Raw genomic sequence first — 72,089 nt, 5'->3', positions numbered from 1 at the left:
CCCCACTCTGTCAATAAAACACCCCCAGGGAAGAGCCGACTCACCCCACTCTGTCGATGTAACACCCCCAGGGAAGAGCAGACTGACCCAACTCTGTCAATATAACACACCCAGGGAAGAGCAGACTGACCCCATTCTAGCAAAGTAACACACCCAGGGAAGAGCAGACTGACCCCACTCTGTCACTGTAACACACCCACGGAAGAGCAGACTGACCTCACTCTGTCAATTTAACACCCCCAGGGAAGAGCAGACTGACAGCACTCTTTCAATGTAACACCCCCAGGGAAGAGCAGACTGACTCCACTCTGTCAATGTAAGACCCCCAGGGAAGAGCAGACTGACCGCACTCTGTCAATGTAACACACCCAGGGAAGAGCAGACTGACCCCCCATGTCAATGTAACACACCCAGGGAAGAGCAGACCGACCCCACTCTGTCAATGTAATACACCCAAGGAATAGCAGACTGACCCCACTCTGTCACTGTAACACACCCACGGAAGAGCAGACTGACCTCACTCTGTCAATTTAACACCCCCAGGGAAGAGCAGACTGACCGCACTCTTTCAATGTAACACCCCCAGGGAAGAGCAGACTGACTCCACTCTGTCAATGTAAGACCCCCAGGGAAGAGCAGACTGACCGCACTCTGTCAATGTAACACACCCAGGGAAGAGCAGACTGACCCCCCATGTCAATGTAACACACCCAAGGAAGAGCAGACCGACCCCACTCTGTCAATGTAATACACCCAAGGAAGAGCAGACTGACCCCACTCTGTCAATGTAACCCACCCTGGAAAGAGCAGACTGACCCCACTCTGTCAATGTAACACTACCAGGAAAGAGCAGACTGACCCCACTGTGTCAATGTAACACCCCCAGGGAAGAGCAGACTGACTCCACTCTGTCAATGTAAGACCCCCAGGGAAGAGCAGACTGAGCAAACTCTGTCAATGTAACACACCCAGGGAAGAGCAGACTGACACCACTCTGTCAATGTAACACACCCTGTAAAGAGCAGACTGACCCCACTCTGTCAATGTAACACACACAGGGAAGAGCTGACTGACCCCACTCTGTCAATTTAACGCACCCAGGTTTGAGCACACTGACCCCATTCTGTCAACGTAACACACACAGGGAAGGGCAGACCAACCTAACTCTGTCAATGTAACACACCCTGCAAAGAGTAGACTGACCCCACTCTGTCAATGTAACACACCCAGGTTTGAGCACACTGACCCCACTCTGTCAATGTAACCCACCCAGGAAAGAGCAGACTGACCCCACTCTGTCAATGTAACACACACAGGGAAGAGCAGACTGACCCCACTCTGTCAATGTAACACACCCAGGGAAGAGCAGACTGACCCAACTCTGTCAATATAACACACCCAGGGAAGAGCAGACTGACCCCATTCTAGCAAAGTAACACACCCAGGGAAGAGCAGACTGACCCCACTCTGTCACTGTAACACACCCACGGAAGAGCAGACTGACTTCACTCTGTCAATTTAACACCCCCAGGGAAGAGCAGACTGACCGCACTCTTTCAATGTAACACCCCCAGGGAAGAGCAGACTGACTCCACTCTGTCAATGTAAGACCCCCAGGGATGAGCAGACTGACCGCACTCTGTCAATGTAACACACCCAGGGAAGAGCAGACTGACTCCACTCTGTCAATGTAAGACCCCCAGGGAAGAGCAGACTGACCGCACTCTGTCAATGTAACACACCCAGGGAAGAGCAGACTGACCCCCCATGTCAATGTAACACACCCAGGGAAGAGCAGACCGACCCCACTCTGTCAATGTAATACACCCAAGGAAGAGCAGACTGACCCCACTCTGTCAATGTAACCCACCCTGGAAAGAGCAGACTGACCCCACTCTGTCAATGTAACACTACCAGGAAAGAGCAGACTGACCCCACTGTGTCAATGTAACACGCCCAGGGAAGAGCAGACTGACTCCACTCTGTCAATGTAAGACCCCCAGGGAAGAGCAGACTGAGCACACTCTGTCAATGTAACACACCCAGGGAAGAGCAGACTGACCCCACTCTGTCAACGTAACACACCCTGTAAAGAGCAGACTGACCCCACTCTGTCAATGTAACACACACAGGGAAGAGCTGACGGACCCCACTCTGTCAATTTAACGCACCCAGGTTTGAGCACACTGACCCCACTCTGTCAACGTAACACACACAGGGAAGGGCAGACCAACCTAACTCTGTCAATGTAACACACCCTGCAAAGAGTAGACTGACCCCACTCTGTCAATGTAACACACCCAGGTTTGAGCACACTGACCCCACTCTGTCAATGTAACCCACCCTGGAAAGAGCAGACTGACCCCACTCTGTCAATGTAACACACCCAGGGAAGAGCAGACTGACCCCCCATGTCAATGTAACACACCCAAGGAAGAGCAGACCGACCCCACTCTGTCAATGTAATACACCCAAGGAAGAGCAGACTGACCCCACTCTGTCAATGTAACCCACCCTGGAAAGAGCAGACTGACCCCACTCTGTCAATGTAACACTACCAGGAAAGAGCAGACTGACCCCACTGTGTCAATGTAACACCCCCAGGGAAGAGCAGACTGACTCCACTCTGTCAATGTAAGACCCCCAGGGAAGAGCAGACTGAGCAAACTCTGTCAATGTAACACACCCAGGGAAGAGCAGACTGACACCACTCTGTCAATGTAACACACCCTGTAAAGAGCAGACTGACCCCACTCTGTCAATGTAACACACACAGGGAAGAGCTGACTGACCCCACTCTGTCAATTTAACGCACCCAGGTTTGAGCACACTGACCCCATTCTGTCAACGTAACACACACAGGGAAGGGCAGACCAACCTAACTCTGTCAATGTAACACACCCTGCAAAGAGTAGACTGACCCCACTCTGTCAATGTAACACACCCAGGTTTGAGCACACTGACCCCACTCTGTCAATGTAACCCACCCAGGAAAGAGCAGACTGACCCCACTCTGTCAATGTAACACACACAGGGAAGAGCAGACTGACCCCACTCTGTCAATGTAACACACCCAGGGAAGAGCAGACTGACCCAACTCTGTCAATATAACACACCCAGGGAAGAGCAGACTGACCCCATTCTAGCAAAGTAACACACCCAGGGAAGAGCAGACTGACCCCACTCTGTCACTGTAACACACCCACGGAAGAGCAGACTGACTTCACTCTGTCAATTTAACACCCCCAGGGAAGAGCAGACTGACCGCACTCTTTCAATGTAACACCCCCAGGGAAGAGCAGACTGACTCCACTCTGTCAATGTAAGACCCCCAGGGATGAGCAGACTGACCGCACTCTGTCAATGTAACACACCCAGGGAAGAGCAGACTGACTCCACTCTGTCAATGTAAGACCCCCAGGGAAGAGCAGACTGACCGCACTCTGTCAATGTAACACACCCAGGGAAGAGCAGACTGACCCCCCATGTCAATGTAACACACCCAGGGAAGAGCAGACCGACCCCACTCTGTCAATGTAATACACCCAAGGAAGAGCAGACTGACCCCACTCTGTCAATGTAACCCACCCTGGAAAGAGCAGACTGACCCCACTCTGTCAATAAAACACCCCCAGGGAAGAGCAGACTCACCCCACTCTGTCGATGTAACACCCCCAGGGAAGAGCAGACTGGCCCCACTCTGTCAATAAAACACCCCCAGGGAAGAGCAGACTCACCCCACTCTGTCGATGTAACACCCCCAGGGAAGAGCAGACTGACCCAACTCTGTCAATATAACACACCCAGGGAAGAGCAGACTGACCCCATTCTAGCAAAGTAACACACCCAGGGAAGAGCAGACTGACCCCACTCTGTCACTGTAACACACCCACGGAAGAGCAGACTGACCTCACTCTGTCAATTTAACACCCCCAGGGAAGAGCAGACTGACCGCACTCTTTCAATGTAACACCCCCAGGGAAGAGCAGACTGACTCCACTCTGTCAATGTAAGACCCCCAGGGAAGAGCAGACTGACCGCACTCTGTCAATGTAACACACCCAGGGAAGAGCAGACTGACCCCCCATGTCAATGTAACACACCCAGGGAAGAGCAGACCGACCCCACTCTGTCAATGTAACACACCCAGGGAAGAGCAGACCGACCCCACTCTGTCAATGTAACACACCCAAGGAAGAGCAGACTGACACCACTCTGTCAATGTAACCCACCCTGGAAAGAGCAGACTGACCCCACTCTGTCAATGGAACACTACCAGGAAAGAGCAGACTGACCCCACTGTGTCAATGTAACACCCCCAGGGAAGAGCAGACTGACTCCACTCTGTCAATGTGAGACCCCCAGGGAAGAGCAGACTGAGCACACTCTGTCAATGTAACACACCCAGGGAAGAGCAGACTGACCCCACTCTGTCAATGTAACACACCCTGTAAAGAGCAGACTGACCCCACTCTGTCAATGTAACACACACAGGGAAGAGCTGACTGACCCCACTCTGTCAATTTAACGCACCCAGGTTTGAGCACACTGACCCCACTCTGTCAACGTAACACACACAGGGAAGGGCAGACCAACCTAACTCTGTCAATGTAACACACCCTGCAAAGAGTAGACTGACCCCACTCTGTCAATGTAACACACCCAGGTTTGAGCACACTGAACCCACTCTGTCAATGTAACATACCCAGGAAAGAGCAGACTGACCCCACTCTGTCAATGTAACACACACAGGGAAGAGCAGATTGACCCCACTCTGTCAATGTAACACACCCAGGGAAGAGCAGACTGACCCCTCTCTGTCAATATAACACACCCAGGGAAGAGCAGACTGGCCCCACTCTGTCAATAAAACACCCCCAGGGAAGAGCAGACTCACCCCACTCTGTCGATGTAACACCCCCAGGGAAGAGCAGACTGACCCAACTCTGTCAATATAACACCCCCAGGGAAGAGCAGACTGACCCCATTCTAGCAAAGTAACACACCCAGGGAAGAGCAGACTGACCCCACTCTGTCACTGTAACACACCCACGGAAGAGCAGACTGACCTCACTCTGTCAATTTAACACCCCCAGGGAAGAGCAGACTGACCGCACTCTTTCAATGTAACACCCCCAGGGAAGAGCAGACTGACTCCACTCTGTCAATGTAAGACCCCCAGGGAAGAGCAGACTGACCGCACTCTGTCAATGTAACACACCCAGGGAAGAGCAGACTGACCCCCCATGTCAATGTAACACACCCAGGGAAGAGCAGACCGACCCCACTCTGTCAATGTAACACACCCAGGGAAGAGCAGACTGACCCCACTCTGTCAATGTAACCCACCCTGGAAAGAGCAGACTGACCCCACTCTGTCAATGTAACACTACCAGGAAAGAGCAGACTGACCCCACTGTGTCAATGTAACACCCCCAGGGAAGAGCAGACTGACCCCCCATGTCAATGTAACACACCCAGGGAAGAGCAGACCGACCCCACTCTGTCAATGTAACACACCCAGGGAAGAGCAGACTGACCCCACTCTGTCAATGTAACCTACCCTGGAAAGAGCAGTCTGACCCCACTCTGTCAATGTAAGACTACCAGGAAAGAGCAGACTGACCCCACTGTGTCAATGTAACACCCCCAGGGAAGAGCAGACTGACTCCACTCTGTCAATGTAAGACCCCCAGGGAAGAGCAGACTGAGCACACTCTGTCAATGTAACACACACAGGGAAGAGCAGACTGACCCCACTCTGTCAATGTAACACACCCTGTAAAGAGCAGAGTGACCCCACTCTTTCAATGTAACACACACAGGGAAGAGCTGACTGACCCCACTCTGTCAATTTAACGCACCCAGGTTTGAGCACACTGACCCCACTCTGTCAACGTAACACACACAGGGAAGGGCAGACCAACCTAACTCTGTCAATGTAACACACCCTGCAAAGAGTAGACTGACCCCACTCTGTCAATGTAACACACCCAGGTTTGAGCACACTGACCCCACTCTGTCAATGTAACACACCCAGGAAAGAGCAGACTGACCCCACTCTGTCAATGTAACACACACAGGGAAGAGCAGACTGACCCCACTCTGTCAATGTAACACACCCAGGGAAGAGCAGACTGACCCCACTCTGTCAATATAACACACCCAGGGAAGAGCAGACTGGCCCCACTCTGTCAATAAAACACCCCCAGGGAAGAGCAGACTCACCCCACTCTGTCGATGTAACACCCCCAGGGAAGAGCAGACTGACCCAACTCTGTCAATATAACACACCCAGGGAAGAGCAGACTGACCCCATTCTAGCAAAGTAACACACCCAGGGAAGAGCAGACTGACCCCACTCTGTCACTGTAACACACCCACGGAAGAGCAGACTGACCTCACTCTGTCAATTTAACACCCCCAGGGAAGAGCAGACTGACCGCACTCTTTCAATGTAACACCCCCAGGGAAGAGCAGACTGACTCCACTCTGTCAATATAAGACCCCCAGGGAAGAGCAGACTGACCGCACTCTGTCAATGTAACACACCCAGGGAAGAGCAGACTGACCCCCCATGTCAATGTAACACACCCAGGGAAGAGCAGACCGACCCCACTCTGTCAATGTAACACACCCAAGGAAGAGCAGACTGACCCCACTCTGTCAATGTAACCCACCCTGGAAAGAGCAGACTGACCCCACTCTGTCAATGTAACACTACCAGGAAAGAGCAGACTGACCCCACTGTGTCAATGTAACACACCCAGGGAAGAGCAGACTGACCCCACTCTGTCAATGAAACTCACAAAGGGAAGAGCAGACTGACCCCACTCTGTTAATGTAACACACCCAGGGAATAGCAAACTGATTCCACTCTGTCGGTATAAAACACCCAGGGAAGAGCAGACTCACCCCACTCTGTCAATGTAACCCACCCAGGGAAGAGCAGACTGACCCTTCTCTGTCAATGTATCACACCCAGGGAAGAGCAGACTGACCCCATTCTATCAAAGTAACACCCCCGGGGAAGAGCAGACTGACTCCACTCTGTCAATGTAACACACCCAGGGAAGAGCAGACCGACCCAAATCTGTCAATGTAACACACACATGGAAGAACAGACTGACCCCACTCTGTCAATGTAACACACTCTGTAAAGGGCAGACTGACCCCACTCTGTCAATGTAACACACACAGGGAAGAGCAGACTGACCCCACTCTGTCAATATAACACACCCAGGGAAGAGCAGACTGGCCCCACTCTGTCAATAAAACACCACAGGGAAGAGCAGACTCACCCCACTCTGTCGATGTAACACCCCCAGTGAAGAGCAGACTGACCCAACTCTGTCAATATAACACACCCAGGGAAGAGCAGACTGACCCCATTCTCGCAAAGTAACACACCCAGGGAAGAGCAGACTGACCCCACTCTGTCAATGTAACACACAGGGAAGTGCAGACTGACCCCACTCTGTCACTGTAACACACCCACGGTAGAGTAGACTGACCTCACTCTGTCAATGTAAGACCCCCAGGTAAGAGCAGACTGACCGCACTCTTTCAATGTAACACCCCCAGGGAAGAGCGGACTGGCTCCACTCTGTCAATGTAAGATCCTCAGGGAAGAGCAGACTGAGCACACTCTGTCAATGTAACACACCCAGGGAAGAGCAGACTGACCCCACTCTGTCAATGTAACAGACGCAGGGAAGAGCAGACTGACCCCATTCTGTCAGTGTAACACACCCAAGGGAAGGGCAGACTGACCCCCCTCTGTCAATGAAACTCACAAAGGGAAGAACAGACTGACCCTTCTCTGTCAATGTAACACACCCAGGGAAGGGCAGACTGACCTCATTCTGTCAATCTAACACACCCAGGGAAGTGCAGACTGACCCCACTCTGTCAATGTAACACACACAGGGAAGAGCAGACTGACCCCACTCTGTCAATGTAACACACAGGGAAGTGCATACTGACCCCACTCTGTCAATGTAACACACCCAGGGAAGAGCAGACTGACCCCACTCTGTCAATGTAACACACCCTGGAAAGAGCAGACTGACCCCACTCTGTCAATGTAACACATACAGTGAAGGGCAGACCGACCCCACTCTGTCAATGTAACACACCCAGGGAAGAGCTGACGGACCCCACTCTGTCAATTTAACGCACCCAGGTTTGAGCACACTGACCCCACTCTGTCAATGTAGCCCACTCAGGAAAGAGCAGACTGACCACCTCTGTCAATGTAACACACACAGGGATGAGCAGATTGACCCAACTCTGTCAATGTCACCCACTCAGTTAAGAGTAGACTGACCCCAATCGGTCAATGTAACCTTCCCAGGGAAGAGCAAACAGACCGCACTCTGTCAATGGAACACACCCAGGGAAGAGCAGACTGACCCAACTCTGTCAATGTAACACACTCAGGGAAGAACAGACTGACCACACTCTGTCAATGTAACATACTCTGTAAAGAGCAGACTGACCCCACTCTGTCAATGTAAAACACACAGGGAAGAGCAGACTGACCGCACTCTTTCAATGTAACACCCCCAGGGAAGAGCAGACTGACTCCACTCTGTCAATGTAAGACCCCCAGGGAAGAGCAGACTGAGCACACTCTGTCAATGTAACACACACAGGTAAGAGCAGACTGACCCCACTCTGTCAATGTAACACACCCTGTAAAGAGCAGAGTGACCCCACTCTGTCAATGTAAAACACACAGGGAAGAGCTGACTGACCCCACTCTGTCAATTTAACGCACCCAGGTTTGAGCACACTGACCCCACTCTGTTAACGTAACACACACAGGGAAGGGCAGACCAACCTAACTCTGTCAATGTAACACACCCTGCAAAGAGTAGACTGACCCCACTCTGTCAATGTAACACACACAGGTTTGAGCACACTGACCCCACTCTGTCAATGTAACCCACCCAGGAAAGAGCAGACTGACCCCACTCTGTAAATGTAACACACACAGGGAAGAGCAGACTGACCCCACTCTGTCAATAAAACACCCCCAGGGAAGAGCAGAATCACGCCAATCTGTCGATGTAACACCCCCAGGGAAGAGCAGACTGACCCAACTCTGTCAATATAACACACCCAGGGAAGAGCAGACTGACCCAATTCTAGCAAAGTAACACACCCAGGGAAGAGCAGACTGACCCCACTCTGTCACTGTAACACACCCACGGAAGAGCAGACTGACCTCACTCTGTCAATTTAACACCCCCAGGGAAGAGCAGACTGACCGCACTCTTTCAATGTTACACACAGGGAATAGCAGACTGACCCCACTCTGTCAATGTAACACACCCAGGGAAGAGCAGACTGACACAACTCTGTCAATGTAACACACCCATGGAAGAACAGACTGACCCAACTCTGTCAATTTAACACACACATGGAAGAAGAGACTGACCCCACTCTGTCAATCTAACACACACAGGGAAGAGCAGACTGACCCCACTCTGTCAATGTTACACACAGGGAATAGCAGACTGACCCCACTCTGTCAATGTAACACACCCAGGGAAGAGCAGACTGAAACAACTCTGTCAATGTAACACACCCATGGAAGAGCAGACTGACCCCACTCTGTCAATGTAACACACACAGGGAAGAGCTGACTGACCCCACTCTGTCAATTTAACGCATCCAGGTTTGAGCACACTGACCCCACTCTGTCAACGTAACACACACTGGGAAGGGCAGAACAACCTAACTCTGTCAATGTAACACACCCTGTAAAGAGCAGACTGACCCCACTCTGTCAATGTAACCACCCAGGTTTGTGTACACTGACCCCACACTGTCAATGTAACCCACCCAGGAAAGAGCAGACTGACCCCACTCTGTCAATGTAACACACACAGGGAAGAGCAGACTGACCCCACTCTGTCGATGTAACACCCCCAGGGAAGAGCAGACTGACCCAACTCTGTCAATATAACACACCCAAGGAAGAGCAGACTGACCCCATTCTATCAAAGTAATACACGCAGGGAAGAGCAGACAGACCCCACTCTGTCAATGTGTCACACCCAGTGAAGAGCAGACTGACCTCACTCTGTCAATTTAACACCCCCAGGGAAGAGCAGACTGACCCCACTCTTTCAATGTAACACCCCCAGGGAAGAGCAGACTGACCCCACTCTGTCAATTTAACACCCCCAGGGAAGAGCAGACTGACCCCACCCTTTCAATGTAACACCCCCAGGGAAGAGCAGACTGACCTCACTCTGTCAATGTAAGACCCCCAGGTAAGAGCAGACTGAGCACACTCTGTCAATGTAACACACACAGGGAAGGGCAGACTGACCCCCCTCTGTCAATGTAGCACACCCAGGGAAGAGCAGACTGACCCCAATCTGTCAATGTAGCACACCCAGGAAAGGGCTGACTGACCCCCCTCTGTCAATGTAACACACCCAGGGAAGAGCAGACCGATCCCACTCTGTCAATGTAACACACCCAGGGAAGAGCACACTGACCCCACTCTGTCAACGTAACCCACCCAGGAAAGAGCAGACTGACCCCACGCTATCAATGTAACACACCCAGGGAAGAGCAGACTGACCCCACACTGTCAATGTAACACCGACAGGGAAGATCAGACTGACCCCACACTGTCAATGTAACACACCCAGGGAAGAGCAGACTGACCCCAATCTGTGAATGTAACTCAAAAAGGGAAGAGCAGACTGACCCCACTCTGTCAATGTAACACACCCAGGGAAGAGCAGACTGACCCCACTCTGTCAATTTAAGACACCCAGGGAATAGCACGCTGACCCGTCTCTGTCAATGTAACCCACCCAGGAAAGAGCAGACTGACCCCACTCTGTCAATGTAACACACCCCGGGAAGAGCAGACTGGCCCCACTCTGTCAATAAAACACCCCCAGGGAAGAGCAGACTCACCCGACTCGGTCGATGTAACACCCCCAGGGAAGAGCAGACTGACCCAACTCTGTCAATTTAACACCCCCAGGGAAGAGCAGACTGACCCCACCCTTTCAATGTAACACCCCCAGGGAAGAGCAGACTGACCTCACTCTGTCAATGTAAGACCCCCAGGTAAGAGCAGACTGAGCACACTCTGTCAATGTAACACACACAGGGAAGGGCAGACTGACCCCCCTCTGTCAATGTAACACACCCTGTAAAGAGCAGACTGACCCCACTCTGTCAATGTAACACACCCAGGTTTGAGCACACTGACCCCACTCTGTCAATGTAACCCACCCAGGAAAGAGCAGACTGACCCCACTCTGTCAATGTAACACACACAGGGAAGAGCAGACTGACCCCACTCTGTCAATGTAACACACCCAGGGAAGAGCAGACTGACCCTTCTCTGTGAATGCAACACATCCAGGGAAGGGCAGACTGACCCCATTCTGTGAATTTAACACCCCCAGGGAAGAGCAGACTGACCCCACTCTTTCAATGTAACACACACAGGGAAGTGCAGACTGACGCCACTCTGTTAATGTAACTCACCCAGGGAAGAGCAGACTGACACAACTCTGTCAATGTAACACACCCTGTAAAGAGCAGAGTGACCCCACTCTGTCAATGTAACACACACAGAGAAGAGCTGACTGACCCCACTCTGTCAATTTAACGCACCCAGGTTTGAGCCCACTGACCCCACTCTGTCAACGTAACACACACAGGGAAGGGCAGACCAACCTCACTCTGTCAATGTAACACACCCTGTAAAGAGCAGACTGACCCCACTCTGTCAATGTAACACACCCAGGTTTGAGCACACTGACCCCACTCTGTCAATGTAACCCACCCAGGAAAGAGCAGACTGACCCCACTCTGTCAATGTAACACACACAGGGAAGAGCAGACTGACCCCACTCTGTCAATGTAACACACCCAGGTTTGAGCACACTGACCCCACTCTGTCAATGTAACCCACCCAGGAAAGAGCAGACTGACCCAACTCTGTCAATTTAACACCCCCAGGGAAGAGCAGACTGACCCCACCCTTTCAATGTAACACCCCCAGGGAAGAGCAGACTGACCTCACTCTGTCAATGTAAGACCCCCAGGTAAGAGCAGACTGAGCACACTCTGTCAATGTAACACACACAGGGAAGGGCAGACTGACCCCCCTCTGTCAATGTAACACACCCTGTAAAGAGCAGACTGACCCCACTCTGTCAATGTAACACACCCAGGTTTGAGCACACTGACCCCACTCTGTCAATGTAACCCACCCAGGAAAGAGCAGACTGACCCCACTCTGTCAATGTAACACACACAGGGAAGAGCAGACTGACCCCACTCTGTCAATGTAACACACCCAGGGAAGAGCAGACTGACCCTTCTCTGTGAATGCAACACATCCAGGGAAGGGCAGACTGACCCCATTCTGTGAATTTAACACCCCCAGGGAAGAGCAGACTGACCCCACTCTTTCAATGTAACACACACAGGGAAGTGCAGACTGACGCCACTCTGTTAATGTAACTCACCCAGGGAAGAGCAGACTGACACAACTCTGTCAATGTAACACACCCTGTAAAGAGCAGAGTGACCCCACTCTGTCAATGTAACACACACAGAGAAGAGCTGACTGACCCCACTCTGTCAATTTAACGCACCCAGGTTTGAGCCCACTGACCCCACTCTGTCAACGTAACACACACAGGGAAGGGCAGACCAACCTCACTCTGTCAATGTAACACACCCTGTAAAGAGCAGACTGACCCCACTCTGTCAATGTAACACACCCAGGTTTGAGCACACTGACCCCACTCTGTCAATGTAACCCACCCAGGAAAGAGCAGACTGACCCCACTCTGTCAATGTAACACACACAGGGAAGAGCAGACTGACCCCACTCTGTCAATGTAACACACCCAGGTTTGAGCACACTGACCCCACTCTGTCAATGTAACCCACCCAGGAAAGAGCAGACTGACCCCACTCTGTCAATGTAACACACACAGGGAAGAGCAGACTGACCCCACTCTGTCAATGTAACACACCCAGGGAAGAGCAGACTGACCCCACTCTGTCAATATAACACTCCCAGGGAAGAGCAGACTGGCCCCACTCTGTCAATAAAACACCCCCAGGGAAGAGCAGACTCACCCCACTCTGTCGATGTAACACCCCCAGGGAAGAGCAGACTGACCCAACTCTGTCATGATAACACACCCAGGGAAGAGCAGACTGACCCCATTCTGTCAATCTAACACACCCTGTAAAGAGCAGACTGGCACCACTCTGTCAATGTAACACACCCAGGGAAGAGCTGACGGACCTCACTCTGTCAATTTAACGCACCCAGGTTTGAGCACACTGACCCCACTCTGTCAATGTAGCCCACCCAGGAAAGAGCAGACTGACCCCACTCTGTCAATGTAACACACACAGGGATGAGCAGATTGACCCAACTCTGTCAATGTAACCCACTCAGTTAAGAGCAGACTGACCCCAATCGGTCAATGTACCCTTCCCAGTGTAGAGCAAACAGACCGCACTCTGTCAATGGAACACACCCAGGGAAGAGCAGACTGACCCAACTCTGTCAATGTAACACACTCAAGGAAGAACAGACTGACCCCACTCTGTCAATGTAACACACTTTGTAAAGAGTAGACTGACCCCACTCTGTCAATGTAAAACACACAGGGAAGGGCAGACCGACCCCACTCTGACATTTTAACACACCCAGGGAAGAGCAGACTGACCCTTGTCTGTGAATGCAACACATCCAGGCAAGGGCAGACTGACCCCATTCTGTTAATTTAACACCCCCAGGGAAGAGCAGACGGACCCCACTCTTTCAATGTAACACCCACAGTGAAGTGCAGACTGACCCCACTCTGTTAATGTAACTAACCCAGGGAAGATCCAACTGACCCCACTCTGCCAATGTAACACATCCAGGGAAGGTCAGACTGACCCCACTATGTCAATGTAACACACCCATGGAAGAACAGACTGACCCCACTATGTCAATGTAACACACCCTGTAAAGAGCAGACTGACCCCACTCTGTCAATGTAACACACACAGGGAAGAGCTGACTGACCCCACTCTGTCAATGTAACACACCCATGTTTGAGCACACTGACCCCACACTGTCAATGTAACCCACCCAGGAAAGAGCAGACAGACCCCACTCTGTCAAAGTTACACACCCAGGGAAGAGCAGACTGACCTCACTCTGTCAATTTAACACCCCCAGGGAAGAGCAGACTGACCCCACACTTTCAATGTAACACCCCCAGGGAAGAGCAGACTGACCCCACTCTGTCGATGTAACACCCCCAGGGAAGAGCAGACTGACCCAACTCTGTCAATATAACACACCCAGGGAAGAGCAGACTGACCCCATTCTATCAAAGTAATACACGCAGGGAAGAGCAGACAGACCCCACTCTGTCAAAGTAACACACCCAGTGAAGAGCAGACTGACCTCACTCTGTCAATTTAACACCCCCAGGGAAGAGCAGACTGACCCCACTCTTTCAATGTAACACCCCCAGGGAAAAGCAGACTGACCCCACTCTGTCAATTTAACACCCCCAGGGAAGAGCAGACTGACCCCACTCTGACAGTGTAACCCACCCAGGGAAGAGCAGACTGACCCCACTCTCTCAATGTAAGACCCCCAGGGAAGAGCAGACTGAGTACACTCTGTCAATGTAACACACACAGGGAAGGGCAGACTGACCCCAATCTGTCAATGTAACACACCCAGGGAAGAGCAGACTGACCCCACTCTGTCAATGTAACACCGCCAGGGAAGAGCAGACTGACCCCACACTGTCAATGTAACACACCCAGGGAAGGGCAGACTGACCCCAATCTGTCAATGTAACCCACCCAGGAAAGAGCAGACTGACCCCACTCTGTCAATGTAACACTACCAGGAAAGAGCAGACTAACCCCACTGTGTCAATGTAACACACCCAGGGAAGAGCAGACTGACCCCACTCTGTCAATGTAACACACCCAGTGAAGAGCAGACTGACCCCACTCTGTCAATATAACACACCCAGGGAAGAGCAGACTGGCCCCACTCTGTCAATGTAACACACCCAGGGAAGAGCACACTGACCCCTCTCTGTCAATGTAACCCACCCAGGAAAGAGCAGACTGACCCCACTCTGTCAATGTAACACTACCAGGAAAGAGCAGACTGACCCCACTGTGTCAATGTAACACACCCAGGGAAGAGCAGACTGACCCCACTCTGTCAATGTAACACACCCAGTGAAGAGCAGACTGACCCCACTCTGTCAATATAACACACCCAGGGAAGAGCAGACTGGCCCCACTCTGTCAATGTAACACACCCAGGAAGAGCAGACTGACCCCACTGTGTCAATGTAACACACCCAGGGAAGAGCAGACTGACCGAACTCTGTCAATGTAACACACCCAGGGAAGAGCAGACTGACCCTACTCTGTCAATGTCAGACCCCCAGAAAAGAGCAGACTGAGCACACTCTATCAATGTAAGACCCCCAGGGAAGAGCAGACTGATCACACTCTGTTAATGTAACACACACAGGGCAGGGCAGACTGACCCCCCTCTGTCAATGTAACAGACCCAGGGAAGAGCAGACTGACCCCAATTGGTCAGTGGAACCCACCCAGGAAAGGGCAGACTGACCCCCCTCTGTCAATGTAACACCCCCAGGGAAGAGCAGACTGACCCCACTCTGTCAATGTAACACACCCAGGGAAGAGCAGACCGACCCCAGTCTGTCAATGTAACTCAAAAAGGGAAGAGCAGACTGACCCCACTCTGTCAATGTAACACACACAGGGAAGAGCAGACTGACCCCACTCTGTCAATGTAACACACCCAGGGAAGAGCAGACCGACCCCAATCTGTCAATGTAACTCAAAAAGGGAAGAGCAGACTGACCCCACTCTGTCAATGTAACCCACCCAGGGAAGAGCAGACTGACCCTTCTCTGTCAATGTATCACACCCAGGGAAGGGCAGACTGAATCCATTCTGTCAATCTAACACACCCAGGGAACAGCAGACTGACCCTTCTCTGTCATTGTAACACACACAGGGAAGAGCAGACTGACCCAACTCTCTCAAAGTAACACACAGGGAGGAGCAGACTAACCCCCCTCTGTCAATGTAACACACCCAGGGAAGAGCAGACTGACCCAACTCTGTCAATGTAACACACCCATGGAAGAACAGACTGACCCCACTCTGTCAATGTAACACACCCTGTAAAGAGCAGACTGACCCCACTCTGTCAATGTAACACACTCTGTAAAGGGCAGACTGACCCCACTCTGTCAATGTAAAACACACAGGGAAGGGCAGACCGACCCCACTCTGTCAATGTAACACACCCAGGGAAGAGCTGACGGACCCCACTCTGTCAATTTAACGCACCCAGGTTTGAGCACACTGACCCCACTCTGTCAATGTAGCCCACCCAGGAAAGAGCAGACTGACCCCACTCTGTCAATGTAACACACACAGGGAAGAGCAGACTGACCCAACTCTGTCAATGTAACCCACTCAGTTAAGAGCAGACTGACCCCACTCGGTCAATGTAACCTTCCCAGGGAAAAGCATACAGACCGCACTCTGTCAATGGAACACACCCAGGGAAGAGCAGACGGACCCAACTCTGTCAATGTAACACACTTAGGGAAGAACAGACTGACCCCACTCTGTCAATGTACCACACTCTGTCAAGAGCAGACTGACCCCACTCTGTCAATGTAAAACACACAGGGAAGGGCAGACCGACCCCACTCTGACAATGTAACACACCCAGGGAAGCGCAGACTGACCCCATTCTGTTAATTTAACACCCCGATTAAAGAGCAGACTGACCCCACTCTTTCAATGTAACACCCACAGGGAAGTGCAGACTGAGCCCACTCTGTCAATGTAACAAATCCAGGGAAGGGCAGACTGACCCCATTTTGTCAATCTAACACACACAGGGAAGAGCAGACTGACCCCACTCTGTCAATGTTACACACAGGGAATAGCAGACTGACCCCACTCTGTCAATGTAACACACCCAGGGAAGAACAGACTGACACAACTCTGTCAATGTAACACACCCATGGAAGAACAGACTGACCCCACTATGTCAATGTAACACACCCTGTAAAGAGCAGACTGACCCCACTCTGTCAATGTAACACACACAGGGAAGAGCTGATTGAGCCCACTTTGTCAATTTAACGCACCCAGGTTTGAGCACACTGACCCCACTCTGTCAACGTAACACACACAGGGAAGGGCAGACCAACCTAACTCTGTCAATGTAACACAACCTGTAAAGAGCAGACTGACCTCACTCTGTCAATGTAACAGACCCAGGTTTGAGCACACTGACCCCACTCTGTCACTGTAACCCACCCAGGAAAGAGCAGACTGACCCCACTCTGTCAATATAACACACACAGGGAAGAGCAGACTGACGCCACTCTGTCAATGTAACACACCCAGGGTAGAGCAGACTGACCCCACTCTGTCAATACAACACACCCAGGGAATAGCAGACTGGCCACACTCTTTCAATACAACACCCCCAGGCAAGAGCAGACTGACCCCGCTCTGTCGATGTAACACCCCCAGAGAAGAGCAGACTGACCCAACTCTGTCAATATAACACACCCCGGGAAGAGCAGACTGACCCCATTCTATCAAAGTAACACACCCAGGGAAGAGCAGACTGACACCACTCTGCCAATGTAACACACCCAGTGAAGAGCAGACTGACCTCACTCTGTCAATTTAACACCCCCAGGGAAGAGCAGACTGACCCCACTCTTTTAATGTAACACCCCCAGGGAAGAGCAGACTGACCCCACTCTGTCAATTTAACACCCCCAGGGAAGAGCAGATTGAGCACACTCTGTCAATGTAACACACACAGGGAAGTGCAGACTGACCCCACTCTGTCAAAGTAACAGACGCAGGGAAGAGCAGACTGACCTCACTCTGTCAATGTAACACACCCAGGGAAGAGCAGACTGACGCCAATCTGTCAATGTAACACACCCAGGGAAGGGCAGACTGACCCCACTCTGTCAATGTAACACACCCAGGGAAGAGCAGACCGACCCCACTCTGTCAATGTAACACACCCAGGGAAGCGCACACTGACCCCACTCTGTCAACGTAACCCAGCCAGGAAAGTGCAGACTGACCCCACTCTGTCAATGTAACACACCCAGGGAAGAGCAGACTGACCCCACTCTGTCAATGGAACACACCCAGGGAAGAGCAGACTGACCCCAATCTGTCAATGTAACTCAAAAAAGGAAGAGCAGACTGACCCCGCTCTGTCAATGTAACACACCCAGGGAAGAGCAGACTGACCCCACTCTGTCAATGTAACACTACCAGGAAAGAGCAGACTGACCCCACTGTGTCAATGTAACACACCCAGGGAAGAGCAGACTGACCCCACTCTGTCAATGAAACTCACAAAGGGAAGAGCAGAATGACACCACTCTGTCAATGTAACACACCCAGGGAAGAGCAGAATGACCCCACTCTGTCAATGTAACACACCCAGGGAAGAGCAGACTGACCCCTCTCTGTCAATGTAACACACCAAGGGAAGCGCAGACTGACCCCACTCTGACAATGTAACACACCCAGGGAAGAGCAGACTGACCCCACTCTGTCAATGTAACACACCCAGGGAAGAGCAGACTGACCCCAATCTGTCAATGTAACACACCCAGGGAAGGGCAGACTGACCCCCCTCTGTCAATGTAACACACCCAGGGAAGAGCAGACCGACCCCACTCTGTCAATGTAACACACCCAGGGAAGAGCAGACTGACCCCACTCTGTCAATGTAACCCACACAAGGAAGAGCAGATAGACCCCACTCTGTTAATGTAACACACCCGGGGAAGAGCAGACTGACCACACTCTGTCAATGTAACCCACCCAGGGAAGAGCAAACTGATTCCACTCTGTCAATATAACACACCCAGGGAAGAGCAGACTCACCCCACTCTGTCAATGTAACACACCCAGGGAAGAGCAGACTGACCCCACTCTGTCAGTGTAGCCCACCCAGGGAAGAGCAGACTGACCCCACTCTGTCAATGTAACACACCCAGGGAAGAGCAGACTGACCCCACTCTGTCAATGTAACACACCCAGGGAAGGGCAGACCGACCCCACTCTGTCAATGTAACACACCCAGGGAAGAGCTGACGGACCCCACTCTGTCAATTTAACGCACCCAGGTTTGAGCACACTGACCCCACTCTGTCAATGTAGCCCACCCAGGAAAGAGCAGACTGACCCCACTCTGTCAATGTAACACACACAGGGAAGAGCAGACTGACCCAACTCTGTCAATGTAACCCACTCAGTTAAGAGCAGACTGACCCCACTCGGTCAATGTAACCTTCCCAGGGAAAAGCATACAGACCGCACTCTGTCAATGGAACACACCCAGGGAAGAGCAGACGGACCCAACTCTGTCAATGTAACACACTTAGGGAAGAACAGACTGACCCCACTCTGTCAATGTACCACACTCTGTCAAGAGCAGACTGACCCCACTCTGTCAATGTAAAACACACAGGGAAGGGCAGACCGACCCCACTCTGACAATGTAACACACCCAGGGAAGCGCAGACTGACCCCATTCTGTTAATTTAACACCCCGATTAAAGAGCAGACTGACCCCACTCTTTCAATGTAACACCCACAGGGAAGTGCAGACTGAGCCCACTCTGTCAATGTAACAAATCCAGGGAAGGGCAGACTGACCCCATTTTGTCAATCTAACACACACAGGGAAGAGCAGACTGACCCCACTCTGTCAATGTTACACACAGGGAATAGCAGACTGACCCCACTCTGTCAATGTAACACACCCAGGGAAGAACAGACTGACACAACTCTGTCAATGTAACACACCCATGGAAGAACAGACTGACCCCACTATGTCAATGTAACACACCCTGTAAAGAGCAGACTGACCCCACTCTGTCAATGTAACACACACAGGGAAGAGCTGATTGAGCCCACTTTGTCAATTTAACGCACCCAGGTTTGAGCACACTGACCCCACTCTGTCAACGTAACACACACAGGGAAGGGCAGACCAACCTAACTCTGTCAATGTAACACAACCTGTAAAGAGCAGACTGACCTCACTCTGTCAATGTAACAGACCCAGGTTTGAGCACACTGACCCCACTCTGTCACTGTAACCCACCCAGGAAAGAGCAGACTGACCCCACTCTGTCAATATAACACACACAGGGAAGAGCAGACTGACGCCACTCTGTCAATGTAACACACCCAGGGTAGAGCAGACTGACCCCACTCTGTCAATACAACACACCCAGGGAATAGCAGACTGGCCACACTCTTTCAATACAACACCCCCAGGCAAGAGCAGACTGACCCCGCTCTGTCGATGTAACACCCCCAGAGAAGAGCAGACTGACCCAACTCTGTCAATATAACACACCCCGGGAAGAGCAGACTGACCCCATTCTATCAAAGTAACACACCCAGGGAAGAGCAGACTGACACCACTCTGCCAATGTAACACACCCAGTGAAGAGCAGACTGACCTCACTCTGTCAATTTAACACCCCCAGGGAAGAGCAGACTGACCCCACTCTTTTAATGTAACACCCCCAGGGAAGAGCAGACTGACCCCACTCTGTCAATTTAACACCCCCAGGGAAGAGCAGATTGAGCACACTCTGTCAATGTAACACACACAGGGAAGTGCAGACTGACCCCACTCTGTCAAAGTAACAGACGCAGGGAAGAGCAGACTGACCTCACTCTGTCAATGTAACACACCCAGGGAAGAGCAGACTGACGCCAATCTGTCAATGTAACACACCCAGGGAAGGGCAGACTGACCCCACTCTGTCAATGTAACACACCCAGGGAAGAGCAGACCGACCCCACTCTGTCAATGTAACACACCCAGGGAAGCGCACACTGACCCCACTCTGTCAACGTAACCCAGCCAGGAAAGTGCAGACTGACCCCACTCTGTCAATGTAACACACCCAGGGAAGAGCAGACTGACCCCAATCTGTCAATGTAACTCAAAAAAGGAAGAGCAGACTGACCCCGCTCTGTCAATGTAACACACCCAGGGAAGAGCAGACTGACCCCACTCTGTCAATGTAACACTACCAGGAAAGAGCAGACTGACCCCACTGTGTCAATGTAACACACCCAGGGAAGAGCAGACTGACCCCACTCTGTCAATGAAACTCACAAAGGGAAGAGCAGAATGACACCACTCTGTCAATGTAACACACCCAGGGAAGAGCAGAATGACCCCACTCTGTCAATGTAACACACCCAGGGAAGAGCAGACTGACCCCTCTCTGTCAATGTAACACACCAAGGGAAGCGCAGACTGACCCCACTCTGACAATGTAACACACCCAGGGAAGAGCAGACTGACCCCACTCTGTCAATGTAACACACCCAGGGAAGAGCAGACTGACCCCAATCTGTCAATGTAACACACCCAGGGAAGGGCAGACTGACCCCCCTCTGTCAATGTAACACACCCAGGGAAGAGCAGACCGACCCCACTCTGTCAATGTAACACACCCAGGGAAGAGCAGACTGACCCCACTCTGTCAATGTAACCCACACAAGGAAGAGCAGATAGACCCCACTCTGTTAATGTAACACACCCGGGGAAGAGCAGACTGACCACACTCTGTCAATGTAACCCACCCAGGGAAGAGCAAACTGATTCCACTCTGTCGATATAACACACCCAGGGAAGAGCAGACTCACCCCACTCTGTCAATGTAACACACCCAGGGAAGAGCAGACTGACCCCACTCTGTCAGTGTAGCCCACCCAGGGAAGAGCAGACTGACCCCACTCTGTCAATGTAACACACCCAGGGAAGAGCAGACTGACCCCACTCTGTCAATGTAACACACCCAGGGAAGAACAGACGGACCCCACTCTGTCAATGTAACACACCCAGGGAAGAGCAGACTGACCCCACTCTGTCAATGTAGCCCACCCAGGGAAGAGCAGACTGACCCCACTCTGTCAATGTAACACACCCAGGGAAGAGCAGACGGACCCCACTCTGTCAATGTAGCCCACCCAGGGAAGAGCACACTGACCCCACTCTGTCAATGTAGCCCACCCAGGGAAGGGCTGACTGACCCCACTCTGTCAATGTAACACATCCAGGGAAGATCAGACTGACCTCACTCTGTCAATGTAACACACCCAGTGAAGATCAGACTGACCTCACTCTGTCAATGTAACACACCCAGGGAAGAGCAGACTGACCCCACTTTGTCAATGTAACACACCCAGGGAAGAGCAGACTGACCCCACTCAGTCAATGTAACACACCCAGGGAAGTGCAGACTGACCCCACTCTGTCAATGTAACACACCCAGGGAAGAGCAGACTACCCCACTCTGACAATCTAACTCACACAGGCTCGAGGAGATGATCCAAGAGATGAACTGATGGCCGGTTCAATCCAGAATTTAGGGTCTCGAACACAGTGTCAGAGAGTTTGGTGTGGCCGGGTGAATCCCTGGGTTAGAGACTGGAATAAAGTATCTGGGAGTATGGGATAGGCCGGATTAATCCATGCATTACGGTGTGGAACACAGTGTCTGAGAGTGAGGGATTGGCCGGACTAATCCAGGGGTTAGGATCTGGAACAAAGTGCCTGAGAGTGTGGGATAGGCCGGAATAATCCAGGGGTTAGGGCCTGGAACACAGTGTCTGAGAGTGTGGGATAGGCCCGGTCTATCCAGGGGTTAGGATCTGGAACACAATTTCTGAGAGTGTGGGATCGGTCGGATTAATCCAGGTGTTGAGGTCTGGGACACAGCATTTGAGAGTGTGGGATAGACTGAATTAATGCAGGAGTTACGGTCTGGAACACAGTGTCTGAGAGTATGGGATAGGCCAGGTCAATCCAGGGTTAGGGTCTGAAACACAGTGTCAGAGAGTGTGGGATAGGCTGGATGAATCCAGCAGTGTGGGTCTGGAATTCAGTGTCTGCGGGAGTAGGATAGGCCGGATTAATCCAGGGATTAGGGTCTGGTACAAAGTGCCGGAACGTGTGGGGAAGGCCGATTCAATCCCGGGTTTAGAGTCTGGAACAAATTATTTAGGAGTGTGGGATGGGCCGGATTAATCCAGGGGTTAGAGTCTGGAACACAGGGTGTCTGAGAGTGTGGGTACGCCGGATTAATCCAGGGATTAGGGTCTGGAACAAAGTGCATGAGAGTTTGGGGAGGCCGTAATAATCCAGGTGTTAGGGTCTGGAATGTAGTGCTTGAGAGAGTGGGATAGGTCGGATTAATCCAGGGGTTAGTGTCTGAAACACAGTGCCTGAGAGTGTGTATTGACTGGATTAATCCAGGGGTTAGGATCTGGAACACAGTGTCAGAGAGTTTGGGGTGGCCGAGTCAATCCAGGGGTTAGGGTCTGGAATACATTGTCTGAGTTTATGGGATAGACCAGATTAATCCAGGGGTTAGGGTCTGGAACACAGTGTGTGAGTGTGGGATAGACCGGAATATTCCAGGAGTCAGGGTCTGGAATGCAGTGCTTGAGAGAGTGGGATAGGTCGGATTAATCCAGGGGTTAGTCTCTGAAACACAGTGCCTGAGAGTGTGTATTGACTGGATTAATCCATGGGTTGGGGTCTGGAACACAGTGTATGAGCGTGAGGGATAGGCCGGATTAAGCCAGGTGTGAAGGTCTGGGACACAACGTTTGAGAGTGTGGGATAGGCTGGATTAATGCAGGAGTTAGGGTCTGGAATTCAGTGCCTGAGAGTGTGGGGACACCGGGTCTATCCAGGGGTTAGGGTCTGGAACACAGTGTCTGAGAGAGTGGGATAGGCCGGATTAATGCAGGAGTTAACGTCTGGAACACAGTGTCTGAGAGAGTGGGATAGGCCGGATTAATCCAGGGGTTACGGTCTGGAACACAGTGTCTGAGAGTGTAGGATAGGCCGGGTCAATCCAGGGGTTAGGGTCTGCAACACAGTGCGGGAGTAGGATAGGTCGGATTAATCCAGGGGTTACGGTCTGGAACACAGTGTCTGAGAGCGTGGGATAGGCCGGATTAATCCAGCGGTTTGGGTCTGGAATACAGTGCGGGAGTAGGATAGGCAGGATTAATCCAGGGGTTAGGATCTGGTACAGAGTTCCGGAAAGTGTGGAGAAGGCCGATTCAATCCCGGGGTTAGAGTCTGGAACAAAGTACCTGGGAGTGTGGGATAGGCTGGATTAATCAAGGCATTAGGGTCTGGAACACAGTGTCTGAGAGTGTGGGGTAGGCCGGAATAATCCAGGGGTTAGAGTCTGGAACACAGTGTCTGAGAGTGTGCGGTAGGCCGGAATAATCCAGGGGTTAGGGTCTGGAACACAGTGCCTGAGAGTGTGGGGCAGGCTGGAATATTCCAGGGTTTTGGTCTGGAACACAGTGTCTGAGAGTGTGGGATAGGCCGGATTAATCCAGGGGCTAGGCTCTGGAACAAAGAGCCTGAGAGTGTGGGGGTGGCCGGAATAGTCCAGGATTTAGGGTCTGGAACACAGTGTCTGAGAGTGTGGGATAGACCGGGTCAATCCAATGGTTAGTGTCTGGAACACAGTCCCTGAGACTGTGGGATAGGCTGGATTAATCCAGGGGTTAGAGTCTGCATCACAGTGCCTCAGAGTGTGGAATGGGCTGGATTAATCCTGGGTTTAGGGTCTCGAACACAGTGCCTGAGAGTCTGGGGGAGGCCGGAGAATCCAGGGATTAGATCTGAAACACAGTGTCTAAGAGTGTGTTGGAGGCCGGGTCAATCCAGGGGTTAGGGTCTGGAACAGTGTCTGACAGTGTGTGATAGGCCAGATTATCCAGGGGTTAGGTCATGGAACACAGTGTCTGAGAGTGTGGGATAGGCCAGATTAATCCAGGGGTTAGGGTCTGGAATACAATGTCTGAGAGTGTGGGATAGGCCCGGTCAATCCAGGGTTTACATTCTGGAACAAAATGTCTGAGAGTGTGTGATTGGTTGGATTAATCAAGGGGTTAGAGTCTGGAACACAGTGCCTGAGAGAGTGGGATAGGCCGGATTAATCCAAGGGTTAGGTTCTGGAAAACAGTGTCTGAGAGAGTGGGATAGGTCGGATTAATACAGGAAATAGGGTCTGGAACACTGTGCCTGAGAGTGTGGGATAGGCCAGATTAATCCAGGGTTAGGGTCGGGAACACAGTGCCTGAGAATGTGGGCTAGGCCGGATTAATCCAGGGGTTTGTGTCTGGATTATAGTACTTGTGAGAGTGGCGTAGGTCGGAATAATCCAGGGATTAGTGTCTGGAACACGGGTCTGAGGGTGTGGGATAGGCCAGATTTATCCAAGGGCTAGGCTCTGGAATACAGTATCTGAGAGTGTGGAATAGGCGGGATTAATCCATGGGTTAGGGTCTGGAACACAGTGTCAGAGAGTTTGGGGAGGCCGGGTCAATCCATGGGTTAGGGTCGGGAACACAGTGTCAGAGAGTTTGGGGAGGCCGGGTCAATCCATGGGTTAGGGTCTGGAATACAATGTCTGAGTTTATGGGATAGACTGGATTAATCCATGCGTTAGGGTCTGGAACACAGTGTGTGAGTGTGGGATAGGCCGGAATATTCCAGGATTTAGGGTCTGGAAAGCAGTGCTTGAGAGAGTAGGATAGGTCGGATTAATCCAGGGTTTGTTGTCTGGAATACACTTTTAGAGAGTGTGGGTTAGGCTAAATTAATCCAGGGTTTAGGGTCAGTACACAGTGCCCGAGGGTGTGGGATAGGCAGGGTCAATCCAGTGGTTAGGGTCTGGAACACAGTGCCTGAGAGAGTTGGATAGGCTGGATTAATCCAGGGGTTAGGGACTGGAACAGAGTGTCTGAGAGAGTGGGATAGGCCAGATTAATCCAGAGTTTAGTGTCTGCAACAAAGTGCCTGAGAGAGTAGGATAGGCAGGATTAATACAGGGAATAGAGTCTGGAACACAGTGCCTGAGAGAGTGGGATAGGCCGGACTAATCCATGAGTTAGGGACCGGAACACAGTTCCTGAGAGAGTGGGATAGGTCGGACTAATCCAGCAGTTAGTGTCTGGAACACAGTTCCTGAGAGAGTGGGATAGGTCGGATTAATCCAGGTGTTAGGATCTGGAACATAGTGCTTGAGAATGTGGATTTGGTCGGATTAATCCAGGGGTTAGGGTCTGGAACACAGTGTCTGAGAGTGTGGGATAGGCCGGATTAATCCAGGGGCTAGGGTCTGGAACACAGTGTCTGAGAGTGTAGGATCGGCCCATTCTATCAACGAGTTACGTTCTGGAACACAATGTCTGAGAGTGTGGGATTGTTCGGATTAATCCAGGGATTAGGGTCTAGAACACAGTGTCCGAGAATGTTTGGGATAGGCCGGATTAATCCAGGACGTAGGTTCTGGAATGCGGTGTCTGCGAGTGTGGGTGTGCTGGATTAATCCAATGGTTAGGTTTGAGAAGACAGTGCCTGAGAGAGTGGGATAGGTTGGATTAATCCAGGGTTTAGTGTCTGGAATACAGTGTCAGAGAATGTGGGGTTGGCCGGGTTAATCCAGTGGTTAGGGTCTGGAATACAGTGTCTGAGAGAGTGGGATAGGTTGGATTAATCCAGAGTTTAGTGTCTGGAATACAGTGTCAGAGAATGTGGGGTTGGCCGGGTTAATCCAGTGGTTAGGGTCTGGAATACAGTGTCTGAGAGAGTGGGATAGGCCGGATTAATCCAGGGGTTAGGGTCTGGAACTATGAGAAACAAAGCTCACACACTTCAATAATTGCAGTCCGAGACAAAATCTGAATCAGTAGTGTCCTTTATTTTACTCTTGCAAGAGGGTGTGATGTCCAGTGTCTACAAGGCAAGGGACATACACACCCCAAATTCAATTCATACACAATATTTATATAATTTGGTTTCTTTTGTTTTTCATTGCTCCTCCCCTGTTTACATCGTCCACTTCCCTAAGACCGACCCCCATTACCCCTGTTTATCTCTTGCCTTATCCGGCCTTGTCTGTGACAAAATGCTTATTTCTGGCCTCACAAGGCCATTTGACCTCATCCTGCTGTAGGTCATTGTTAGGCATATTCTTCACCATTATCTACTCCCTCCATCTGTACCTTCCCCTGATCCCTATGACCCTTTTAATTGGGGTTTGTTCCTGTGTTTCTGTAAAAGTGGGAAACAGATGTTTATACCTACTGTTTGTACAGGCGTACCTAGCTGAACTTCCTCCCCTCACAGCATCTTATCTATTCGCCTGTAATATCTACCATTGTTTTGCAGTCACATTTCATTCTTGCATACAATTTTAGCTAATACAAAAACAATTATGTATTTCCTCCACATCGTTTCCATTCTTGTTGACTCAGCTCTTGGCTAAAACAATTACACACTGGTGTGAGTTTTTTTTGCCTTGTACAAGTAAATGGAATTGCAGAAGTAACACTAGTTTTCCCACATCCCACAATTTCCCCATTTTCTTTAATTACCATTTGTTACCTTCTGCAATTTTTCTTTTAAGCATCGCCCCCGAAATTCACAAGCATCATTCCGGAGATTTCATCCATCTTGGTCTCACTCATCCCCTCATTATTTAGTCGATAAAGTTCCCCTGCCTGATTCCCTTTTAGGGGCATCTGTTTCATTAAGGCTGTCTCAATCAGTCTTTGGGTGAGTCCTCGTATACAGGGTATGATACAACAGCCAGTGGCTACCAACACCCCGGCTACTACTGTCAGGGAAGGAAGGATAGAAACCACCACCCCCCTTCCATTTTCCAAACCAGGATTCAAGCCATCCCGTGAGAGATGTGTCTACTCCCGAATTCTCAGCCTGTTCATCTGCTAAGGGAGTCAATCCCCTTAAGGCCCGAGTGATTGAACCATCAGGTGCAGTGTTATTAGGAATAAAGGTACACCAGCTTCCTCCTAACATCACACACACACCCCCTTTTCCCGCTAGAATCATCTCAAGGGCCATTCTATTTTCCCATGCCATCCCACTTGTCACATCAAGCTGGTCTGATATTCCTTTAACCACATCTCTTGTATAATTTATAAATCACTGTTGATTATAGAAAATGTAATTTATCCAATCTATATTTTTATTAATTGTTACCCACCAGAAGAGAGCTGACTCAAAGCCTGCTGCAATCTGGTTACGAGCCTTGAATTCATCAGGTACCCCCCCGCCCCAGGGACTCCTACAGAATCGAGATAAATCCTGTCATTGAAAGAAGTGTCTAACAGTAATCTCTTACCCCTTCTCTTTTTCCCTACTATCTTTTCCTTCTCAAATGCCAGGGTAAGTGGAATTGCCAACTGTACAATTCCACATATCCCTCTCCAATCCAGAGGGAGGGTGGGTCTCTATATTTTGCCTCCACAGTCCCACCACAGATCCACTCGGGGAACCTTCAGTGCTGAGTAGTTCCCTCCCTTCTCCGTTTCAGTAACATCCTTAATCTCTGTACATAATTTCAGCTCCCCCCAAGTCTCCAGACCGACTTGTACCTCGTCTACACACACACACCACGTGTGATTTCTGACTGTGGCTGGAAACGTGGGGGGGTGGGGGTTTTGAGTCTTTCTTCTCCAAGGGAGGGAACATCAGAGATAGGGAGGTACAGTTCCGATCATTCCATGCAGTCTCATCCTGATACAGGGCTATCATACATTCCATGCCCTTCCTGTCTCCCTTCCACCCGACGGAAAGGGAACCACCTGGGTCACTGTCCGACCAGAGGCACATACATAACAATTGGTCTTGTTCAGACTTTTTACAGGATACTTTACCCATTCAACCCCGTACCCAGTTTCTATTTCGATGGTCTGTTTTAAGTCCTTTTCCTGTGTAATTTTTACTACTTTAGGGTCATTGGGAGGGGTGACGCAGTAGTTCTGCCCGTTTTCCCTGTCCTACGCTAATTCAAAAACAACAGCCCAAGAAATCCTTCCCATTTGCTTTCATTTCTATCCCAAATGTTTCATTTAATTGTATCTCATAGGTGCCCCCCCTACCGCCCACCCCCAGAATTGCTCTGTGCCATGTGTTTTTTTTTTATCATTAAGTATATTGGGTTACACTTTTTATCAGGACAATCGAGAGCTGGTCGGACGGGGGCCCGGTGTACTGTGACGAGACCATTATACCAAGTACCATCCCCAAGGCCATCCCCATAGGATTAAGATGTATCTCAGAGCTGTGGGACTGTGTCTGATTATCTACATCCCCACAATTTAAGCTGCATACATCAGCGTCTATTACTTGTGGATTATCAGACTCAGGGACTGTTAATAATACATATGAAAATGGTGTTTGACAAAATCCCAATACGAAGAGAGCTAGCATCATAACTCTAAGCATCTCCAGCATTCTAAACATGATGGGGAAGCACAAAACGACTTAATATACAATCTTACAGAAATAATCCCGCGCTCGTGTCACCACTGTATAATCAGTTACTCAAAGTCTCTTTAGTCTGAGTTTCAGTGGGTCTTGCGTTGATTTGACTGTCCAGACTTCTTCCTCAACTGCAGCTTCCACTGGCCCTTTGATCCGAGTGTAGTGAGTCCAGCCTTTCCCCCACCATCCTTATTAACGTTTCGGTCGTCAAAAGAGCCTGGTACGGCCCTTCCCAGTCCGGCTGTAATTTAGTCTCTGTCCATGATTTTACTATGACCCAATCTCCCGGCCGGATGGGATGAACGGTGAATTCAAGGGGTGGAGTCTGTGCCAATAAACCCTGTTCCCTGAGGAAAGACAAAGAGGAGGACAAACCCAGTATATACTTCTTTAAGAACAAGTCTTTAGTTTCGGGAAGTGGCAATTCCCCATTTGTTCCCAGATAAGGTAATCCAAATAAGATTTCATAGGGGGATAGTCCCAAATCTTTCCTTGGGGCTGTTCGTACTCACAAGAGAGCTATAGGTAAACATTTGATCCAAGGGAGTCTGGTTTCTATTATCAGTTTAGCGAGCTGTCGTTTGAGTGTTTGGTTCATTCTCTCAACCCTTCCTGATGATGGCGGGTGCCATGGAGTTTGGAACCCCCAGGAAATTCCCAACCCTTTCATTACCCCCTGTGACACTTTAGAGGTAAAATAAGTTCCTTGGTCAGAACCTATATGGATCACTAGCCCATATCGGGGAATTATGTTCTCTAATATTGTTTTAGACACCCCACTCGCAGTGGCAGTAGCTCGGGGGTATGCTTCAACCCAACCAGATCGATGATCTACTATAACCAACATATACTTTAGTCTCCCTACTCTGGGGAGTTCAGTATAATCTACTTGTATACTCTGGAAGGATCTCAATCCTGGGTCTCTTCCTCCTGGGGTCTGTTTTCTCAAGACTTTCTGATTTACCTTTCTGCATATTATACATCCCTCACATATTTGTTTAACAATTGTATATATTCCTTTACATCCATATTCCCTAAGAACTAAATCACACATTGCTTGCACTCCCCAATGGCTGCCTTGATGTAGGACAGCCATAATCTCTCCCATCATCATTTTGTTTAACATTTCCCTTCCATCAGGTAACCTCCAATGCCCATCTGCTGTTTTTACAGCCCCTAAATCTCTCAATTATTTTCCTCTCTTTCAGTAAATATAGGAGCTTCCCTAGGACCTGGGACAGTAGGTATTAGGGAATGGATCACCACTTCTTGTGGGTTCAGGGCTGCTTCCTTAGCCACTTCATCGGCTAATCTATTTCCCCCTAACTTCAGGTTCATTTCCTTTCTGATGACCATTTACATGCACTACTGCTATTTCTCGGGGGAGTAATAGGGACTCCAAGACCCGTTTAATCAACTCCTCGTGTACTAATTCTTTCCCCCCGGTATTGATCAGTCCTCTTTCCTGCCATATCTTTCCGAACGTGCCAACACCAAATACATATTTAGAGTCAGTGTATACTGTTCCCTCTTTATTTTCTAACGCCCTAAGGGCTCTTTCCAATGCATAGAGTTCGCAGGTCTGAGCTGACCACCCATTTGGCAACCTTCCTGCCTCCACCACACTACCTTCCATCCCGTCTACGACTGCATACCCATTATGTCTTTTCCCTTCAGTCACCCGGGATGATCTGTCTATAAATTGTGGGGCTCCTGCATGAAGTGGAACATCTCTCAGGTCCATGCGGACCTTAGTTTGGTATTCTATAATGTCAAGGCAGTCGTGCCCTGGATTCTAAGGAGATTCTCCTTCCCCTTTCCAAAGAAAGGCAGCTGGATTTAAAGAATTGTCCGTGACCAACACTAGATCATCCTTTTCTATTAATATTGCCTCATATTTCAGAATCCGCGAGTCTGCCAACCATAGCCCAGCTTTTTGGTTTAGGATCGTTCTCACTTGGTGTGGGGTGCTTACTATTAGGGCTCCCCCAAATGTAAGCTTCCTGCTTTCCTCCACCAACAGTGCAGTGGCAGCCACAGCCTGCACACACTCAGGCCACCCCCGGGATACTGGATCCAATAGCTTCGAAAGATATGCTCGTGGTTGTCTCATTCCTCCCCACCTCTGGGTCAATACTCCCAGAGCCGCTCCCTTATCTACGGTAACAAAGAGGTGGAAAGGTTTATCTAGAGAAGGTAAGGCTGACTCGGGGGCATGGATCAGATCTCTTTTGAGTTCCTCAACTCGTTCTTTTTCCCGATCATCCTAACTTAGACATTTTGGTTCCCCCTCTAATAGTTTGAGATATAATTTCTTAGTCTTCTGTCCATAGGAATCAATCCACAATCTGCAATATCCCGTTAGACCCAAAAATGTACGTAACTCCCGTTAAGTCCTGGGCAGTGGCATTCCCACTATTCCCTCTATCTGTTCCGGGCTTATCTTTCGCTTTCCCTCACTAACTAAATGTCCCAAGTATTTCACTTCTCACTCCACATATTGTAGTTTGTTCTTAGATACCCTCAGTCCCTGCTGACCCAGGAAATTCAATAATTTGTTAGTGGCTTCTACTACTCTTTCTCTTCTTTTTCCTGTTACTAAGAGGTCGTCTACATCCTGCAACAGGGTAGTCCCCTTGGGGCTGCTAAATTTCTCTAATATTTGTTCTAACAGCTATCTAAATAAACTCAGGGAGACCGTAAACTCCTGGGGGTGCACATCCCACCGGTATTGCTGTTTCCGTCCTGTCTTGGGATCTTCCCACTCAAAGGTAAACAAATTCCTCCTTTCCTCCGCCAAGAGACAAGCCCAAAAGGCATCCTTTAAATCTATCACACTAAACCATTTGTGACTATTATCTTTCCACAATAATAGCATCCTGCCTGTGGAGACCTCCATCTCTGTCCCTGTCGCTCGAACCCTCCATCAAATGCTCCCCCTTGTCCTCTCCCTCTCCCCCTTGTCCTCTCCCTCTCCCTCTCCCCCTTGTCCTCTCCCTCTCCCTCTTGTCCTCTCCCTCTCCCTCTCCCCCTTGTCCTCTCCCTCTCCCCCTTGTCCTCTCCCTCTCCCCCTTGTCCTCTCCCTCTCCCTCTCCCTCTCCCCCTTGTCCTCTCCCTCTCCCTCTCCCCCTTGTCCTCTCCCTCTCCCCCTTGTCCTCTCCCTCTCCCCCTTGTCCTCTCCCTCTCCCCCTTGTCCTCTCCCTCTCCCCCTTGTCCTCTCCCTCTCCCTCTCCCTCTCCCTCTTGTCCTCTCCCTCTCCCCCTTGTCCTCTCCCTCTCCCCCTTGTCCTCTCCCTCTCCCTCTCCCCCTTGTCCTCTCCCTCTCCCTCTCCCCCTTGTCCTCTCCCTCTCCCTCTCCCCCTTGTCCTCTCCCTCTCCCACTCCCCCTTGTCCTCTCCCTCTCCCTCTCCCACTTGTCCTCTCCCTCTCCCCCTTGTCCTCTCCCTCTCCCCCTTGTCCTCTCCCTCTCCCTCTCCCCCTTGTCCTCTCCCTCTCCCTCTCCCCCTGGTCCTCTCCCTCTCCCTCTCCCTCTCCCCCTTGTCCTCTCCCTCTCCCCCTTGTCCTCTCCCTCTCCCTCTCCCCCTTGTCCTCTCCCTCTCCCTCTCCCTCTCCCTCTTGTCCTCTCCCTCTCCCTCTCCCTCTCCCCCTTGTCCTCTGCCTCTCCCTCTCCCTCTTGTCCTCTCCCTCTCCCTCTTGTCCTCTCCCTCTCCCTCTTGTCCTCTCCCTTTCCCCCTTGCCCTCTCCCTCTCCCCCTTGTTCTCTCCCTCTCCCCCTTGTCCTCTCCCTCTCCCCCTTGTCCTCTCCCTCTCCCCCTTGTCCTCTCCCTCTCCCCCTTGTCCTCTCCCTCTCCCTCTCCCCCTTGTCCTCTCCCTCTCCCTCTCCCTCTTGCCCTCTCCCTCTCCCTCTTGCCCTCTCCCTCTCCCTCTTGCCCTCTCCCTCTCCCTCTTGCCCTCTCCCTCTCCCTCTTGTCCTCTCCCTCTCCCCCTTGTCCTCTCCCTCTCCCCCTTGTCCTCTCCCTCTCCCCCTTGTCCTCTCCCTCTCCCTCTCCCCCTTGTCCTCTCCCTCTCCCTCTCCCTCTTGCCCTCTCCCTCTCCCTCTTGCCCTCTCCCTCTCGCCCTCTCCCTCTCCCTCTTGCCCTCTCCCTCTCCCTCTTGCCCTCTCCCTCTCCCTCTTGCCCTCTCCCTCTCCCTCTTGTCCTCTCCCTCTCCCTCTTGTCCTCTCCCTCTCCCTCTTGTCCTCTCCCTCTCCCTCTTGTCCTCTCCCTCTCCCTCTTGTCCTCTCCCACTCCCTCTCCCTCTCCCTCTTGTCCTCTCCCTCTCCCTCTTGTCCTCTCCCTCTTGTCCTCTCCCTCTCCCTCTTGTCCTCTCCCTCTCCCTCTTGTCCTCTCCCTCTCCCTCTTGTCCTCTCCCTCTCCCTCTTGTCCTCTCCCTCTCCCCCTTGTCCTCTCCCTCTCCCCCTTGTCCTCTCCCTCTCCCCCTTGTCCTCTCCCTCTCCCACTTGTCCTCTCCCTCTCCCCCTTGTCCTCTCCCTCTCCCCCTTGTCCTCTCCCTCTCCCCCTTGTCCTCTCCCTCTCCCCCTTGTCCTCTCCCTCTCCCTCTCCCTCTCCCTCTTGTCCTCTCCCTCTCCCTCTCCCTCTCCCCCTTGTCCTCTCCCTCTCCCCCTTGTCCTCTCCCTCTCCCCCTTGTCCTCTCCCTCTCCCCCTTGTCCTATCCCTCTCCCTCTCCCCCTTGTCCTCTCCCTCTCCCTCTCCCCCTTGTCCTCTCCCTCTCCCCCTTGTCCTCTCCCTCTCCCCCTTGTCCTCTCCCTCTCCCTCTCCCTCTCCCTCTTGTCCTCTCCCTCTCCCTCTCCCTCTCCCCCTTGTCCTCTCCCTCTCCCTCTTGTCCTCTCCCCCTTGTCCTCTCCCTCTCCCCCTTGTCCTCTCCCTCTCCCTCTCCCCCTTGTCCTCTCCCTCTCCCTCTCCCCCTTGTCCTCTCCCTCTCCCCCTTGTCCTCTCCCTCTCGTCCTCTCCCTCTCCCTCTCCCCCTTGTCCTCTCCCTCTCCCTCTCCCCCTTGTCCTCTCCCTCTCCCTCTCCCCCTTGTCCTCTCCCTCTCCCCCTTGTCCTCTCCCTCTCCCCCTTGTCCTCTCCCTCTCCCCCTTGTCCTCTCCCTCTCCCCCTTGTCCTCTCCCTCTCCCTCTCCCTCTCCCCCTTGTCCTCTCCCTCTCCCCCTTGTCCTCTCCCTCTCCCCCTTGTCCTCTCCCTCTCCCCCTTGTCCTCTCCCTCTCCCTCTCCCCCTTGTCCTTGTCCTCTCCCTCTCCCTCTCCCCCTTGTCCTTGTCCTCTCCCTCTCCCTCTCCCCCTTGTCCTCTCCCTCTCCCCCTTGTCCTCTCCCTCTCCCCCTTGTCCTCTCCCTCTCCCCCTTGTCCTCTCCCTCTCCCTCTCCCTCTCCCTCTCCCCCTTGTCCTCTCCCTCTCCCTCTCCCCCTTGTCCTCTCCCTCTCCCTCTCCCCCTTATCCTCTCCCTCTCCCCCTCTCCCTCTCCCCCTTGTCCTCTCCCTCTCCCCCTCGTCCTCTCCCTCTCCCTCTCCCTCTCCCCCTTGTCCTCTCCCTCTCCCTCTCCCTCTCCCCCTTGTCCTCTCCCTCTCCCTCTCCCTCTCCCCCTTGTCCTCTCCCTCTCCCTCTCCCCCTTGTCCTCTCCCACTCCCTCTCCCCCTTGTCCTCTCCCTCTCCCCCTTGTCCTCTCCCTCTCCCCCTTTTCCTCTCCCTCTCCCCCTTGTCCTCTCCCTCTCCCTCTCCCTCTCCCCCTTGTCTTTGTCCTCTCCCTCTCCCTCTCCCCCTTGTCCTCTCCCTCTCCCCCTTGTCCTCTCCCTCTCCCCCTTGTCCTCTCCCTCTCCCTCTCCCCCTTGTCCTCTCCCTCTCCCTCTCCCCCTTGTCCTCTCCCTCTCCCCCTTGTCCTCTCCCTCTCCCCCTTGTCCTCTCCCTCTCCCCCTCGTCCTCTCCCTCTCCCTCTCCCCCTTGTCCTCTCCCTCTCCCTCTCCCTCTCCCCCTTGTCCTCTCCCTCTCCCTCTCCCCCTTGTCCTCTCCCTCTCCCCCTCGTCCTCTCCCTCTCCCTCTCCCTCTCCCCCTCGTCCTCTCCCTCTCCCTCTCCCTCTCCCCCTTGTCCTCTCCCTCTCCCTCTCCCCCTTGTCCTCTCCCTCTCCCCCTCGTCCTCTCCCTCTCCCTCTCCCTCTCCCCCTCGTCCTCTCCCTCTCCCTCTCCCTCTCCCCCTCGTCCTCTCCCTCTCCCTCTCCCTCTCCCTCTCCCCCTCGTCCTCTCCCTCTCCCTCTCCCTCTCCCTCTCCCCCTCGTCCTCTCCCTCTCCCTCTCCCCCTCGTCCTCTCCCTCTCCCTCTCCCCCTCGTCCTCTCCCTCTCCCTCTCCCCCTCGTCCTCTCCCTCTCCCTCTCCCCCTCGTCCTCTCCCCCTTGTCCTCTCCCTCTCCCTCTCCCCCTTGTCCTCTCCCTCTCCCTCTCCCCCTTGTCCTCTCCCTCTCCCTCTCCCCCTTGTCCTCTCCCTCTCCCTCTCCCCCTTGTCCTCTCCCTCTCCCGCTTGTCCTCTCCCTCTCCCTCTCCCCCTTGTCCTCTCCCTCTCCCTCTCCCCCTTGTCCTCTCCCTCTCCCTCTCCCCCTTGTCCTCTCCCTCTCCCTCTCCCCCTTGTCCTCTCCCTCTCCCTCTCCCCCTTGTCCTTGTCCTCTCCCTCTCCCCCTTGTCCTCTCCCTCTCCCCCTTGTCCTCTCCCTCTCCCCCTTGTCCTCTCCCTCTCCCCCTTGTCCTCTCCCTCTCCCTCTCCCTCTCCCCCTTGTCCTCTCCCTCTCCCCCTTGTCCTCTCCCTCTCCCCCTTGTCCTCTCCCTCTCCCCCTTGTCCTCTCCCTCTCCCTCTCCCCCTTGTCCTTGTCCTCTCCCTCTCCCTCTCCCCCTTGTCCTTGTCCTCTCCCTCTCCCTCTCCCCCTTGTCCTCTCCCTCTCCCCCTTGTCCTCTCCCTCTCCCCCTTGTCCTCTCCCTCTCCCCCTTGTCCTCTCCCTCTCCCTCTCCCTCTCCCCCTTGTCCTCTCCCTCTCCCTCTCCCCCTTGTCCTCTCCCTCTCCCTCTCCCCCTTGTCCTCTCCCTCTCCCCCTCTCCCTCTCCCTCTCCCCCTTGTCCTCTCCCTCTCCCCCTTGTCCTCTCCCTCTCCCCCTCGTCCTCTCCCTCTCCCCCTCGTCCTCTCCCTCTCCCTCACCCTCTCCCCCTTGTCCTCTCCCTCTCCCTCTCCCTCTCCCCCTTGTCCTCTCCCTCTCCCTCTCCCTCTCCCCCTTGTCCTCTCCCTCTCCCTCTCCCCCTTGTCCTCTCCCTCTCCCTCTCCCCCTTGTCCTCTCCCTCTCCCCCTTGTCCTCTCCCTCTCCCCCTTTTCCTCTCCCTCTCCCCCTTGTCCTCTCCCTCTCCCTCTCCCCCTTGTCCTTGTCCTCTCCCTCTCCCTCTCCCCCTTGTCCTCTCCCTCTCCCCCTTGTCCTCTCCCTCTCCCTCTCCCCCTTGTCCTCTCCCTCTCCCTCTCCCCCTTGTCCTCTCCCTCTCCCTCTCCCCCTTGTCCTCTCCCTCTCCCCCTTGTCCTCTCCCTCTCCCCCTCTCCCTCTCCCTCTCCCCCTTGTCCTCTCCCTCTCCCTCTCCCCCTTGTCCTCTCCCTCTCCCTCTCCCCCTTGTCCTCTCCCTCTCCCCCTTGTCCTCTCCCTCTCCCCCTCTCCCTCTCCCCCTTGTCCTCTCCCTCTCCCTCTCCCCCTCGTCCTCTCCCTCTCCCTCTCCCTCTCCCCCTTGTCCTCTCCCTCTCCCTCTCCCTCTCCCCCTTGTCCTCTCCCTCTCCCTCTCCCCCTTGTCCTCTCCCTCTCCCCCTCGTCCTCTCCCTCTCCCTCTCCCTCTCCCCCTCGTCCTCTCCCTCTCCCTCTCCCCCTTGTCCTCTCCCTCTCCCTCTCCCCCTTGTCCTCTCCCTCTCCCCCTCGTCCTCTCCCTCTCCCTCTCCCTCTCCCCCTCGTCCTCTCCCTCTCCCTCTCCCTCTCCCCCTCGTCCTCTCCCTCTCCCTCTCCCTCTCCCTCTCCCCCTCGTCCTCTCCCTCTCCCTCTCCCTCTCCCTCTCCCCCTCGTCCTCTCCCTCTCCCTCTCCCCCTCGTCCTCTCCCTCTCCCTCTCCCCCTCGTCCTCTCCCTCTCCCTCTCCCCCTCGTCCTCTCCCTCTCCCTCTCCCTCTCCCCCTCGTCCTCTCCCTCTCCCTCTCCCTCTCCCCCTCGTCCTCTCCCCCTTGTCCTCTCCCTCTCCCTCTCCCCCTTGTCCTCTCCCTCTCCCTCTCCCCCTTGTCCTCTCCCTCTCCCCCTTGTCCTCTCCCTCTCCCTCTCCCCCTTGTCCTCTCCCTCTCCCTCTCCCCCTTGTCCTCTCCCTCTCCCTCTCCCCCTTGTCCTCTCCCTCTCCCTCTCCCCCTTGTCCTTGTCCTCTCCCTCTCCCCCTTGTCCTCTCCCTCTCCCCCTTGTCCTCTCCCTCTCCCTCTCCCCCTTGTCCTCTCCCTCTCCCTCTCCCCCTTGTCCTCTCCCTCTCCCTCTCCCCCTTGTCCTCTCCCTCTCCCTCTCCCCCTTGTCCTCTCCCTCTCCCCCTTGTCCTCTCCCTCTCTCCCTTGTCCTCTCCCTCTCCCTCTCCCCCTTGTCCTCTCCCTCTCCCTCTCCCCCTTGTCCTCTCCCTCTCCCTCTCCCCCTTGTCCTCTCCCTCTCCCTCTCCCCCTTGTCCTCTCCCTCTCCCTCTCCCCCTTGTCCTCTCCCTCTCCCTCTCCCCCTTGTCCTCTCCCTCTCCCTCTCCCCCTTGTCCTCTCCCTCTCCCTCTCCCCCTTGTCCTCTCCCTCTTCCTCTCCCTCTCCCCCTTGTCCTCTCCCTCTCCCTCTCCCTCTCCCTCTCTGCCCTACCTGCTGCCACCCACCCTCCAGTTGCTCACTATTGGTTCCATTCTTTTCTTAACTACCTCATCAACCTTAGCTCCCATCATTTTCACCTTCACTTTTTGTCTCTCATCCTCTCTCTTTACAAACACTTTCTGTGCCTCTCTTAATAATTCATCTAATGGTTTTTCACTCCACCCTTCTATCTTCTGTATCTTTCTCTGTATGTCTGGCCATGCCTTTGTCACAAAATGTACTTTCAAAAGACCCTGTGCCACTGGGTCCTCAGGGTTCATTCCAGAATATTTCCGCATTGAGTCTCATAATCTTTTCAAGAAAGCTGAGGGAGTCTCATCTTTTTCCTGTCTAACTTCAAAGGCTTTAGTCAAATTCTGCGACTTTGGAACTGCCTCTCTTATTCCTTTTAGAATCAGGTCTTTCAATTCCCTCATTGTTTCTCTATGATCCGGGTTTTGGTTTTCCCACTGGGGGTCTCTGAGGGGAAACTTCACCTCTCCCTGTCCAGCATCCCCATCCCCAGTGGGATATTCCCTGTCCCATATTTTAATGGATGCTCCTCGAATAAGTCCCCTTTCTTTCCCAGTAAATAGGATATTCAAAATAGACATTAACTCAGTCCATGTGTACAGACTGGGCCCCAAGAATTGATCAATTTGTTCAGACAACCCTACCGGATCCTCAACCAGGACCTTCATATCCTTTTTAAATGTTCTGACCTCCCCACTGGTGAGGGGGGCACTTACAAACCCAATCTCTTTGTCCCCTACTGGTACCTCCCGAAGGGGATAACTCTTTACTTCTTCCCCTTTTTTTGTTTTCCTCCCCTAGGCTTTCGTTTAGATACTCCGGAGGTCTCCTCAACATCTACTTTATCTTCCTTTTCTTTCGATGAGGATTGAGGGTCTGGGACAAAAACATCCCCATCCACCGCCCCTTCTTCCTCCTCTTGTGGGTCATCCGTTCCCTGTCCCCGTCTATCTGTCTCTCCTCCTCCTCCTCCATTTCCACCTAATCTGATTTTATGGTACGGGGGGGGGGGGGGAGCGGGGGGAAGCAGCCAAGAGGATCCCAGAGACTGGGTGGGGCAGAGGGGGAATCCTTTGTCTTTACTACCATCATTCCCAAACTGCCCTTCCAACAAGACGCATAGTCCGCCTCCTCTTGACTAAAAGGTTGTTTTTCATTCACATACAAATCTAAATACTGATATGCCCAATCCTCGTCCGAACCATACTTTGGTCAGAAGACAGCCGGACGAAGGATTGGTTCTTTCGTCCATAATAAACAACAATATTTCATCATTTTCTTTTTATCTTTTTCCCTTGTACAAGTCTTACTTGTCCATTCCCGCAACATCCTCCCCAACGGACTTTCTGGAGGAATGTTAGCAGGGACTTTTTCTTCCTTTACTTTGTCACAGTTTGACTTACTCTGCCTACCCTCCATTTCTCAGGACCCTCGCCAGTCCCTCAGCGATTAAATACCCCTTTTCTCAGCCACCAAGGCAATACTTAAAAGTCAGGTTTCTTACCTTGGTCTGTGCACAGAGTTGCCTTGCCCCTTTCTGCTGTATTTTCTATCGACCTCCGTTCACTGTCTGATTCAGATGTCTCTCTTGTGGGATTCATACCAGTCACCCAAGGGAGCGGACCAAACTGGGACACGAGACCGCTCCTCAATCGGGAACGGGACATGTCTTCCCAGTGTCCAGGGCCAGCCACTCCCCCCAGCAATGGAAGAATATCCCGGATGAACCCCCAGTTTTGAGAAACAAAGCTCATGCACTTCAATAATTTCAGTCAGAGACAAGATCTGAAGCAATCAGTATTGTTTATGATACACTTGCAAGCGTGGTGCCTGCCGTAAGGCACCCAGAGTTTAGCAAGTCCATATCTTATATAGGATTCACTTCTCCCAACCCGGTGCCCATTACTGTTGTCTATCTCTTGCCGTATCCAGCCTTGTACATAACAAAGTAGAAGTCTTGCTTGGCTATTTCACCACATCCTGCTGCGGCCCATTGTTAGGTATATCCTCCTTCACTGCCATCTGTTTCCCTTGTAACATTCCCTCCCATTCCTCATCCATATTGAGCTCTATGACCCTATAATTGGGGTTTGTTTTTGTTTTTCAAGAAGTGGGAAACAGATGCTTCTAACTACTGTTTGTACAGGCATATCTGGCTTAACCTCCACCCTCACAGCACCTTATCTATTTGTCTATAACATCTACCATTGTTTACAGGCATGTTTCATTCTTGTATGCACATCTGAGATAATACAAAAACAATTATATATTTCCTTCACATAGTTTTCATTCTTGTTAACTCAGCTCTTGGTTGAAACAATTCTCCACTGGTGTGAGTGTATTTACCTTGCTCAAGTAATTATGATTGCAGAAGTAACAATACTTTACCTAAATCCCACTGTATACTCCTTGATTGACGGTCTCACTAGAGTCCACAAGACAGTGGAAAAGTTACACATTGCTGAGGCATGTTAGCGCAGGATTTTAAAAAAAATTTGAACAGCAGACACTATTGTGCTATGCTTGGTGTGAGTTCAAACCAGTATTGATATTCCCCTGAAAGCTGGTTTTAAATTATAGAATATTGCTGCATCAATGCAGGCCAAAATCCATCTTGTCCAGAATGTGTAATATTTTTAAAAAATAGATAATATGAAACAAGAAAAATGATTTTGGTGATGTGAAGAGATTTGTGTGTGGAACAAAAGTGTGTGCATTTGAAAAAGGAGCAGGTGACAACTTGTGTTGACAGGTGCTGAAACAAAGTGACAATTCACTGCATTCCCTCGAACCTTAATAACTTTGGGAAAGTTTATTGTCCTGACATTGTATCCCAATTCTTGGGAGAAGCTGCGATGAACCATGCATCGTTGAATGAGACTGAACAAAGATCACATAGTTATAACTGAGGACTGAATTTTAAATGTTGTGAGCAGAAAATAATTGCACCAGTATATTAACTGCACCAAGTCTGGTGAATTAATCAGTCTGGATTCGGCTTCCTCTGTCTGTCTCCCCAATAACTACTGCAGTCCTTCTGGTGAAAGAAGCAAGACCTTGCAGTTTGATTGTTTGCTGACTACACATTGGAGGATTGAGGTTAGACTTGGCAAGGGTCCAAATTAAAGCTACTATCTGTAATCAGAGACAGTGGGATTGCATTTGAAACAAAAATGTGGACTTTCTTTAGTGTCACAAAACTCGTCCATTTTTATCTGAAAGCTGTTCCTTGGCTCAAGGAGACTCTGTCCTTGATTTTTTGTTGGAGGTGGAGGGGGGGGGGGTGCAGGTTCCGATCAGTCTGGTGTGGTACAGAGATAAAAAGGATTTGAAGAAGCCTTTTGTTTACATGTAAACAGATGAGCCTTCAGGCCAAAGTGATCGTGCTTGACAACTCACCGACATAATCAAAGGGCAGTGGTCAGCTCTTTAGCTGAGCTAAGCTGAACAGGTTTGCAAAGTTCAACAGGGAGTTGTGTAGAAACTCTCTTTTCTGCCCTCCAACTTCAACTTGAAGCATTGATACTGGTGTTTAACATTGGAACTGATGTACTCGGAACAGCATAATTACGTCGAGCTGGATAGGTGGGGTTCTGTAGGGGTTCTTTGTTCTTTGTGTAATTTTGTGAGTAATGATTGTGCCTGTTTAAAATCTAGTCAGCAACCGAGCTATTTTATTCCAGGTAATTTTCACTGTACACTTATCGAAACAAACTGCAATGTTATGCTCTGGGCTGCCTGCTTAAGAATGTTGTGAGTGGTCTAATAGTCCACATTAGTCATTTCAATGTTAATGTAGTTGTAGTTCCTTATGTTTTAAACAACTTTATAATAGTCTGAGCTTAACAGTTCCAGTAAAAAATATCAAAAGGTATGCAATATTTATTGGATTATATTAGTTACTGGAAGTATTTATTTAAAGTCACAATTATTTCCTTAGCTTTTAAGATGATGTATATTCCCATTTAAAGGAAGATGATACTTTGCTGTGAAGTGAAGGCTGAATCTGCTGTGATCATTTTGAGTCTGGCCATTTGCAGAGAAACACCTTTAAATTTAATCTCAAAGGAGCACTTTATTGTTTGAGGGCTTGGACTTCGGAGTAACCTAACTAAGATGTCACTGAGCAACTTCCCACTTGGTATATCGAGCAAAACATGAGGGAAATTCAACAGACCAGTTGACGAGAGATGGGCATATAGGTGACAGTCTTTAACCATTGTAACAATAAATTCAGAACCTGGTCAATCTCAGATTACTATGTATGATGTTATGTCATAAATAGATTAGATTCCCGACAGTGTAGAAACAATCCACACCGACCCTCCGGAGAGTAACCCACCCAGGCCAATTTCCCTCTGACTAATGTACCGAACACTACGGGCAATTGAGCATGACCAATCCACCTGACCTACACATCTTTGGACTGTGGGAGGAAACCGGAGCACCCGGAGGAAACCCACGCAGACACGGGGAGAATGTGCAAACACCACACAGACAGTCTCCTGACTGAGCCAGCACACCGCCCAAGTGTTTTAACAAAAACAGAAACAGTAAAACACTTCCTGAGAATTGATGCTGTCTTCCATCCTGTTTAACTAATAAAATGTATTGTTGTTGGAGTGAGGTCAATGGAAAATAAAGACCATGAAAGCATAGGAAGGGTTAAAGCATGAAGACCACTGGGAATCTGTGGTCTGTGGAATGCAGGGGCAGGATGGGATAACCATAGTGGAACATTCTGACACCCATTAGCAGAGTAAGGTTAAGGCTGAAGGGTCACTATGGCCAGATGAGATAACACTAGGAATAAAGCAAGTTTCTCTGGTAAGTGTTATTATGACAGGATTGGGACCGGAAATATTTGGGACATGACATTAAAATATCTAACTAATAGTTAGTCGAGTCAGCTTGAGACAGAAGACTATTGTAATAGATGGAATAGCTAAATATCTATCATGACAGGTTAGTCTGCAATGGAAGATCACTGCAGCAGAGTTCGCAATAAATATCTAATCATGACATTCGAATAACATCAAGTAGAATGTACAACTAAAGAGGTAATGGGAACTAACATCACTGGTTTATTGTGGAGCTGGAGTGAGATACTTTGATTAAGATAGTTGGTCATGCTGACAAGCTCACAGAAACATGATCAAAAATTATATAAAAATCCACGGACCCTGAGGTTCGGGGGCATTCGAGAATCTGCTTTCTCAGTGTCACGGTTTTTTGTTTGCAAATAAAAGACTTATTTCTTGAAGAACTCTCTGCGTCTCCTGGTGGTTCTCTATAGTTTCTCCACAACACTACCTGACCCAGTAATGCAGGGCCCTGGTCTCTGTCTCCGTTTCTCTCTCTCAGTCTCTCACTTATGCACGCACGAACGCGCACACAGTTACTGAGGGACAGTGAATGACAGAATAATAGAAGCATTTTCAAATCTTAAAGCTCCATTAAACAATCCTGGGATGGGTTGATGGGGACAGTGTAGAGGGAGCTTTACTCTGTATCTAACCCTGTTCTAACCCTGCCCTGGGAAGGGTTGATGGTGATACAGAAAAGGGAGCTTTACTGTGTATCTAACCCCATCCTGTCCCTGCCCTGGGAGGGGTTGATAGGGACAGTGCAGGAGGATCGTTATTTTGGAACATAGGAACAGGAGGAGGCCATTCAGCCCCTCGAGCCTGTTCCATCATTCAATGGGATCATGACTAATCTGTGGCCTAACTCCACATTCCTTCCTTTGGCCCATATCCCTCAATATCTTCACTGAATAAACATGTATCTCTCTCTGATTTAACCTGAACGACTGATCCAGCATCCACTGCTGTTTGTGGAAGAGAGTCCCAAACTTCTCCCACCCTGTGTGTGTCAAAGTGCTTCCTACCATCTCTCCTGAATACTCTGGGCCCTCATTCTCAGACTCTGTTCCCTCTTGGTCTAGAATCTCCAACCTGTGGGAATCGTTGATCTTGATTGATCCTGTCTCATTCTGTTTATTCCTTGAAGGCTTTGATCAGATCACCCCTTAGCTTTCTCAATTCTGGAGGAAAACGGCCTCATTTGTCCAGTCTCCCCTCAGAATGTAATCCCTGAGCTCCAGGATCATTCTTGTAAACCTCCTTTGTGCTCCCTCTCTGTACTCCAACCTGATACCCACACACTTGCTGACACTGAACTCCATCTAACACAGCTTTGCCCATTCACCCAATCTATCGATATCCCTTTGTAATGTTAAGGTACCATCTGCACTGTCTACAATGCTGCCTAACTTTGTATCTCACCCCATGCTGTCCCGATCCTGTGTGTGTTTGATAGGAACAGTGCAGAGGGATCTATACTCTGTATCTAACCCCATGCTGCACATGTGCTGGGAGTATTCGATGCAGACAGTGTGGAGGGAGATTTACTCTGTATCTAGCCCCATGTTGTCCCTATCCTGGGAATGAATATACCATTGGCTCAGAGACAGGAGACATGATAGAGATGAATGAGACTTTCAGACTGGAGGGAGCTCCAGGCACATACAAGTTGGGAACTGTTTTCAGTAAAAGGTAATTGATCCCAGGTCACTGCAGAGTGTAAGAATCTGATGGTGTTCCCTCACTATCCCCCTCCAATCCCTGGGAAGATCTGCTCCCACACCATGTTCCATCCTAACTGCTGACTATGTTAGATACATTAATACACTGGGGATGGACGGGGGTGATTTTAAACCTGGGATCTTGCTGTGTAACTTGCCTTCAAAATGCTCTCACATTCCCTTACAAGTAATCTTTTCCTTCTTTTATCCCGATGAACTTTTGTTGGGAAAGCTGCAACGTGAAGATCCAAAATGTTCAGGCCGAGGGAAGCCTTGGCCAAGCTCCAGAGGGAGACGTGGTTCTGAGGCCTGAGGCCTGGTTGACAGGCTGCACCCCGTGGGGGCCGACATGGATTGTGTGTTTATTTACCCCGAGGTTTAATCTCCTCTGGGGTTCCCGGGTTTTAGGGGCATCTGGTTAACTGGCTACTGTCAGATTGCGGCCCTGTCATTTTTAAAGCAGGTTTGAAGCCTGGTGTTAAAGTATGTCATTTACATAAATGATTTGGATGCGAGCATAAGAGGTACAGTTAGTAGGTTTGCAGATGACACCAAAATTGGAGGTGTAGTGAACAGTGAACAGGGTTACCTCAGATTACAACAGGATCTGGACCAGATGGGCCAATGGGCTGAGAAGTGGCAGATGGAGATTAATTCAGATAAATGTGAGGCGCTACATTTTGGGAAAGCAAATCTTAGCAGGACTTATACACTTAATGGTAAGGTCCTAGGGAGTGTTGCTGAACAAAGAGACCTTGGAGTCCAGGTGCATACCTCCTTGAAAGTGAAGTCGCAGGTAGGTAGAATAGTGAAGAAGGTGTTTGGTATGCTTTCCTTTATTGGTCAGAGTATTGAGTACAGGAGTTGGGAGGTCATGTTGCAGCTGTACAGGACATTGGTTAGGCCACTGTTGGAATATTGCGTGCAGTTCTGGTCTCCTTCCAATCGGAAAGATGTTGTGAAACTTGAAAGGGTGGAAAGATTTACAAGGATGTTGCCAGGGTTGGAGGATTTGAGCTACAGGGAGAGGCTGAACAGGCTGGGGCTGTTTTCCCTGGAGCATCGGAGGCTGAGGGATGACCTTATAGAGGTTTACAAAATTATGAGGAGCATGGATAGGATAAATAGACATAGTATTTTCCCTGGGGTCGGGGAGTCCAAAACTAGAGGGCATAGGTTTAGGGTGAGAGGGGAAAGATATAAAAGAGACCTAAGGGGCAACATTTTCACGCAGAGGGTGGTACGTGTATGGAATGAGCTGCCAGAGGATGTGGTGGAGGCTGGTACAATTGCAACATTGAAAAGGCATTTGGATGGGTATATGAATAGGAAGGGTTTGGAGGGATATGGGCCGGGTGATGGCAGGTGGGACTAGATTGGGTTGGGATATCTGGTCGGTATGGACGGGTTGGACCGAAGGGTCTGTTTCCGTTCTGTACATCTCTTTGACTCTATGTCCATCCCCAGGATCTGAGAGGGGGAATTAAAACCCAAATGATGTGACACTCTCTAAAGACTTGTCATAATGTCAGAGTAATATTGGTTACAGAGAGGGTAGGGTGAGAAAATACAACAGTGAGAGAAAGAGAGTGAGAGAGAGATTTGAAAAATTGAGAGAGCAGGGGAAACAGAAGGGGAGAGAGAGGGAGAGGTGTGTTGAGATTGTGAAATTCTGCAATGTTTGATTCTGGGGTGACAGGAAATAATTAAACTGAAGCAGCATCACAGAGGGGGAAAATGGTCAGAGTAATTAGCTGCTGCTGCATTGTTGCATGTGGGATCTTGCTGTGCACCAGCTGCCCCAATGCTGTCATTGCAAGCAGTGAGTGTTTTAATCAGGTAACCTGGTATCTCAAAGTTTCTCCAAAGCTTTGGAATGAAAACTCAGCTCATCACCCGATATGTTTGTGTTTGGATGTCGCTGGGAAATTGTCTGTGTCACAGAGAGAGGGGGAAACCTGGGATCTTGCTGTGCTATCTCTCTGTAATAATTTTCCTCCTTTGCTTTTCAATGAATGCTGTCTCTTTCCTCCCAAGGGATCTTGCTGGCCACTTGAAGATTCAAAGAGAGAAACTTTGGGATCAGGAGACCTTTGAACAAGAGCTTTCTCCAGAGGGGACACGGGCCTGAGGCCTGAGGCCTAGTCGACAGGCTGCACCCCGTGGGGGCCCACGTGAGTTGTGTGTTAATTTACCCCGAGGTTTAATCTCCTCTGGGGGACCCTGGGTTTTAGGGGCCTCTGGGTAACTGGCTCCTGTCAGATTGCAGCCCTGTCGTTTTTAAACAGATTTGAAGCCTGGAGTTAAAGTAACTGGGGCCCTGGGATTTGACACAAACACATCAATCCCCAGTGAGTGTCTGACAGACAGGACTCCCCAAGGAGGGAAGTAAAACCTTAAATGAGAAACTTTCTCCAAAGACTTCTTCTAATATCAGAATAATGCTACATGTGGGATCTTGCTGTGTCTCAAACTACCTGCAGAGTGGCCTACGTTGCAACCAGGGTGACCAAATGTGATAATCGCACAGAAAAGACACAGGTTCGCCAATTCCCCAGGTATCTGGGAGGGGATCTCTCTCTCTCTCGGTCTTTCTTTGGTTGATTTTTCAAACAAATAAAACCGTCCCACACACAGAAATCCACAGCCTCCTGTCGGATGTAAAGTGGGATTTGAGCACATTCTGGAGCACAAAGGGGACTACCCTGTGGGATTGCACTGTGCATCAATAGCCCACCCTGTGACTTGTCGTCATTTTAATGGGGAGGGGTGTGGAGGACAGGATGTGGGATTCCAGGCAGGGAGAGACAGACAGAGAGAGAGACTCATGATCAGAAACTGGATTTGGAAAGTGCTGGTATTATTGGGATCTTGCTGTGTGAAAATTACATGGGGGGGCATTTTGCTTGTGGAGTGGTTGATATGGGGAGGGGTTGTTGCTGGGGGATGGCACTAGTTCTCGCAGGGGGTAAAGATGAGGAAATACCCCAGGTATGCCACACCCAGCTTCCTGTTGGATCTTGCTGTGCGCCCCTCAGCCTGCAGGTTGCCCCTTACACATCACAGGAGTCTGTCCAAAGGGCCCAGGCTCCGTTTGCTGATGGTCTGATAGTGGGTGGGGTGTATCATCCCTCCTTTCCCCAGCCCAGACCCCCCACCACCTCTCCTCCCCCTCCCTCCACAATGTGATAGTGAGGGGGCTAATGTCTACAGGACAGGGCGGGGAGATGGGAACACACTTTAAATGGGAGGGAGGGAGGGAGGGCATTTCAATCAGAACGGAGGGGAATGGAGAGAGACACAGAGACACAAATCCATTCTCGAGAACAAGAGGAATCTAAGCAGAGATGGAGAGGGGGATAGGGACAGGGAGAGAGAGGTGGGGGAGAAGAGAGAGAATGAGAGAGGGAAACAGATGGGAAGGAGTGAAGGAGAAAGAGAGACAGTGTGAGGGAAGGTGGGAGAGAGGGAGAGAAGCAGCTGGAGGGGGCAGGTTAAACACGGAGGGAGGGACAAGATCCAGGCTCTGAGACCAACTCCCTTCCATCGAGTCTCAGAATATAAACCCTTGGGGTGGGGTTGGGGGTCTCAGTCAGAAAGCATTGACCCCCTGGGTCCCAGTGAAATCTGTTCCCATTCTCTGGGTTTAAAACCAGGGGGACGTGCTGATAAAATCGGGAGCTTTGGGAAGTCACTCAGTGATGGGATTTTGTTTGTTTTTCTTGTTTTTTGATTCAAAAGATCTTGACTCTGATTTAATCAACTTCCATCTCCCTCTCTCCCTCCCTCACACTGCCAACCCTGGGATTTTCTCTCTTTCTGTGTCTGTCTCCATTTCTCTGTCCCTAATCTTGTTTGTGTTCTCTCCCCACCTCGGTCTCTGTCCCTCTCTCTATCTGTCTGTATGCCCCCAGCCCTCCCTCCCTGTCCTCCTGTCCCTAAGGGAGATTTGGACTCAGTATCGTGTGGTATTGCACATATCATTAACACAGTGGGATCTTGCTGTTCCCTGGGACTCCTGTTGTTGTCCAAACTGTGGGTGTGGGTGTGGGTGGGGGGAAATAACGCCCCTTTCTCAGGGTGGAGTGGGGCAGGGGGGAAGCCTGGGGACTGGGATCTTGCTGTGCATGAAGACACACACAGTCGAATGGCCGGTAAGTCTCTGCACATACTCCCTGTGCCCCCTCCCCCCCCAGCCCAGGGCCTGGGACACAGTGAGGGGTGGGGGTGGTGAGGGAGGGTGGGGGAATTGTACACAATGGAGACACAGAGGGGGCTTTTATACAGAGATAGGGGAGTATGGGCAGAGGGGACAGTGGGGTGGGTAGGGGGTAAATGAAGGTACACAGGGGGAGAGGGGCAATTAGATTGGGGAAGGAGGGGAAAATAGGGGGGGCTGGAAAATTCCAGGGGGGTGGAAAATTGTGGGTGTGGTCACAAATTAGCCGAAGATGGGGGGCTGTGGGGTTACAGAAGAAGGGGGTGGTAAATGTAGGGGGAACAGAATATTGGGGGGCAATATTTGGTGGGGGTGTGGATTGGAAAGGGAAATAAATGGGGACGGGCTGGAAACCCCCCCGAAGTGGGGGAGAGACTGAACATGGGGGTATTGGGAATTGTGGTCAGGAATATAATTGGCGGGGGGGGGGGGGGCGGCACAATAGAGTGAAAATGTGATGGGGGGAGGTTTATGTAAAGTCCCTGTCTCAGGGAGTGAGGGGCAGTGAAGCAGTCCCTCAAAAGGTCACTGAGTGTCTGCACGTGCTCACTGTGTCCCCCCAACATAAAGGGGTGGGTGGGGGAGGGGGTGCTGCCAAATTAGGAACAGACATAACATCCAGGGGTGGGGACAAAACTTTGGGAGGGCAAATAATTAGGGGGAATCCATATGGAAAACTAGGGAGCAGGGGGTGTCAGGTAAAACCCCTTTGAGTGAGATTGGGGCATGGGGTGGGGGGGGGGGGAGGAAGAAGTGACGAAATTGCTGGAGAGTCGGATCTTCCTCTGCCCATCCACGGTCAGTCAAAAGGCCAGTGAGTGTCTGCACATGCTCACTGTGTGGGGAGGCGGTGGGCTATCAGTGAGGAGCGGTCTCTGCCAGAATGGGGACTCAGTCACGGGCCATTCAGGGGCAAATCCCAGGGGGGCAGGACACTGGGCCGTTAATAGAAGGGGGGATAGACACGATGGGCTGAATATCCTCCTCCTGGACTGTGAGCCATCAGGGATTCTGGTCTCAGTCAGTCCCCACAGGCTCCTGTACCCCCTGGACGGGTATTGGGGGAGGTCCATGAGGAGGGTATATCGGACACAGAGGGGCTTTTATATACGTAGGGGGACGTTCAGAGGGCAGGAACAAGGAGGGAGGGGGCCAGAGAAAGACGGATGGATAATAAAACAGAATGGAAAGGGAGTGGAACAACGGAGAGAGGGACCGACAGGAGAGGGAGGGAGTGGGGAGGGAGGTAGAGGGAATGGGGAGGGAGGATGAGGGAATGGGAGGATGGGGAGGGAGAGGGAGGGTGAGGGAAGACCAAGGGGGGAGAGAGGACGAGGGGGAAGGAGGACGAAGGGTGAGGGAGGACGAAGAGGGGAGGGAGGGGGAGGGAGGACGAAGAGGGGAGGGAGGGGGAGGGAGGACGAAGGGGGGAGGGAGGGGGAGGAAGGATGGGGGGAGGGGGAGGGATGATGGGGTGGGAGGGGGAGGGATGATGGGGTGGAAGTGGGAGAGAGGATGGGGTGGGAGGGGGAGGAGGGAGAGGGGGAGGGGAGGGAGGATGGGGTGGGAGGGGGATTGAGGGTGAGGGGGAAGGAGGATAGGGTGGGAGGGTGAGGGGGAGGGAGGACGAAGGGGTGGAACAGGTCAGGGTGGGGGAAATGAGGGCGAAGGGGGTGAGGACAGGTAGAGGGTCCCACCTGGTTGGACAATGGGAGGAATGAATCCAGTTGGTGGGAGAGAGCAGGGGAAGGAGGTTACTTGAAATTGGAGGACTCCGTGTTGAATCCTTTGGGCTGGAGGTTTCCCAGGAGGGGGATGAGATGTTGTTCCTCCAATTTGTGGTGTGGTTCGTTGTGGTAATGCAGGAGGTCGAGGATGGTCATGTTGGGGGGGAAGTGAACTGGGCGGTGACTGGGGGGTCTGGTCAGCCCCTCTGGGCCCGGCTGTTATGCTCAGTGAACCGTTCCCTAAGTTTCCATTGGGTCTTCCTGATGTCGAGAAGCCCACACCGGGAGCACCTGATGCTGGAAACACGGTTGGAGGAGAGGCAGGTGAACCTCTGTCTCCCCTGGAAGAAGGGTTTGGGGGCCCGGGATGGAGCTGAGGGGGCTGGGGGTGTAACAGCAGGTTTTGTATCTTTTCCAGTGACAGGGGAAGGTACCTGGGGGTTTGGGGGGTGAGAGTGATACAAACCCAAGGAGTGTCAAAGGGAACGGTCCTTGTGGAAGGCAGAGAGGGGTGGGGGAAGGGAAGATGGTCTTGGTGGGAAAGCAAATTCCTGATCCCAAAACAAAGGTCCCATTGATTCCGAGCTCTGGTCCTGGATTATAACACTGACCAGGGCAGGGGGGTGTGTTTTGACATTGGGACAGGGGCTAGGGAGATGCTCACTGCAGAATCCTCCCCATTCACCTGGTTCTGGTTGTTATCTCAGTGTTCGGGTTATTCCAGTTATATTCAGGGAGAACCCTCAGGATTTGATGGGAACGGGTCAGGACGGGTGGGGACAGAGGGGGACAGGTGGGGTCAAGTGGGGACAGGTGATTCTGATGGGGACAGATGTGGACTGGTGGGAATGGAGGGGGAAGGAGTGGGACTGGTGATGACAGATGGGGACTGACAGGAACTGATAGGGACAGATGGGGACAGATGATTCAGTTGGCGACTGGTGGTGAGATGATGACTAATGGCGACAGAGGAGACTGGTGGGAACAGATGGGAGCAGAGGGGGACTGAATGGGAATAATGGCGACAGATGATGACTGGTGGCGACAGATGGGGAGAGATTGGGACTGGTTGCAACAGATGGGGAGAGTGGGGGGGGTGGAGAGAGTGAGGGGGGGTGAAGAGTGAGAGGGGGGAAAAGAGAGGGATTGGTGGCGACTGACAGGGACAGAGAGGGACTGATGAGGATAGAATGGGAATAATGGGGACTGGTGGGGACAGAGGGAGACTGCAGGGACTGGCGGGGCGAGGTGGGGAGAGAAGGGGACAGAGGGAGACAGATGGTTCTTGTGGCAACTGATGGGGAGAGAAGGAGACAGGAGGGGGACAAATTGTTCTGATAGGGACTGGTAGGGGCACATGGGGAATGGGGGGACTGATGGGACTGATCGGGGACTGGTGGGGAAAAATGGAGACTGGTGGGGGATTGGTGGGGACACATTGGGACTGGTGGGACCTGTGGGGACACGGAGGCTGGTGGGGTCTGATGATTCTGATGGGGTCAGATGCGGATTGGTGGGGACACAGGACAGAGGGGAACAGAGAGGAACAGGTGGGGACTGGGGGAACCGGTGGGGAAAGATGGGGACTGGACAAGGGACGAACGGTAGTGGGTGGGGACTGAATTAAACAGATGAGGTCTGCTGGGGAATGATGGGGACAGAAGGGGGCAGGTGAGGGGTGGGGGGGGGTTCGATGGGGACGGGGGAGACGGTGGGAGGAGGGGTGATGATGGGGGGGACAATTAGGGGAGGGGGAACAATGGGGGCCGAGGAATGATGGGGAGCGGGGGGATGATTGGGAGGGGCAGATAATGGGGGGGGGGGGCGACGGGGGGTGGAAGGCGATGGGGGGGAAGGAGACGGGGGGGGAAGGAGACGGGGGGGGAAGGAGACGGGGGGGGAAGGAGACGGGGGGGGAAGGAGACGGGGGGGGAAGGAGACGGGGGGGAAGGAGACGGGGGGGAGAAGGAGACGGGGGGGAGAAGGAGACGGGGGGGAGAAGGAGACGGGGGGGAAGGAGACGGTGGGGGGGAAGGAGACGGTGGGGGGGAAGGAGACGGTGGGGGGGAAGGAGACGGTGGGGGGGAAGGAGACGGTGGGGGGGAAGGAGACGGTGGGGGGAAGGAGACGGGGGGGGGGAAGGAGACGGGGGGAAGGAGACGGGGGAAGGAGACGGGGGGGGAAGGAGACGGGGGGGAAGGAGACGGGGGGGAAGGAGACGGGGGGGGAAGGAGACGGGGGGGGAAGGAGACGGGGGGGGAAGGAGACGGGGGGGGAAGGAGACGGGGGGGGAAGGAGACGGGGGGGAAAGGAGACGGGGGGGAAAGGAGACGGGGGGGAAAGGAGACGGGGGGGAAAGGAGACGGGGGGGAAAGGAGACGGGGGGAAAGGAGACGGGGGGGGAAGGAGACGGGGGGGAAGGAGACGGTGGGGGGAAGGAGACGGGGGGGAATGAGACGGGGGGGGGAAGGAGACGGGGGGGGAAGGAGACGGGGGGGAAGGAGACGGGGGGGAAGGAGACGGGGGGGCAGGAGACGGGGGGGGAAGGAGACGGGGGGGGAAGGAGACGGGGTGGGGAAGGAGACGGGGGGGGAAGGAGACGGGGGGGGGAAGGAGACGGGGGGGAGAAGGAGACGGGGGGAAGGAGACGGGGGGGGAAGGAGACGGGGGGGGAAGGAGACGGGGGGGGAAGGAGACGGGGGGGGAAGGAGACGGGGGGGGGAAGGAGACGGGGGGGAAGGAGACGGGGGGGGAAGGAGACGGGGGGGGAAGGAGACGGGGGGGGGAAGGAGACGGGGGGGAGAAGGAGACGGGGGGGAAGGAGACGGGGGGGAAGGAGACGGGGGGGAAGGAGACGGGGGGGAAGGAGACGGGGGGGAGAAGGAGACGGGGGGGAGAAGGAGACGGGGGGGAAAGGAGACGGGGGGGAAAGGAGACGGGGGGGAAAGGAGACGGGGGGGAAAGGAGACGGGGGGGAAAGGAGACGGGGGGGAAAGGAGACGGGGGGAAAGGAGACGGGGGGGGAAGGAGACGGGGGGGAAGGAGACGGTGGGGGGAAGGAGACGGGGGGGAAGGAGACGGGGGGGGAAGGAGACGGGGGGGAAGGAGACGGGGGGGAAGGAGACGGGGGGGGCAGGAGACGGGTGGGGAAGGAGACGGGGGGGGAAGGAGACGGGGGGGGGAAGGAGACGGGGGGGGAAGGAGACGGGGGGGGAAGGAGACGGGGTGGGGAAGGAGACGGGGGGGGAAGGAGACGGGGGGGGAAGGAGACGGGGGGGAGAAGGAGACGGGGGGAAGGAGACGGGGGGGGGAAGGAGACGGGGGGGAAGGAGACGGGGGGGGGAAGGAGACGGGGGGGGAAGGAGACGGGGGGGGAAGGAGACGGGGGGGGGAAGGAGACGGGGGGGAGAAGGAGACGGGGGGTAGAAGGAGACGGGGGGGAAGGAGACGGGGGGGAAGGAGACGGGGGGGAAGGAGACGGGGGGGGAAGGAGACGGAGGGGGGAAGGAGACGGGGGGGAGAATGAGACGGGGGGGGAAGGAGACGGGGGGGGAAGGAGACGGGGGGGGAAGGAGACGGGGGGGAAGGAGTCGGTCGGGGGAGAGATTCGGGCGGAAGAGGGCGGTTTGGAATGACTGAACAAAGTACAGTAAGAGGCAGGTTTGGGAGGGAAGGTTTAAAGTGAGTGGAGGAGGTGACAGTGATAGAGAGGTTTGGAGTATATGGAGGAGGAGACAGTGATAGGGAGGGTTGGAGTGGTTGGAGGAGGTGACAGTGATAGGGAGGGTTGGAGTGGTTGGAGGAGGTGACAGTGGTAGGGAGGGTTGGAGTGTTTGGAGGAGGTGACAGTGGTAGGGAGGGTTGGAGTATATGGAGGAGGAGACAGTGATAGGGAGGGTTGGAGTGTTTGGAGGAGGTGACAGTGATAGTGGGGTTTGAGTGTTTGGAGGAGGTGACAGTGGTAGGGAGGGTTGGAGTGTTTGGAGGAGGTGACAGTGATCGGGAGGGTTGGAGTGTTTGGAGGAGGTGACAGTGATAGGGAGGGATGGAGTGTTTGGAGGAGGTGACAGTGATAGGGAGGGTTGGAGTGTGTGGAGGAGGTGACAGTGATAGGGAGGGTTGGAGTGTTTGGAGGAGGTGACAGTGATAGTGGGGTTTGAGTGTTTGGAGGAGGTGACAGTGGTAGGGAGGGTTGGAGTGTTTGGAGGAGGTGACAGTGATAGGGAGGGTTGGAGTGTTTGGAGGAGGTGACAGTGATAGGGAGGGATGGAGTGTTTGGAGGAGGTGACAGTGATAGGGAGGGTTGGAGTATTTGGAGGAGGTGACAGTGGTAGGGAGGGTTGGAGTATTTGGAGGAGGTGACAGTGATAGGGAGGGTTGGAGTGTTTGGAGGAGGTGACAGAGATACGGAGGGATGGAGTGACTGGAGGAGGTGACAGTGGTAGGGAGGGTTGGAGTGTGTGGAGGAGGTGACAGTGATAGGGAGGGTTGGAGTGTGTGGAGGAGGTGACAGCGATAGGGAGGGTTGGAGTGTGTGGAGGAGGTGACAGCGATAGGGAGGGATGGAGTGATTCGAGGAGGTGACAGAGATACGGAGGGTTGGAGTGTGTGGAGGAGGTGACAGTGATAGGGAGGGATGGAGTGTGTGGAGGAGGTGACAGTGATAGGGAGGGATGGAGTGTGTGGAGGAGGTGACAGTGATAGGGAGGGTTGGAGTATTTGGAGGAAGTGACAGTGATAGGGAGGGTTGGAGTGTGTGGAGGAGGTGACAGTGATATGGAGTGATGGAGTGTTTGGAGGAGGTGACAGTGATAGGGAGGGTTGGAGTGTGTGGAGGAGGTGACAGCGATAGGGAGGGATGGAGTGATTCGAGGAGGTGACAGTGATAGGGAGGGATGGAGTGTCTGGAGGAGGTGACAGTGATAGGGAGGGTTGGAGTGTTTGGAGGAGGTGACAGCGATAGGGAGGGATGGAGTGTGTGGAGGAGGTGACAGTGATAGGGAGGGTTGGAGTGTTTGGAGGAGGTGACAGTGATAGGGAGGGTTGGAGTGACTGGAGGAAGGGACAGTGATAGGGAGGGTTGGAGTGACTGGAGGAAGTGACAGTGATAGGGAGGGTTGGAGTGTTTGGAGGAGGTGACAGTGATAGGGAGGGTTGGAGTGTTTGGAGGCGGTGACAGTGATAGGGATGGAGTGTATGTAGGAAGTGACAGTGATAGGGAGGGTTGGGTTGTTTGGAGGAGGTGACAGTGATAGGGAGGGTTGGAGTGACTGGAGGAGGTGACAGTGGTAGGGAGGGTTGGAGTGTGTGGAGGAGGTGACAGCGATAGGGAGGGATGGAGTGATTCGAGGAGGTGACAGAGATAGGGAGGGTTGGAGTGTGTGGAGGAGGTGACAGTGATAGGGAGGAATGGAGTGTTTGGAGGAGGTGACAGTGATAGGGAGGGTTGGAGTGTTTGGAGGAGGTGACAGTGATAGGGAGGGTTGGAGTGTTTGGAGGAGTTGACAGTGATAGGGAGGGTTGGAGTGACTGGAGGAAGGGACAGTGATAGGGAGGGTTGGAGTGACTGGAGGAAGTGACAGTGATAGGGAGGGTTGGAGTGTGTGGAGGAGGTGACAGCGATAGGGAGGGATGGAGTGATTCGAGGAGGTGACAAAGATACGGAGGGTTGGAGTGATTCGAGGAGGTGACAGAGAAACGGAGGGTTGGAGTGTTTGGAGGAGGTTACAGTGAGAGGGAGGGTTGATGTTACTGGAGGAGTGGACAGTGATAGGGAGGGTTGGAGTGTCTGGAGGAGGTGACAGCGATAGGGAGGGATGGAGTGATTCGAGGAGGTGACAGAGATACGGAGGGTTGGAGTGTGTGGAGGAGGTGACAGTGATAGGGAGGGATGGAGTGTGTGGAGGAGGTGACAGTGATAGGGAGGGTTGGAGTGTTTGGAGGAGGTGACAGTGATAGGGAGGGTTGGAGTATTTGGAGGAAGTGACAGTGATAGGGAGGGTTGGAGTGTGTGGAGGAGGTGACAGTGATAGGGAGTGATGGAGTGTTTGGAGGAGGTGACAGTGATAGGGAGGGTTGGAGTGTGTGGAGGAGGTGACAGCGATAGGGAGGGATGGAGTGATTCGAGGAGGTGACAGTGATAGGGAGGGATGGAGTGTCTGGAGGAGGTGACAGTGATAGGGAGGGTTGGAGTGTTTGGAGGAGGTGACAGCGATAGGGAGGGATGGAGTGTGTGGAGGAGGTGACAGTGATAGGGAGGGTTGGAGTGTTTGGAGGAGGTGACAGTGATAGGGAGGGTTGGAGTGACTGGAGGAAGGGACAGTGATAGGGAGGGTTGGAGTGACTGGAGGAAGTGACAGTGATAGGGAGGGTTGGAGTGTTTGGAGGAGGTGACAGTGATAGGGAGGGTTGGAGTGTTTGGAGGCGGTGACAGTGATAGGGATGGAGTGTATGTAGGAAGTGACAGTGATAGGGAGGGTTGGGTTGTTTGGAGGAGGTGACAGTGATAGGGAGGGTTGGAGTGACTGGAGGAGGTGACAGTGGTAGGGAGGGTTGGAGTGTGTGGAGGAGGTGACAGCGATAGGGAGGGATGGAGTGATTCGAGGAGGTGACAGAGATAGGGAGGGTTGGAGTGTGTGGAGGAGGTGACAGTGATAGGGAGGAATGGAGTGTTTGGAGGAGGTGACAGTGATAGGGAGGGTTGGAGTGTTTGGAGGAGGTGACAGTGATAGGGAGGGTTGGAGTGTTTGGAGGAGTTGACAGTGATAGGGAGGGTTGGAGTGACTGGAGGAAGGGACAGTGATAGGGAGGGTTGGAGTGACTGGAGGAAGTGACAGTGATAGGGAGGGTTGGAGTGTGTGGAGGAGGTGACAGCGATAGGGAGGGATGGAGTGATTCGAGGAGGTGACAAAGATACTGAGAGTTGGAGTGATTCGAGGAGGTGACAGAGAAACGGAGGGTTGGAGTGTTTGGAGGAGGTTACAGTGAGAGGGAGGGTTGATGTTACTGGAGGAGTGGACAGTGATAGGGAGGGTTGGAGTGTCTGGAGGAGGTGACAGTGATAGGGAGGGTTGGAGTGTCTGGAGGAGGTGACAGTGATAGGGAGGGTTGGAGTGTTTGGAGGAGGTGACAGCGATAGGGAGGGTTGGAGTGTTTGGAGGAGGTGACAGTGATAGGGAGGGTTGGAGTGTTTTGAGGAGATGACAGTGATAGGGAGGGTTGGCGTGTTTGGAGGAGGTGACAGTGATAGGGAGGGTTGGCGTGTTTGGATGAGGTGACAGTGATAGGGAGGGTTGGAGTGTTTGGAGGAGGTGACAGTGATAGGGAGGGTTGGCGTGTGTGGAGGAGGTGACAGTGATAGGGAGGGTTGGAGTGTTTGGAGGAGGTGACAGTGATAGGGAGGGTTGGAGTGTTTGGAGGAGGTGACAGTGATAGGGAGGGTTGGAGTGTTTGGAGGAGGTGACAGTGATAGGGAGGGTTGGAGTGTGTGGAGGAGGTGACAGTGATAGGGAGGGTTGGTGTGTGTGGAGGAGGTGACAGTGATAGGGATGGAGTGTATGTAGGAAGTGACAGTGATAGGGAGGGTTGGAGTGTTTGGAGGAGGTGACAGTGATAGGGAGGGTTGGAGTGTTTGGAGGAGGTGACAGTGATAGGGAGGGTTGGCGTGTTTGGAGGAGGTGACAGTGATAGGGAGGGTTGGCGTGTTTGGAGGAGGTGACAGTGATAGGGAGTGTTGGAGTGTTTGGAGGAGGTGACAGTGATAGGGAGGGTTGGAGTGTGTGGAGGAGATGACAGTGATAGGGAGGGTTGGAGTGTTTGGAGGAGGTGACAGTGATAGGGAGGGTTGGAGTGTTTGGAGGAGGTGACAGTGATAGGGAGGGTTGGCGTGTTTGGAGGAGGTGACAGTGATAGGGAGGGTTGGCGTGTTTGGAGGAGGTGACAGTGATAGGGAGTGTTGGAGTGTTTGGAGGAGGTGACAGTGATAGGGAGGGTTGGAGTGTGTGGAGGAGGTGACAGTGAGAGGGAGGGTTGGAGTGTTTGGAGGAGGTGACAGTGATAGGGAGGGTTGGAGTGTGTGGAGGAGGTGACAGCGATAGGGAGGGATGGAGTGATTCGAGGAGGTGACAGAGATACGGAGGGTTGGAGTGATTCGAGGAGGTGACAGAGATACGGAGGGTTGGAGTATATGGAGGAGGTTACAGTGAGAGGGAGGGTTGATGTTACTGGAGGAGTGGACAGTGATAGGGAGGGTTGGAGTGTTTGGAGGAGGTGACAGTGATAGGGAGGGTTGGCGTGTTTGGAGGAGGTGACAGTGATAGGGAGGGTTGGAGTGTTTGGAGGAGGTGACAGTGATAGGGAGGGATGGCGTGTTTGGAGGAGGTGACAGTGATAGGGAGGGTTGGAGTGTTAGGAGGTGGTGACAGTGATAGGGAGGGTTGGAGTGTTTGGAGGAGGTGACAGCGATAGGGAGGGATCGAGCGTCTGGAGGAGGTGACAGTGATAGGGAGGGTTGGAGTGTTTGGAGGAGGTGACAGTGATAGGGAGGGATGGAGCGTCTGGAGGAGGTGACAGTGATAGGGAAGGTTGGAGTGTTTGGAGGAGGTGACAGCGATAGGGAGGGATGGAGCGTCTGGAGGAGGTGACAGTGATAGGGAGGGTTGGAGTGTGTGGAGGAGGTGACAGTGATAGGGAGTGTTGGAGTGTTTGGAGGAGGTGACAGCGATAGGGAGGGTTGGAGTGTTTGGAGGAGGTGACAGCGATAGGGAGGGATGGAGCGTCTGGAGGAGGTGACAGTGATAGGGCGGGTTGGAGTGTGTGGAGGAGGTGACAGTGATAGGGAGGGTTGGATTGTTTGGAGGAGGCGACAGTGATAGGGAGGGTTGGAGTGTGTGGAGGAGGTGACAGTGATAGGGAGGGTTGGAGTGTTTGGAGGAGGTGACAGTGATAGGGAGGGTTGGAGTGTTTGGAGGAGGTGACAGCGATAGGGAGGGATGGAGCGTCTGGAGGAGGTGACAGTGATAGGGCGGGTTGGAGTGTGTGGAGGAGGTGACAGTGATAGGGAGGGTTGGATTGTTTGGAGGAGGCGACAGTGATAGGGAGGGTTGGAGTGTGTGGAGGAGGTGACAGTGATAGGGAGGGTTGGATTGTTTGGAGGAGGCGACAGTGATAGTGGGGTTTGAGTGTGTGGAGGAGGTGACAGTGATAGGGAGGGTTGGATTGTTTGGAGGAGGCGACAGTGATAGGGAGGGTTGGAGTGTTTGGAGGAGGTGAGAGTGATAGGGAGGGTTGGAGTGTCTGGAGGAGGTGACAGTGATAGGGAGGGTTGGATTGTTTGGAGGAGGCGACAGTGATAGTGGGGTTTGAGTGTGTGGAGGAGGTGACAGTGATAGGGAGGGTTGGATTGTTTGGAGGAGGCGACAGTGATAGGGAGGGTTGGAGTGTGTGGAGGAGGTGACAGTGTTAGGGAGGGTTGGAGTGTCTGGAGGAGGTGACAGTGATAGGGAGTGTTGGAGTGTTTGGAGGAGGTGACAGCGATAGGGAGGGATGGAGCGTCTGGAGGAGGTGACAGTGATAGGGCGGGTTGGAGTGTGTGGAGGAGGTGACAGTGATAGGGAGGGTTGGATTGTTTGGAGGAGGCGACAGTGATAGGGAGGGTTGGAGTGGGTGGAGGAGGTGACAGTGAGAGGGAGGGTTGGATTGTTTGGAGGAGGCGACAGTGATAGTGGGGTTTGAGTGTGTGGAGGAGGTGACAGTGATAGGGAGGGTTGGATTGTTTGGAGGAGGCGACAGTGATAGTGGGGTTTGAGTGTTTGGAGGAGGCGACAGTGATAGGGATGGAGTGTTTTTAGGAAGTGACAGTGATAGGGAAGGTTACAGTGTCTGGAGGAGGTGACAGTGGTAGGGAGGGTTGGAGTATACAGAGAAGGTGATAGTGAATGGGAGGGTTGGAGTGTCTGGAGGAGGTGACAGTGATAGGGAGGATTGGCCTGTTTGGAGGAAGTGACAGTGATAGGGAGGGATGGAGTATTTGGAGGTGGTGACAGTGATAGGGAGGGATGGAGTGTGTGGAGGAGGTGACAGTGATAGGGAGGGATGGATTATCTGGAGGAGGTGACAGTGAGCGGGAGGGATGGAGTGATTCGAGAAGGTGACAGCGATATTGAGGGTTGGAGTATATTGAGGAGGTTACAGTGAGAGGGAGGGTTGATGTTATTGAGGAGTGGTCAGTGATAGGGAGGGTTGGAGTGGTTGGAGGAGGTGACAGTGATAGGGAGGGTTGGAGTGTTTGGCGGAGGTGACAGGGATAGGGAGGTTTGGTGCGGTTGGCGGAGGTGACAGTGATAGGGTGGTGACAGTGATAGGGAGGATTGGCCTGTTTGGAGGAAGTGACAGTGATAGGGAGGGATGGAGTATTTGGAGGTGGTGACAGTGATAGGGAGGGATGGATTATCTGGAGGAGGTGACAGTGAGAGGGAGGGATGGAGTGATTCGAGAAGGTGACAGCGATATTGAGGGTTGGAGTATATTGAGGAGGTTACAGTGAGAGGGAGGGTTGATGTTACTGGAGGAGTGGTCAGTGATAGGGAGGGTTGGAGTGGTTGGAGGAGGTGACAGTGATAGGGAGGGTTGGAGTGTTTGGCGGAGGTGACAGGGATAGGGAGGTTTGGTGCGGTTGGCGGAGGTGACAGTGATAGGGAAGGTTGGTGTGTCTGGAGGAGGTGACAGTCATAGGGTGGGTTGGAATGTCTGGAGGAGGTGACAGTGATAGGGATGGAGTATATGGAGGAGGTGTCAGTGATAGGGATGGTTGGAGTGTTTAGAGGAGGTGACAGTGATTGGGATGGTGTGTTTGGAGGAGGTGACAGTGATAGGGAGGGTTGGAGTGTTTGGAGGAGGTGACAGTGATAGGGAGGGTTGGAGTGTCTGGAGGAGGTGACAGTGATAGGGAGGGATGGAGTGTGTGGAGGAGGTGACAGTGATAGGGAGGGATGGAGTGTGTGGAGGAGGTGACAGTGCTCGGGATGGTTGGAGTGTTTGGAGGAGGTGACAGTGCTTGGGAGGGTTGGAGTGTTTGTCGGAGGTGACAGTGATAGGGAGGGATGGAGTGTTTGTCGGAGGTGACAGTGATAGGGAGGGATGGAGTGTTTGGTGGAGGTGACAGTAATAGGGAAGGTTGCAGTGGCTGGAGGAGTTTAAACAGATCGGGACGGCTGTGATGTTCCCCCAAGGTGAAATACATAGACAGGGCTGTTCAGACAGTAGAATATGAAAGCCTCTGGAGGAGGCTGGGTGGTATGAGCAGGGAAGGGAATAGTGTGTGTGAGAGGGAGCATAAAGTGAGTCTGAGTGATGTTTGTGAGGGAGGCCACACATACGAGTGGAATAAATTAACAGCACATACCTCAGGGACCTGCAGTGATGAAACCCTCATTTGAACATGACTGGAAGAATAACAGTAAACTGTCACAGAAAGTCAAAACACTCATTATTAAAGGTAGTGCAGGTTGGACAATGGCAAAGAGATTGTCATGAAGGACAGGGATGAAACAGAATAATGCATGGGTATGCATTCAGATCCACAGTAAGGGGATCATACCAGGGCCTATCCAATCAACCACAGCAAAACAAGTTAACTATTGAATTATAGATGAATGTTCAAAAACATTCACCTCTGAATCAATGTGATTGTACTTCAATGTAAACTCCCTGGCTGAAGCTTGTAGCTGAGAAGTTAGCACAGGACTGGCATCAAACACTTCGTTTTCATGAATTCCACTTCTCTGTAAAATGAGATGACAAAAGAAACACGTTGAGAGACATTCAGAATAAACCAGCCCTTGGCTTGAGTGTTAAATATCCACCTATTGAAGGAGTTTCCAAAATCTACCACCATCAGTTGAGGACGGGAATTGATCAAATGATTTGAGAGAATTAGTATTTTAATGACAAGGTTATGTTGTAGAGATGACTTGGGAGATTTGATAGATGCTTCAAATTTTAAGATATTTATCTAACCGCTAATTGTGTTCTTCCAAAGATTATTTGGATAGCAGAAGATTGGAATACAGGAAAGAGAAACTTATTAATGAACAGAATTAATCTTCTGTGTTAATCTCCTCAATGGCGGAGTACCTACCCAGCATTCCCCGCGATGATGAATACCCTCTATACTCACTACAGGCGAGGGCGGCGCAGCCGCAGTGCCGGGTCTGTCTCCGTGGGAAACGGGAAGAGACGCGCTTTTCCAGACGGCAAGGCTGCAGGAGCTGGACAGAGGGATTCAGACCGAGAATAAACCCTTCCAGAGAGAAGCGAGCACCTTGAAAAATAACGTGTGGTTAAATGTTTTGCAATTTCGAGGTGAAAATCCGCCATCTTGGCCGGGACCGTGCACGCATGCGCACACTGATGTGTGACGTCACGGGGCGGGGCCTGAGGGTGATTCATGCAGATGCTGAAAATCTGAGACTGGAGTCACAGAAATGTCCAACATGGAAACAGACCCTTCGGTCCAACCCGTCCATACCGACCTGATATCCCAACCCAATCTAGTCCCACCTACCAGTACCCGGCCCATATCCCTCCAAACCTTCCTATTCAATACCCATCCAAATGTCTTTTAAATGTTGCAATTGTACCAGCCTCCACCACATCCTCTGGCAGCTCATTCCATACCCGTACCACTCTGTGCATGAAAATATTGCCCCTTAGGTCTCTTTTATATCTTTCCCCTCTCACCCTAAACCTATGCCCTCGAGTTCTGGATACCCCCACACCAGGGAAAAATCTTTGTCTGTTTATCCTATCCATGCCCCGAATGATTTTGTAAACCTCTGTCAGGTCATCCCTCAACCTCCGCCACTCCAGGGAAAACAGCCCCAGCCTGTTCAGCTTCTCCCTCTTGCTCAAATCCTCCAATCCTGGCAACAGCCTTGTAAATCTTTTGTGAACGCTTTCAAGTTTCATAACATCTTTCCAATAGGAAGGAGACCAGAATTGAACACAATATTCCAACAGTGGCCTAACTGATGTCATATACAGCCACAACATAACCTCCCAACTCCTGTAATCAATACTCTGACCAATAAAGGAAAGCATACCAAACGCCTTCTTCACTATCCTATTAATCTGCAACTCCACTTTCAAGGAGCTATGAACCTGCACTCCAAGGTCTCTTTGTTCATCAACACTCCCTTGGACCTTACCATTAAGTATATAAGTCCTGCTAAGATTTGCTTTCCCAAAATCCAGAACCTTGCATTTATCTGAATTAAACTCCATCTGCCATTTCTCAGCCCATTGGCCCATCTGGTCAAGATCCTGTTGTAATCTGAGGTAACCTTCTTCTCTGTCCTCTACACCTCTAATTTTGGTGTCATCTGCAAACTTACTAACTGTGCCTCACATCCAAATCAAATCAGAAAGTGCTGGAGGAAGTCAGTGGGTCTGGCAGGAGATGTGGACAGAGAAACAGAGTGAACCATTTCAGTTCTGTGTGCATCTTCTTCAGAACCCATTGCCCGGGTGGTGCAGTGTCCTGGGCAATAGCTTTATAACAGCTTCACCCTCAGGTGATCTCTGAAACAAACAGCAGTCTACTTGAACCCCTGGAGTTTTCTGCAGGTGACATTTTTAACCAACCTGTTCAGACGTGTCATGTCCCACTTGTGAAGGAGGTGGGCCTTGAGAATCCAGGCCTTGTTAGTTCGAGGGGAGTCCCTCAGGGTGGAGTCTCAGGGTCAACCATCTTCAGCTGCTTCGTCAATCACTTTCCCTTCAGAAGTGGGGATGTTGGTTAACGATTGGACAATATTCAACATCATTTTCAACTGCTCCGATACTGATGTAGCACATATCCATATGTTCAGGTTGTAAGTTTGCTCGCTGAGCTGGTAGGTTTGTTCTCATTGAGAACAATCTTACAACCTGAACCTCAACCTGAGCTAAACATTTTCTCAAACACAACACATCCATATGTAGCAAGACCTGGTCAGCATCTAGAATCTGCACAAATGGTAAGTAACAGCTGTATCACATCCGTGCCTGGCAAAGCCCATCTTCAACAAGAGAATATCTGAGTATCCCTTGTTGACATTCCACAGCAATATCATTGTTGAATCCTCCATGAACAGGATTCCGGGGGTGTAATATTGATGAGAAACTGAACAGGAGTAGCCATGCAATTGATACAAGATCAGGGCAGAGGCAAAACAATCTTACAGCGCTCAACTCACCTCCTGCCTGCCCACCTTACAAGACATAAGTCAGGTGTGATATGGAATCCTCTCCACTTGCCTGGTTGAATGCTGCTTCAACAACACAAGAAGCTCATCAACAGGTGGGACAAAACAGCACTCTTGATTGCCAACAACCTTCCCCATTCCCTTTCTTCCCCATTGATATACAGTCACAGCAAATCTCTTGTGTAATATTCTTCTGGATAGGGGGCTGTGCTGTCCATCAGTTGGCGAGGTACATCCCACAACATGTTTGCACCTCAGGACACACATTGTCTCATGTATGCTGTAACAACAACCTGATTTATTCAGGAAGGTTCCTTTTTGCTTTTGATGGGGATTTTTGCATCTTTTGATGTGACTGGATCATTTGTTTGGGTGCGGTATAGAATAGAGGAACAATGTCTTTCTGAAATTGGATTTGTTTGTTCTGAGATTTTACCCTGTATGGACTGTGATAATGTTTGAAGATAATTTCACAGAGAAAAAGACTGAAAGAATTGAAGATGAGTGAGTCAAATCAAACATGAAATAAAGATCCAACAGAGTCACTTAATTCATTTGGACATAAAGGGAATGTGTTTATCTGGTATGTCTGTCAGCAAAGATTTCACAAATACATTGTGAGTGGTAAAGAGACACACATACACACACACACACACACACACAAGAGTGTGAGTGTTCCACTGAACTGACTGCAGAAATTATTTAACATTATCGAGTTAACATTCTTTAAAAATCCACAGACAGAGAAGCCATAAATATATTGTGTTTATGGAAAAGGATTCAACAGATCATCCAACTTGGAGATATCTGAGGAGATCAGCACCATGGAAATGTCTGGATTGTGAGAAGGATTGCAAATCCCAGACCAGCTGGAGACTCATCGACACAGACATTCTGGGGAGAGACTGTTCACCTGCTCTATGTGTTGGGAGGGATTTACTCTGTCATCCAGCTTCATGTAACACCAGTGGGTTCACACTGACAAGAGAACTTTCCCCTGATTGTGGGAAAAAAAGAAACTTTAAGATGTGTAAAGGTCTTAAATTTAATGGTCATAATTTAACATCAACCCGTTCCCATGGGGGAGAAGGTATTCAGCTGTTCCACGTGTGGGAAGGTATTCACTTGGGGATCCAGCCTCATGTCAGACAAACGTCTTCATCATCGGGAGAGAAGCGTTGTCTGCTCTGTTTGGGAATGAATAAACTTCCCAATTCAGCCTAATGTCAACTGTTGAGTTGACTCTGGAGAGAGACTAATCATCTGCTCTGTGTGTGAGAAGGGATTTATTAAATCAGCAAAGCCTCAAATACACAAGTGTGGCCATACTAGAGAGAGAGAGAGAGAGAGAGAGAGAGAGAGACTGTCCGCCTGCACTGAGTGTAGGAAGGGACTCACTTAGTCATCAGGACTCAGTGAGCACCAACACATTCCCACCTTTTCCCTGCTCCTTGTGTGGGAAGGGGTTCTCTCGGTTCTCCAATCTCAGCAGCTATGGCTTTGTTCACATCAATGAGAGAACATGTCAATGCGCTGACTGTGAGAAGAGCTTTATGAGTAGTAATGATTTGATGAAACACCAACAAACACATTGTGGGAAGAAGCCGTTCACCTGCACTGTGTGTAGCGAGGGATTCAATTATTCATCCCCACACGTGACACTCCAGTTTAGCTGAGTTGGTTGTATTGTTGGTTTACAGAGCAGTGTGATGTGAACAGCGTGGGTTCGGTTCCCATTGCCAGTTTAAGATTACCATGAAGGACACTCGTTCTCAAATTCTTCGCTTGCCTGAGGTCTGAGGGCCCTCTGGTCAAATCACCATGAGTTGCTTCTCTCTGTAATGAAGAGATCAGCCCCTATGGTCTGGGAAGACTATGGTGACACACACACACATTCCAGTGGGGTAACATGTGATCGTATTCTGCTGTTATTGTATCCAGAATTGGACTGTGTTCATTCTGTCGGCAGTGGTTCACTTCATTGGATGTGAATTGTCTTTTTAATTGAACTGGTGTTTAATTATTCAGGTAGCAATCACATCAAAAACACAGTTTTTACCCACTGATTTCTCTCCCGTGAGATGAGACCGATAGATGTCCATTTCCTTCCCTGTTCTTGGGTCCTTTATTCATTACGAAGGCTTGATTTGTATTTATAAATGTATTTTCACACATTCAGGATTTCTGAATGTGCTTCATAGCAACTGAAGTCCTTGTGAGGTGGAGTCACAAGGCCCAGGTCTCCCACTTAGAATTTAATGGCACCTGCATGAATTCTCCAATTATTGTTGCCCTACATCAATTCCTTCCATTTAGTTATTCCCTGATACACATCTTCCACGTACGGATGCCCTGCTGATTTTTTTTCACTTACCGATGCTTGCAACATTTCTTCTTTTTATTGAATCCCTGTTCCCTATTCCCCAATTTCGACAGGCTCTACTCCAATTTTCCAATATATTGGCACTCCCACCAATTTTCTAATGTAACGGCACTGTGCACCAATCTCCCATTTATTGTTTCCACCAAATCTCCCATTTTCTCATATCCCTGTACTAATTCTCCCATTTACTGATGCCCGAGCCTGTTTCTACCATTTAAGGGTGCGCTACTCTAATTCTCCCATTTACTGTCGCCATGCACCAATTCTCTAATTTAGCTCCACTGTGCACCAGGTCTCTCATTTACTGAGGTCCCACACCAATTCTCCAATCCCGTGTTGCTGAGCACCATTTCCCCCAATTACTGACGTCCTGGACAAGTTCTCCATTCAGTGTTGCTTACACCAATCCTCATACTGACTGATGCCCTCGCCCAATTTAGGGGTGCGCTACTCTAAATCTCCCAAGAGGTAATGTCCTGCCCCAATTCTCCCATTTAGTGCAACACAGCACGACTCACCCATTCAGTGCTGAACTGCACTAATTAACCATTATCTGAAGCCCAGTTGCAAATTCTCACATTTCCATAATCACTTTCCCAGTTTTTTTTTCATTTAGTAGTTTCTTGCAATGATTCTCTAATTTCGTGGAGCTCTGCCAGAATTCTTAAATTTGGGCGTGGACAAGTTGGACTGAGGAATCTGTTTCCGTGCTGTACATCTCTAAGGCTGTAATTAGTGCTCTACTTCCCTGCACCAATTCTCCCATTTCCCAATCCTGCACTAATTCGGGAATTTCACCAACTCTCCCATTGACGTTAGCCTGCCCCAGTCCTCCCATTTAGAATTTAATAGCATCTGCATGAATTCTCCAATTATTGTTATCCTGTATCAATTCCTTCCATTTAATTGTTCCCTGATACACTTCTTCCACATACGGGTGCCCTGCTGAATTGTTTTCATTCAGTAATGCACTGAACTGAATCTCCAATTTCCCGATGCTTGCACCATTTCTTCTTTTTATTGATTCTCTGGCCCCTATTCCCCAATTTAGACAAACTGTGCTCCACTTTTCTAATATATTGACACTCCCACCAATTTTCTAATGTAATGGCACTGTGCACGGAATATCCCATTTATTGATTCCCACCAAATCTCCCATTTACTCATACCCCTGTACTAATCGTTCCATTGACTGATGGCCTAGCTGATTCTACCATTTAAGGGTGCGCTACCCTAATTCTCCCATTTCCTGGTGCCATGCACCCATTCTCTAATTGAGCTCCACTGTGCACCAGGTCTTCCATTCAGTATTTCCCTGCAAAAATACTCTCATTTAGTAGTCTGCTGCCAGAATTCTCTAATCTTGCGATTCTTGCATGAACTCTCCAAATTACCGATCCTACACATATCTTCCCTTTATTGGTGAACTGCACCAACTCCCCCATTTCGTGGTGCACTGTATTGCATCTGGACCACTAATCCTTTGCAACATTGGTCCTATTTCCTGATTCACTGCCCGTGTTCTCCCATTTGCTCCAATTCTCGAAGTTATCAGCACCCTGTACAGGTCTCTCTTTTACTGATGCCCCACACCAATTCTCCAATTCAGTGTTGCTGAGCACCACTTTCCTAAATTACTGAAGTCTGGAACAAGTTCTCCTCACAGTGTTGCCTTACACCAATCCTCATCCTGACTGATGTCCTTGAACAATATAGGGTGTCCAACTCTAAATCTCCCATCAAGTCTTGTCCTGCCCGAATTCTCCCATTTATTGTTACACTGCACCAATTCTCCCATTAACTGATGCCCTGTTACATTTCTCACATTTCGATCAGCCCTTCCCCAATTCTCCCAGTAAGTACTTCCTTGCAATGATTCTCCAATTTATTTGAGCGCTGCCAGAATTCTTTAATTGTGGCATGGACAAGTTGGACCGAAGGATCTGTTTCTGTGTTGTAAATCTCTATGATTGTATGACTCTATTTATGGCTATTTCCCCCATTTCCGTATCCTGCACACATCCTGGAACTGCACCAATTCTCCCACTTCGAATTTAAATGGCACCTGCATGAATTCTCCAATTGATGATGCCCTGATTTTTTTTTTCATTTCGTGATGCACTGATCTGAATCTCCAGTTAACTGATACTTGCAACACTTCTTTTTTCTAAAGGTAGAAGACAGAGGGTGGTGGGGGAGGGTTGCTTTTCAGACTGGAGGCCTGTGACCAGTGGTGTGTCACAAGGATCGGTGCTGGGTCCACTGTTGTTTTGTCATTTATATAAATGATTTGGATGTGACCACAGGACGAATGGTTAGTAAGTTTGCAGATGACAGTAAAATTGGAGGTGTCGAGGACAGTGAAGATGATTATCTCAGATTTCAACAGGATCTTGATTGATGGGCCACTGGGCTGAGGAGTGGCAGATGAAGATTAATTTAGATAAGTCTGAAGTGCTGCATTTTGGAGAAGCAAAAGAGAGCAGGACTTACACACTGAATGACAAGGTATGAGGGATGTTGTGAAACAAATAGACCTGGAGTGCTTTTTCATAGACTGTTGAAGGTGGACTAACATTTCGATAGGATGGTGAAGAAGGCGTTTGGCATTTTTGACTTTATTGCTCAGTTGATTGTGTAAAGGAGTTGGGAGGTCATGTTGTGGTATTGGTTCGGCCACTTTTGGTATATAATGTGCAATTCTGGACTCCATCCTGTAAGAGGGATGTTGTGAAACTTTAAAGTGTTGAGAAAAGTTTTACAAGGATGTTGCCAAGGTTGGAGGGTGTGCGCTGGAGGGTAAGACTGTATAGGTTGGGGCTATTATCCCTGGAGTGTCAGTGGCTGAGGGGTAACCTTATAGAGGTTCACAAAATCATGAAGGACCCTCAATAGGGTAAAAAGTCAAGGTGATTTCCCTGTGGTGTGGGAGTCCAGAAGCAGATGGTACATGTTAACGTTGAGAGGGGAAACATAAAAGGGACTTAAGGGGAACATTTTTCACACAGAGGGCACTGTGTGCATGAGCTGCCAGAGGAAGTAGTGGAGGCTGGTACAATTACAACATTTAAAAGGTATCTGGGTGGGTGTAGGAATTAAAAAGGGTTCAGAGGAACATGGGCCAAATTCTGACAAATAGGATGAGATTGACATCGGATATCAGTTCAGAATGGATGTGTTGGACTGAATGATTTGTTTCCGAGTTTATATTGCTCTGAGTGGGTTGAGCTCCTGATTGTAAATTTATGAAGCAGTAAATAAAGTATGGTACAGAGTTAAACCGAGAAATCCTGCTGATCCCATCAGCTTTATCCTGTTTCCTTAATCCTCCTCCTTCAATCAATCCATTATTCCGATCCTCATTCAGAATTCCTGAAGCTCTGTAACTGCCCTGGAACAATGTGTTGAAAGTCCTATTGCAGTCCACACGAGGTACCTTTCCCACTGCCCTGCTCCCACGGCCTGCAATGCTGCAGACTGAGCAGACAACCCGAAGGACAATGATGAGCTCCTTCCGGCCCACAGCCCTCCTTCTCACTGAATGAAGACAATCACCAGAAACAGAATCCAGCTCTTGTTGGAGCCTTGAATACCTGACTCTGTCTCACTGAGTGAAGATTGGACTCAGAAACAGAAATGAAATCAACTTCCTATCTGCATTGTGTCACTCTTTAAGATCTCTGTGTGTCTGAGTTCAGGTCATTTGATTGGAGACTGTGGATAGTGGGTCCCCAGTGAAATGGAAAGAATTGTGGAGGAGCTCACTGAGGGACATCTCTCAAAGTGAGAGTCAGAAAGATGGTATTCCACATTGGAAGGGTTTAAGGGGAATTGATGGCTCAGAAAAATGTTATACGGATGTTTGTAAAACTTAGGAACTCTGATTGTTTTGAGGCTGGAGTTTATTTTATCCTTTTATAGATTTGACACATTAACCCTCCCTCCCCACCACTACAGAAGCTGTTGGAACTGTTCAGTGTTTCTAGCAGCTTCTGTAATTATTTCAGGTTCTTGACGGGAGCAGTCCCTCCCTTTTCGAACAAAACAAACCCATCCTTGTGCTGTACCCAATATTTCAATAAGAAATGGGAAGCAGCAGAGGGGAAAGCTTCCGAGTTGCCGAGCAATGCTGCCCGTTTCCACACTGCAATTCACAGGAACCATCGCCAGGAAAAGCAAGGAGCAATCTGACAGATCCGGTTATATCCCGGGGGCTTTCCTTTAGAAACTGATTTAAAAGCCGCAATATTGCGATGGCCGGGAATCGAACCCGGGTCAACTGCTTGGAAGGCAGCTCTGCTCCCCACTATCCCACCATCACCCTGCTCGCAGCTCCCAGCTCCCAGCTCCCTCCCCATTCCCAAACACACTTAACAAGGCCGTGATCATCACCAACTGGATTGGGGCTGAAATCCAAACAAGAAATTGCTGGGGAATCTCAGCAGGTCTGACAGAGCCTTAGAGTGAAGCGCTGTCTCCTCATCTCAGTCCCAA

The 72,089-nt window shown here is 51.4% G+C and overlaps 1 long non-coding RNA gene across 1 annotated transcript; it reads right to left on the bottom strand.

Annotated features, from left to right (window-relative positions):
- Window positions 1-29,180: 29,180 nt before the first annotated feature.
- On the bottom strand, window positions 29,181-63,344 carry LOC140484485 (uncharacterized). Its single transcript, XR_011962182.1, has 3 exons — window positions 63,145-63,344; window positions 62,639-62,749; window positions 29,181-29,847 (listed from the first exon to the last, which is right to left on the bottom strand). It is a non-coding gene; the product is annotated as an uncharacterized lncRNA (long non-coding RNA).
- Window positions 63,345-72,089: the final 8,745 nt, after the last annotated feature.

This window comes from Chiloscyllium punctatum, chromosome 13 (assembly GCF_047496795.1).
Source record: "Chiloscyllium punctatum isolate Juve2018m chromosome 13, sChiPun1.3, whole genome shotgun sequence".
Lineage (NCBI taxonomy): Eukaryota > Metazoa > Chordata > Chondrichthyes > Orectolobiformes > Hemiscylliidae > Chiloscyllium > Chiloscyllium punctatum.
Note: the sequence above shows the minus strand (reverse complement) of the source record. Positions and strands in the feature narration are given on the sequence as shown.